Consider the following 71,366-nt stretch of genomic DNA (forward strand, 5'->3'; position numbering starts at 1 on the left):
ATGTATCTTATTTATATGTTTAATGTCTTTTAGGTTTGTGTTATATAATTTTTATGATTTACCTTTAGACAATGTAAGAGGTAGATATCTCCTTCATATTAAATAGTATTTTCTTCTTATCTTAGCTCGAGAATGAAATTCTCAAAGTAATACTTTCATTTAGTAATAAATTTTATTATTATTTTTTTATCTTCTTCTAAGTAAAAAATTAATTCTTCTTTCTTTTAAAATCTCTATCATTGATCACATCTTTAAAATCCATCTTAGGAAATTTCTTTTAAATCTTTTGATCTGACTAAAGTATTCATCTTTATTTAATTTTTATTTTTTAATATATTTTTTTAATCAAAGTTATTATTAATATTTTTTTAATATTTTTTTTTTATTTTGAAGGTGATTAAGAATCGATAATCTCGTTTGCAAGAATCATAACTACTATAGTCTCATTTGAAGTTTACAAATTAAACCTCAAAAAAGAACCAAAAGTGCATGAAATCTCAGCACAAAGAACACACCACCAAAGCATTCAACCAAACAGATCAAAAAATTAAAACTCTCTAAAATGAAAATAAAAGCAATCAAGAAACATGCCACCTCACCTCCAAGAATCATGCTCCGATGAGGTTTATGAACATGAATCCCAAATATACCAAAGAACCACCTAAAGAAAAGAATTAATCCACAAGGAATCCTCAACCAAGAAAGTCTTCGAGCAAATAGATCAAAATGTCCAAACCTATGAAACCTAAACAAAAACAAAAGCAAAAGCAAAAGTAATCAAGAGACCTGCATCACACCTCCAAGAACCGCAAATCCAATTCGAGAACTACTAATTAAACCCAAGGATATGACCAAATAACTACCGAAAGAAAGAAGCTTTAATATGTATCATGATTCAAGGGAACAACTAAGAAAAACTTGGAAATGTCCTCTTAATCAAGCATAAAAGTTAGGGTGAAATATGAGACTCAACTTTATTGCGATCACAATCATTATCACCTTTCTCTTGTCTCCTTTCCGATCATATCTTGATTGCACAAGGACAAGGTATATATATATATATTCTATCCTCTATGTTTTATTTTTCTTTTTTTAATTTTTTTATAAATTTTATACTTATATTTAATTGATATTTATATTTATTAAGAAAACTCATGGTCTTGATAATAAAAGTAAAAATATTAAAAAATAAGGTGGTCTAAAAAATATATTAAAAAAAATAATTTACTTAGTAATAACAAATACTTAGTGTTTTTTTCTAGATAATTTTTAGAAATTATGCAATATAATATCAAGTAATAAAAACCGGATTCAATAATCATGCATACTGATACCAAATCACGTCGTGGCTTCAAACAGCACGTATTATTCCAAACTCGAGTTGGCTATGATATTAAAAAACGTGGTCGGCAGGATTCGAACCTGCGCGGGCAGAGCCCAAATGATTTCTAGTCATGCCCGATAACCACTCCGGCACGACCACATCGCTGTCGATGAATCACCCATAATTTTATTTCCGTCATGGGAATCTTCTTCCCTCACGACCACTCTGAGCGATTAATTGATTTCCAGGAACACCGTAAAAGTATTGCTCCCATACAAAGGAATCTGAATGAATGAATAAAGTATGGGTTGGTGATGAACATATCTTCTTATTATGAAGTCAAGACGAAGCATTTGTCTTTTTAGCCTTCAAAGGAACCTTTTGGAGCTTCCACGAAACTTGATAGAAGCTTCAAAGGAGCATCTCATGAATGCACTACGAGGTTGTTTATTGATAGAGAATGTGTAATCGTGTCACCTTTTTTTCTTACTCCTCATGGATGTAAATTGAGAATGAGTTTAGATGAATAATTCGTTGATTTTTTTTCTTCGTAAAAAATCAGAAATGCTCATAAAAAAATAATTTTTTATCAGAATATAGTTTGAGTTAAATCAGTCCAACATTATAGTATTTTTTTTAATGGAGTTATGGTGCCTTTTATTGCTACAACAAAAATGATTATAAATAATATATAGTTTTTTAAATATTTAAATATTTAAATATTTAAAAGTAAGATATTAAAGATAACTAACTATAAGAGGTAATATTTAATTAGTCCATTTGTTATCTAACCCTTCTTAAATTTGATTAATTAACTATATATGTGGGCTTGACTCGCTATTATTCAATAAATAAAAATTGTTTAATTACTAATTAAAAAAAATCAGAATTTAAGTGCATAACATATCATATTCTTCTAATTTATTATTTTACTTATCATCAATATTAGGTTTTTTTTTCTTTTTCAAGATTTCTACCACTATACGCTTTGATATCGAAATAAATTTTTAAGAATTATATTAAAATAAAAGAGACGAAAATTTGAATCCAATAAGTTTGCAATGCAAGAAAAATTCAAGCAATCACCCTTGAAATCTTTCTGGGTCATCCGATCCAACTTTATCTTATGCTTATCCCATGAAAGTTCACCGGTCTCTTTTCCTGTTTGATTCAGCTCGTAGCACTTCTCGGCATTCAACTCTGTCATCAAATAGCTTCTTTGTATCACCTTCAATTTGATATGTCTCATGGCCTTTGCCAGCAACAACCTGCAGCATCACATCAGAGTCTTCAGTCCAAAGTACTAAAAGCTGCAATTGAGTTACACATATCCTCTGTCTAACAAGAGAGAGAAAGGTTTGAGAATACTGTGACCAAGGGTCATAACAAGAGAGTTACAATGATATCTCCTTCCTTTCCCATGGCAATGGCAGCTTGCAGAGCTACTCTTCTGTCCTCATTTACTAAGAGTGTACAACCATTTGGAAGCTTTGGATAGATTTTGTTTCCGCCATGTGGTGAGGACTCTTGCATTGTGTATCCAACACCAGCTAGCATGTCATCCAAGATTGTCGCTAACAATGTCATCGAAGCATGTTTTAGAAGTAATAATATCTGAATAACAAAATAGGCATACGGCCAACAGATTGCATTGCTTTCAGAAATATATGACAAACCAAATTGGTATATAAGATACAGAATACATACATGGATCTTCATTCCTTGGATTGTCTGATGTCAGAATAACCACATCACTTTTATCAGCTGCAATTTTTGTCATCAGCGGCCTCGTCCCCCGATCTCTTTCTCCGCCACATCCAAAGACTAGAAGCGAAACATTAGCTACTAGCATGCATCAAATCACCCTACAACTACTAGTATTGCTAGGTTAAAACTATGGTTAGCCACTTTTCTGATCTTTAACTTCCTTCTTGTGAAAATGCACTAATGACTCGTGTTTCGGATTCCCAACATAAAAAAGACACACAAAAGTGCTGAACTTGAGATGTTGCAACTATAGAAGAACTTTGGTGCCAATCTTCGTATGCTCAAATGCTACGTGAGAGTTTTGAGCAGTTTTTTCTGAAAGTGCACAGACAGCATTTGATGGAATTATCATAAAATTGGAAGTCAGCTGATTGAGATAAAAGTCATGTAAAGCTCTACATTACCATCTTATCTCACTGATACATATAATAATATACTTGTACATTGGTATTGTTTAGGACCTAGCAAAAATGCTATGCAATTGAGACCTCTCTTTAGCACATATGGGGAAGAAAATATTAGAATCTAAACCAAGCAATTAAGTTTTCGGCGATCAATTACCGAGCACTGAATTAGGTAAGTTGAAATTTTCATTCAGTATGATAATCTGCAGAATGTACTGAAAGTAAAGCATGAATTGGTATACCAGTGATAACTCTTCGTGGTTCGAGTTCTCGGACAGCATCCACAAGTCTACACAGAGCATCGGGTGTGTGTGCATAGTCTACAATCACGGCGAAAGGCTGCCCCTCGTCAATTAACTCAAACCTGCCGGCAACCCCTTTCACCGCCTCGATTCCACTCACGATGTCCTCCAGCTTCAGGCCGACGGCAATCCCAACAGCAACGGCTGCGAGGATGTTGTAGATGTTATACCTGCCAAGCATCCCTGAGTTGATCTCCAGTGCCCCCTTTGGCGTGCTCACCCAAACCTTTGTCTTGAACAATGAAAGCTCGGACTTTAGAGGGTAGACGTCGGCGTTCTTGTTCTGCATTCCAAATGTAACGAGTGGAACGTCTGCATTCCCTTGATCGATGAAGTATGGAGCATTTGGGTCATCGATGTTCACAACCTTCCTGTGCCTGTTGGGGTCGACCATCTTCGCAAAGAGCTTGCCTTTGCTCTTCTTGTACGCCTCCATGGTCCCATGGAAGTCGAGATGGTCCCTCGTGAGGTTCGCGAAGACTGCTACGTTGAAGTCTAGCTCATCGCACCTCCCTTCCTCCAGCCCCTGAGAAGCAGCCTCCATCACGAGTGCCTTGTTCTGTAAGCTTCCAACTTCTCATCTCCGTTAACTATGAAGCAGACGGTGCCGAACAGCCCGGTTCTGTACCCCATTTCCTCGAATATAGACCTGACTAAATTGGTTGTCGTCGTCTTACCGTTCGTTCCCGTGACACCGACTACGAAGAGACTCCTCGACGGATGCCCAAAGAATGTTGCAGCAAGAACAGGGAGCACGGAATTGGTGGAATTCACTACGACAGCAGCCTTGCAGCCGTAGCCCAAGATTTGATCTTTATCAGTCTCTCTGTCAATCACCACTGCTACAGCTCCTCGGTTACAAGCCTCGGTAAGATACAAGTGGCCATCCGTCTTCGACCCGACACGGGAGATGAAGAGATCCCCCTGGCAGACCTCCCTAGAGTCGTCCTGAACTCCAGTGATCAAGGCGTCCAGGTCCCCGTAAATCGACGTGGGGGTGACTCCGGTCTTCTCGAGGAGCTCGGCGAGAGTCATCTGGAACTTGGTTTCTGACACCCCTGCATCATAATTCCCGAAGGAATCAAGAGGAGGGCCAAAGGATGACTGCATTGTGCGATCACAATAGGTCGATTTCCCCAAAGGTGTCTCCTTTTCCTGCAATCCGGTCGGACTTTCTTCACGGGATCCTTCCTCCGAGCTAATGTCGCGACGCCCGAAAGAGACTTTGCACCTGAGCGGAGCCACCTTCGAGACGCTGCGGGAGGAGTCGTCTGCGGCCAAAGCGCGGTCTTTTTTGGGCGACATATAACTAAGCTTGGAGCCAATGTTCAGGGCGGAGTGGGGTGCGACGGCTCGGCGGAGGGAGAGAAGAGAAGGGGAGAAAAGAAAGCATGGGAGAGGGAGGAGAGGGGAAGAGGAGGAGAAAGAGAATGGCGAAGAGCAGAGAGAGGGTGAGGTCATTGGGAGGTTCTCCTTGGGGGCGAGTTCAGGCGACACCGTGCTGCGGCGGAAGGGCGAGGTGGAAATGGGGCGGGAGATATGGTCGAGGGCTGCAGGAGATGTGCGGTCATACCAAGAGTCTGTACGCGCCTCTCGCACAAACCCCACTTGTGGAGCCCGCTACCGAAATGAGCATCACCAACACGTGGGCTCCACAGGTTATGTATGCTAACGGGTCAAGTAAGATCAGGAAGACGCACGAGAAGGCCGCATATGCATTATACATTGTAGCGGTAATCCCACTGATTCAAATAAATGAGGAGTTTGAATGTACTATTCACGCCACGAGAATGTCGGCAACGTACCATGGTATCATATAGTAATGACACGTGTCAGAAAAGATATGACAAGTCTGAATGTACTATTCACGACACGGCAGTCATGACAACGCGACATGGGATTATAGGTTTGACACGTGTCAGAAATATAGGAGTAATTACTTAATTGGTAAATAAAATAGCATTCTTACCTTTTATTTGTCTTATCTTTACCTTTTCTCAATGTGGGCCTTTTGGCCCCAAATCCGGCCACTGACGCGTCTCATCTGCGTGTTGGGTTGGTTGCCGTGATGGAGCAGAGAGCATCACATTAGAATGGGTCCTCTGGAACCAGAATCCTTCGAGATTACCGCTGCAGTCGGCGGGCGATGGAGCGGGCGCTGAGGGCGTACATGGAGGTGCTGAGGCTGGTGCGGCGGCTCCCGCGGGAGACCAGGCCGTACTACGCCAAGTACGCGCGGGAGAACTTCGTCAACTACCGCGAGCTGGATGACTCCGCCTCGCTCGACGAGCTCCTGCAGCGAGCCTACACCCACACCACCTGGGTCCTCAACAAGGTCCTCTTTCCTCTCATCTCACTTCGGTTCCTCTTTTCTTCCTCGCCTAACCTTTTCGCTTCTTGTTTCAGTACTCCGTGGATCAGTCGGTCGCTGACAAGCTGAAGGAGATTTGCTGCGGCTGAGGCAGGCAAAGAGACAGACAGTTGCTCCCCAAGTGTTTGCTGTTATTCCCAAGAGGGTAATAGTACTGAACGACTTAATAACTTTTGATGCTTTTAATTGGTGCAAACATGTGCATGGCAATCGTAGTATTTTAGTAGTTGTTCAAGAAGAGAAACTTGTCACCATCAAGGCTTTGGTAGCGTAAAACTTTTCATTCATATCTTGTATTTTTCATATAGAGATAATAATGTGTGATGTTTTCAAGCTAGTGGCATGTTTTGAGACCGAGGAAACTTGTTCTCTCCTGAGCTACAATGCTTGGGGCTCTAATTTGCAAGTTGGACTATGAATCTTCGTATTTCATTGTATTGGCTAAAAAAATAATTTTCAAATTAACAAAGCATTATGAGGTCATAAAGTTGATACTCTATGACATCCATGATGAACAAGGAATTACTAACATAAAAGCATTAATTAGATTGTTGATTTTTCTGGAGTAAATTACTTCATTGAGGTAATACTTCAATTTTTTTTCATGCATCAAATACATTCCTATGTTATTATGCTCAATCAATATGCAAAGTAAATATGTCATGTCTAATTTATTTTGATTAAAAGGTGGATTGTTATTGGTGTTACGATAAAATATGGTATCATAATATTATCCTATCATGTTTGAAATAGAAATAATCATGATATATTAATGTTTTATAAAAATTATCAAGAGTAATTAAAAAATAGATTGTGATAATAACCATCATAGGAAACTACAAATGTTTTTCTAATTTTTAATCATTTTAATAATTTACTCTTTCCAAAAATTAATTCTGTGGGCTGATTTGTCCATGGATTTGACATATATTAATTAAGTACAATATATTCTCGAAATAGTCAATGAGAAATCAAAAAATAAAATAAAATGAGTTTTCTTATTGGCTTAATACAATCTATAAGTTTATCAATGCTCATCAATATGCAACACTAGTTCATGTAAAAAAAAAAGATATACTCAATGCATTAGACTCTCGATAATGTGAGGTTTGAAAAGGATCAATGTATATAAGTTTTCTATCACAAATGAATATATATATATATATATATATATATATATATATATATATATATAATTCATTCTTAGTTGAGTCGATCTAAATTACACATATGAGGTAGTTGATCTAAATTATAAGAATAACTCACGATTTATGATTCTAAAAATAGTACTGATATCATATATATTTCATATTTTATATACTTACTTGAGTCAAATGAATTATATAATATTAATAATGATTAGATTTGGTTGATCAGAGTTATTTTCAATGAATATAAACCACAATGACATATCAACATTTCATGATGAAGAATATGTGATTTCTAAACTTTGCAAGGATGTTTATTTAAACCAAAAAATATAATTAAAAGAATTCTACAGTAGAGATAAACATATCATTCGATATAGACTCATGCCCTCATTTTACTTTAAATGTTCATAAAAATAACTTTGTTTACAATCAAATATAAATGTATATTTAAATAATTATAAATTTTAGACATTATAGTTTTATATTAACACTCTTATATAATTTTATACTAATATATGTTCAACTTTGAGAGAGAATCTATCATCACCCGACACACGTGCTTATCACATGTCATCCAAATCATCATTCATCATATATAAAGATTCAATGCAGAGAAACATAAACTTTGCATTCATTATAGAAGGAAGGTAATTATAAATTTTCTTCTCCCACCTTCTCTTCCTTATGAGAATGAAAATTTTATTTCTCTTCTTCGACGCATAAAAACATATTCTAAACAAGAAAATAAGGGAAAGACTTTCTTTTCTCGAACTACTCGAGGTTACATTTAGGAATTTCGGATTAATAACTCGAGCGTTAGAATGATCAGGTCGGAAAAACTCCCCTGACTTTGATCTTTGTGTAGATGACATCTCGAAAGCATAATACATCTATCTTGAACCTACCTCAAACTCACTTTTGAAGTAACCTTAGATCCACTTCGGATAATCCTGCATATACAAATTCGGACCATATCAGGCTGATGAAGATTTTAACGATATTTTTCGCTAGCAAACTTGATTATAAATAATGTATTACTTGTTATAACAATCTTTGGGGAATTGGAAACTTGTTCACTGTAAATTTACTTATGTCATGACACAAGTCAAAGAAAAAGCAATATTATCTTTGTCATCCAATCAAAGTGATACATTAATTACGACACAGGAATAGATGTATCCATCTTTAATAATTTATATTTAGATATTTTATGTCATGAGGTTTGTGTCTTTAATCGTTCATCCTAACCTAAATAGTGTATCTTTAAAATTTATTTCCTATTTAAAGTGTGCAATGCAACTAAATATCTCTTTTAGGTGATTTTAACAATATTTTAAAGTGTGCAAGATTTTAACGATATTTTTCGCTAGTAAACTTGATTATAAATAATGTATTATTTGTTATAACAATCTTTTGGGGAATTGGGAACTTGTTCACTGTAAATTTACTTATGTCATGACACAAGTCAAAGAAAAAGCAATATTATCTTCATCAAATCAGCTTATCAAAGTGATAGAGTAATTACGACATAGGAATATATGTATCCATCATTAATAATTTATATTTAGATATTTTATGTCATGAGATTTGTGTCTTCAATCAGTTCATCCTAACCTAAATAGTGTATCTTTAAAATTTATTTCCGATTTAAAGTGTGTAATGTAACTAAATATCTCTTTTAGATGATTATTTGGAAGGTAATTTATTTTATAAATAATATTAAAAAATTATATATATAATTTATACTTTTAGATATCTCACAAAAGATACGGTCCACTATGCATGCACAACATGCAAATGGACATAATGACTATAAATACAAAGGTGACTTATGCTCACATAATTGGTGTGATAAACAAAGGAAGTCCAATTATAGTTCTCTTAATTACACAAAAATAATAAAAATGAGAACAAGGAAGGTTTCATTAGTTTGCAGCAAGTAAAACACTCGGTTAATAGAGACTTTAAGGGATTGAAGTTGTAATCATTTTTCTTGAGATTGTTCTCTTGAGTTTGGAAACTTAAAAATGGCTATATTCTGGATTAGAAAATGCGGAATAATATATAGGAGATAGGATAAAAAACATCAACACAAATTCACTAATCTATGAAAATTATTATATAAAAATATTATAGGTATAAATTTAATAGTTTCAATAAAAATATTATATATATATATATATATATATATATATATATATATATAATATCTTTGTATCATAATTTTCATAGTTTAGTGTCTTTGTGTTGGAGTTTTGGTTATCGTCCCCTTTTTTTTATCTTCTCTTTTGCTTTTTAGATCCAGAATAATCTTACCATAAATCCCCATACATAAGATAATAATTTAAAGAAAAAGAAAATCACAGAAACAAGCTCTCTAGATTTAAAGTCTATCCATGCGTTCCTTTAAAACCTAAAAACTTATGCATATTTGATAGCTGATCTCCTTGGAGTACCATAAATTAAATGTCTCTTGAAACTCTAATTTATAATAATACCTTACATTTACTATAATCTTCATTAAGTGATGCCTTATATACTTATTTAACTGGAATAAATTAATATAGATCAAGTGGTTACCCAAAGTTTTTTTTTTCAATGCATATTAATGACAATGACATGTAAAGATATAAATTTTGATATTACATAATAATATAAATGTGTTTTTCAAACTTTGAAAGGACATTATCTAAAATTTAGAACTTCAAAATAAATAAATAAATAAATAAAATAATGATTTAAACATGTCACTTCATATATTCTCATCCTCTCATACCTAATGCAAGGGAAGACTCTTCCTCCCCAACATTGCAAACCATGGGTTTAATAGTTACTTAAGATTTGCACTCAAAAAGACTACACTCTATATATATATATATATATATATATATATATATATATATTGCATATTAAATTTAAATTTCGACACTAGCAATCATTTGTTAGTTTTTCTTTAATCAAAATATTTAGTGAATATTATTATAAGCTAATTTATCAGTCTCACTTGGGAGATCCTCTTATGGAAAACCAATACCAATGCCATCATTCTTAGATTTTTAGCATCACTTGAGTATATTCAATTTAAAATTTTTATTTATTTAATTTAATATAAATTTAAATTTAATATATATAGTGTGTCACTGCATATTAAATTTAAATTTGGACACAAGCAATCATTTGTTAGTTTTTCTATACTCAAAATATTTAGTGAATATTATTATAAGCTAAGTTATCATTCTCGGGAAATTCCTCTTATGGAAAACCGATACTAATGCCATTGTTCTTCACTCTCATATCTTAGATTTTTAGTATCACTTGAGTATATTCGATCTGAAATTTTTTGTTTATTATATATCATAAATCGGGTATAAAAGATGTTAGAGGAAAATATCGTTGATGTCTTGATCAACTTGATGTGATTCAGATCCCTATAAGCAGAATTGTCCAAGGTTTTTTCGATGTGAAAACATTATGCTCCCAAAGTGTTACTTATATGAAGATCAAGATCAATAGAGGTTTTTCGACTCGATCCCTTTAATGCTCAGGTTAGTAAATCGAAGTTCCCAAATATGGGTTCCAATCATTCCAAAGGAGAATCTTCCCCACTATTCATAATATATTTTTCCACCTTAAAAGATAAGAATGAAGTTTTGGATTAACTTTCTGGATGAGAAAGAAGTTTGTGATTGTCTTTCTTATCATAAGAAAATTTGTATAGACAAACAGATATAGGATAACTTGGATCCCACGTAACGATCATGTATTAGCTAGACCTCTTCTCCCCCCCCCATGACACAAGGCACTAAGAGACATATAATGTACTCGAGTATTTATTATAATAGAAATTAGCTATAATGAATAAATATTGAGATCATGTGTTTAGTGCAATAAAACTTAGTATTATTAATGACATTGAGAATATATTTGAACCAAAGATTCAATTGATGGTTAAATGATATATTTGCATGTTTAATGCTTGCACAACACTAAACCCTAATTCTTATTAATAATATTTACTTTCAACTTTCGGATTGAGAATTTATTTACAACCAAATATCTAATTGATAAATTATAAATTACTTATATTTTATTTGTACAACCATATGTTACGTTTACATAGTTTATTCAAACACCCTCGTATAACTTTAGATTAACCAATATGTTCAACTTGATTATTATTTATTATAACATTTTTCTTTAAATTGAGAACTTTGAAGGAAAAATTACTTGCAAAAGACTTAAAAAGACCCAAGTGATGCACATCCAAAAGTAGAAGTGTAATTATTTTTGTTGCCGAATTCACTTATTATTTTTTATAATTCTTATGAAATATATAGCACCCTAATAGGTCCCATATCGAAGGCAATATCATATATATGACATTATAGAGAAATAGTCGGATCCATCTATGGTAACTTTAGTTTTGTGAATCCTTTAATTATTTTTTTTAAATAGTATATCTAAAAATCTAAATAGTATATCTTTTAAAATTATTTTTTTGTGCAATGGATCTAAAGATCTCTTTTGGTGAATCCTAAATTTTTATTTGGAAGGAAATTATGTCATGAATATCATAGAAAATTTTCTATCGTAATTTGTATTTTTAGATATCCAATAAAAATACACTCTCTTACCCATGTATGCATCTAATTACTCTATAAATATAAGTCCAACTTCTATCCTACCCCGATAGTACAATAATTTCTCTTTCTCTTTCTCCATGTATGAGTATGACAGGATAGATAGGGCTTCAAAGATATATATATATATATATATATATATATATATATATATATATATATATATATATATATATATTATGGAAGCTTTGGGATCGAACTCTAAACCTCATACTCACATATTTAGTACGAGAAAATTAAGACATGAGGTTCAAGTTTACTTTCCATAAAAAAAAGGAAATAAAGAAATAAAGAACCTAAATGATCTATTGATTTGTAGCAGATAAAACTATCCATCAGGGCTTGTGAGTCCTCTAGTTTCTTTTCATTAATAGCTATCTTTTTCTTTTTAATGTCCACTATGTTATAATAACTATTTTTTCTCTTATCAATGAATGTCTCACAAGAGGAAAAAAAAAGAGATAAAAATTAGTGTGGATATCAGTTTTGCTATTTTGTAAATAATATTTTTTATCTTTCACACTTGCATATATCTCATGAAAGATAATTTGAGTGTAGACAATAATTTTGCCACACACACACATAAAATTTGTACAGTGATGATGAAACTCAAATTGATACTAATATCTTTACACGCTCAAATTGATACTAATATCTTATAAAATTTGTATAGTGATGATGAAACTCAAATTGATACTAATATCTTATGTAAAGATATTTTTAATATTTAGTAATGATTGAATATTCGAGATATTTTATCTATTTTTAATTACAATTTTTCTTATAATTCAACTAGCTAATAATCGTATCATGATTGGCACCAAGCAAATATTAAAAGAAATATTCGGGGTATTTTATCCATTTTTAATTGTGATATTTTTTTAATTCAACTAGCTAATAGTAATATCATGAGCGGCACCAAATGAATATTAAAAGGAGAATACGAAAGAATATTTATATAATATTAAAATCTCAGGAAAAAAATATTATATTTTAAAATTTTGAAAATATAGATTTATTAGAGCACCCAAATTTATTTTATTTATCTATTATGATATATAAGTTATTGACATAAATGAGAATACACTATAAGTGACATTGCAAAGTCGTTTAGCAAGGAGAGTTAGTATCTCTCCTTTGTACCTCTATATTATCCAATGAGAATGTCATCTTAATTGATATCTCTAACAAGATAGGTAATCCGGACAAACACTCGAAGACTAATATGCTTGTGCCTCGAATTCCCGTGGAGCTCTTATATCTCTTCCCATCTTAATTGTTATATTTTTCATGGTCATTGATATCATCACTCCGTGAAGAGATCATTCCCAAGCTTTTCTTAATTGTTTCCCGGAACTCTTATATCTTTTGAAATTTCTTTTGATAGTTATCTAGTTAGATACTATGGTTTAATTTATGATTATCAAATTGGTTGTGTGGTTCTTTAAAGATGATATGCAGGTTTCTTGATTGCTTTTGCTTTCATTTTCATTTATGTTTTTTAGGTTCAAAGGTTTTAGTGGTTTCATTTTTGTTTGTGTAGGGATTTTTTTTTTGTTAGGTTTTTTTTGATAACTTTAAGGTTTTATTTGTGTATCTTATAGTAGTGTGATTTTTTCATTTGCTTTTATTTTTTTAATTCATATCTTTAGATATATGAGAATAGATGAGAGATTTCAAAGCTAAAAATTAATATTAAGCATGATAACTTACGATCTCTTAGACCCCAAATCTATAAACCTTTTTCGCTTTATCTTATTTCTCCTCCCAATTATATATTTAAAACATTACATTAGCCCTATGTAAATAGAGTGGTAAACTCAAGACTTTAACTTTAGCTATAATAGAAACTCCCATCTTAACCAAGACTCATAAATCAAAATCATATCTAATAATAAAGTTTGATTTAATATTCTAACATCCTTCCCTAAATTAAAGCTTGGAAAAAAAATTATGGAAAGCCTTCAATGTTAAAATTTTAGAATTTGAAGTCATAATCCACAATGTATTTTCGATTTGTCTTATATACCTTAATTAATTATAAAACTATTATTTGTTTCGAAACAATCTTATCAGCTTTCTTGAAAAATCTCTAAACACTAAATCAGTCCTATCAATATAATTATTTACATAGATATCTAACTCCTTTATTATAGAATATTCATTAATCTTTATAGCTTCTAGATCATAAATAATAATGATCCTCATATTAGCATTAGTAACATTTTCTTCTAAATTTTAATGATCGGTTTTATAAATCTTTTTTTTTATAAGAAGGTAAAAATACTTTTATGCTTCTCATAAAAATAAAATAATTTAATCTAACAAAATTATCTACTCCAATAAACATCAATCTAAATCATATAATTTTGACATTCTCAATATTACTCATAATATTATTGAGAGAATATGTCATAGTTGATGATGTATCTTCTTTATATGGTTACTGTCTTTTAGGTTTGTGTTATGTAATTTGTATGAGATACCTTTAGACAATGTAGGAGGATAAATATCTCCTTCAGAAATATCTTTTAAGATTAATTAGTCTTTTCTTCTTATCTTAGCTCGAGAAAGAAATCCTTAAAATAATACTTTCATTTAATAATAAATTTTATTCTTCTTCTAAGTTAAAAATTAATTCTTCTTTATTTTTTTCTTGGGAGAGTGACATAAAATCTTTATCATTTATCACATCTTTAAAATCATCTTAGGAAATTTCTTTTAAACCTTTTGATCTCACAAAAGTCTTCATCTTAATTTTTTATTTTTAGTGATTTTTTAATCAAAGTTATTATTAATATTTTTTAATATTTTATTTTGAAGGTGATTAAGAATCGATAATCTCGTTTCCATGAATCATAACTACTATAGTCCCATTTGAGGTTCACAAACTAAACCTCAAAGAACCAAAAGTGCATGAAATCTCAACACAAAGAACACACCACCAAAGCATTCAACCAAATAGATCCAAAAATCCGAACTCTATAAAACGAAAATAAAAGCAATCAAGAAAACATGTGATGCCACCTCACCTCCAAGAATCATGCTCGGGTGAGATTTATGAACTGAATCCCAAAAGTACCAAACAACCACCTAAAGAAAATAATCAATGCACAAGGAAAAATCAAGAAAGTCTTCAAGCAAATAAATCAAAATATCCAAACCCATGAAACCTAAACACAAACAAAAGCAAAAGTAATCAAGAGACCTGCATCACACCTCCAAGAACCAAAATCCAATTCGAGAACTAAGAATTAAACCCAAGGATCTGATCAAATAACTATCTAAAGAAGCTCTAATATGTATCATGATCCAAGGGGAATAACTAAGAAAAACTTAGGATAACCTCTTAATCAAACAAACAACATTGACGCTTTAGAAAACATATAAGTTATGATGGAATATGAGTTTTGAATTCATTGCAATCACGATCGTTGTCGCCTTTCTCTTATCTCCTTTCCGATCGACGAGGACAGGAGGTATCTGAGTTGCGCAAGGGCAAGGTATATATACATTCTATCCTCTTCGCCCTTTTCTTTTTTCAAAATTTTATTTTTATATTTATATTTATTAAGAAAACTCATGGTCTTGATAATAAAAAATAAAAATATTATAATGTGGTCTAAAAAATATAATTTACTTAGTAATAACAAATACTTAGTGTTTTTTTTAGATAATTTTTAGAAATTATGCAATATAATATCAAGTAAGAAAAACGGAATTCAATAATCATGCTTACTAATACCAAATCACGTCATAACTTCAAACAGCGCGATACGATACATGTTGAAAACGTGGTCGGCAGGATTCGAACCTGCGCGGGCAAAGCCCACATGATTTCTAGTCATGGCCGATAACCACTCCGGCACGACGACACGTGTGGTGTTTTTCTGTTACTTAATAATGTATCAATACGTTGGCTCCACAAGTCATTGATCCCAACGGATGATGCAAGATCAGGAAGACTCACGAGAAGCACGCATATGCATTATATATTGTAGCGGTAATCCCACTGATCCAAATAAATGAGGAGTTTGAATATACTATTCACGCCACGAGAGTGACGGCAACGGACCATGGTATCATATGGCTATGACACGTGTCAGAAAATAGATGAGCAGTCTGAATGTACTATTCACGACACGGCAGTGATGACAACGCGACATGGGTTTGTAGGTCTGACACGTGTCAGAAATATAGGAGTAATTACTTAATTGGTAAATAAAATTGCATTCTTACCTTTTATTTGTCTTATCTTTACCTTTCCTCGATGTGTGCCTTTTGGCCCCAAATCCGGCCACTGACACGTCTCATCTACGTGTTGGGTTGGTTGCCGTGATGGAGTAGCGAGCATCACATTACCGCTGCAATCGGCGGGCGATGGAGCGGGCGCTGAGGGCGTACATGGAGGTGCTGAGGCTGGTGCGGCGGCTCCCGCGGGAGACCAGGCCGTACTACGCCAAGTACGCGCGGGAGAACTTCGTCAACTACCGCGAGCTGGACGACTCCGCCTCGCTCGACGAGCTCCTGCAGCGAGCCTACACCCACACCACCTGGGTCCTCAACAAGGTCCTCTTTCCTCTCATCTCACTTCGGTTCCTCTTTTCTTCCTCGCCTAACCTTTTCGCTTCTTGTTTCAGTACTCCGTGGATCAGTCGGTCGCTGACAAGCTGAAGGAGATTTGCTGCGGCTGAGGCAGGCAAAGAGACAGACAGTTGCTCCCCAAATGTTTGCTGTTATTCCCAAGAGGGTAATAGTACTGAACGACTTAATTACTTTTGATGCTTTTAATTGGTGCAAACATGTGCATGGCAATCGTAGTATTTTAGTAGCTGTTCAAGAAGAGAAACTTGTCACCATCAAGGCTTTTGTAGCATAAAACTTTTCATTCATCTCTTGTATTTTTCATATAGAGAGAATAATGTGTGATGTTTTCAAGCTAGTGGCATGTTTTGAGACCGAGGAACTTGTTCTCTCCTGAGCTACAATGCTTGGGGCTCTAATTTCCAAGTTGGACTATGAATCTTCGCATTTCATTATATTGGCTAAAAATAATAATTTTCAAATTAACAAAGCATTATGAGGTCATAAAGTTGATACTCTATGACACCCACGATGAACAAGGAATTACTAACATAAAAGTATTAATTAGATAGTTGATTTTTCTGGAGTAAATTACTTTATTGAGGTAATACTTCCATTTTTTTTCATGCATGAAACACATTCCTATGTTATTATGCTCAATCAATATACAAAGTAAATATGTCATATCTAATTTATTTAGATTAAAAGGTGGATTGTTATTGGTGTTACGATAAAATATGTTTAGATATATATATATATATATATATATATATATATATATATATATATATATATATATATATATATATATATATATATATATATATATATATAACGGATATTTAGACTTCCAAATTTGTGAATTTTTTTTATTATCTTGTCTTTATTTAGTATTTTCTATTGAAAATCTAGGGATGTTTAAATTCAAGTTATTACTAGTAGAACCATATAATCTATACAGTATCATAATATTATCCTATCATGTTCAAAATAGAAATAATCTTGATATATTAGTGTTTTATAAATATTATCAAGAGTAATTAAAAAATAGATTGTGATAACAACCATTATAGGAAACTACAAATGTTTTTCTAATTGTTAATCATTTTAATAATTTACTCTTTCCAAAAATTAATTTTGTGGGCTTATTTGTCCATGGATTTGACATATATTGATTAAGTACAATATATTCTTGAAATAGTCAATGAGAAATAAAAAAAAATAAAATAAAGTAAGTTTCCTTATTGGCTTAATACAATCTATAAGTATATCAATGCTCATCAATATGCAACACTAGTTCATGCAGAAAAAAAAAGATATACTCAATGCATTAGACTCTCCATAATGTGAGGTTTGAAAAGGATCAATGCATATAATTTTATCTTTAAATATTTAAAAAATATTTTTTATGACTTAAACCTTGATTTTTCTATCACAAATGAATATATATATATATATATATATATACTATATTCATTCTTAGTTGAGTCCATCAAAATGACACATATGAGGCAGTCGATATAAATTATAATAATAACACACACGATTTACGATCTTAAAAAAGTACTGATAACATATATATTTCATATTTTACATACTTAGTTGAGTCAAATAAATTATATAATATTAATGATGATTAGATTTGGTTGATCAGCATTATTATCAGTGAATATAAACCACAATGACATGTAGGGGATACACATAAGAATATGTGATTTCTAAACTTTGCAAGGATGTTTATTTAAACCAAAAAAATTAATTAAAAGAATTCTACAGTAGAGATAAACATATCATTCGATATCGACTCGTGCCCTCGTTTTACTTTAAACATTCATAAAAAAAAACTTTGTTTACAATCAAATATAAATGTATATTTAAATAATTATAAATTTTAGACATTATAGTTTTATATTAACACTCTCATTTAATTTTATATTAATATATGTTCAATTTTGAGAGAGAATCTATGTGTCACATGTCATTCAAATCATCATTTATCATTATAAATTTTCTTCACTCCTTTTATTACAAACATAAACCCCATTCTTTTACTTTGTGACAATAAAAATTTTCTTTCCTCCTTCAAGGTATAAAAACACATTCTAAACAAGAAAATAAAGAAAGGATTTTTTCTTTTCTCGAATTACTTGAGACTACATTTAGGAATCTCGGATTAGTAACTCGAGTGTTAGAGTGATCAGGTCAGAAAAACTTCCCTAACCTTGATCTTTGTGTAGATGATACCTCGAGAGAACAATACATCTATCTTGAACCTACCTCAAACTCACTTCGAAGTCACCTCAGATCTACTTAGGATAATTCTACATATACAAATTCGGACCATATTAGGCTGATCAAGACTTTAACGATATTTTTTGCTAGCAAACTTGATTATAAATAATGTATTACTTGTTATAACAATCTTTTAGGAATTGGGAACTTGTTCACTATATATTTACCTATGTCATGACACAAGTAAAAAAAAGAAGAAGCAATATTATCTTTATCGTCGAATCAGTTTATTAAAGTGATACATTAATTACGACATAGGAATAGATGTATTATCTATAATAATTTATATTTAGATATTTTAGGTCATGAGGTTTGCGTCTTCGTTCATCCTAACCTAAATAGTGTATCTTTAAAATTAATTTTTGATTTAAAGTGTGCAATGGAACTAAATATCTCTCTTAGGTGATTATTTGGAAGGTAATTTATTTTTTAAATAATATTAAAAAATTTCTACTAAAATTTATTATTTTAGATATCTCACTAAAATTTATTTTTGCATGCACAACATGCAAATGCACATAATGACTATAAATACAATGGTGACTTATGCCCTACATCTTATAGTGCAAAAATTCCTCTCTCTCTCTCTCTCTCTCTCTCTTAAGTGTGATTGGGGATATATATATATATTATTTTTTGATATGAGGTTCGGGATCAAACTCCAACTCTCATGCTCACATAATTGGTATGATAAACAAAGGAAGATATGAGGCTCAAGTCCAATTGTAGTTCTCTCAATTACAAAAAAAAAAAGAAAAAAAAAAAGAAGGAGAACAAGGAAGGTTTCATTAGTTTGCAGCAAGTAAAACATCTTTTTTCTTGTAACACTTAGTTTGCAGCAAGTAAAACACTCAGAAAATACATAACAGAATATAGGAGATATGATAAAAAAAAACACCAACACAAATTCACTAATCTATGAAAATTATGATATAAAAAATATTATGTATTAATTTAATAGTTTTAATAAAAAGATTATATATATATATATATATAATATTTTTGTTTCATAATTTTTATACTTTAGTGTCTTTGTGTTGGAGTTTTTGTTATCCTCCCTTCTTTTATCTTCTCTGTTACTTTTTAGATCTATGATGATCTTACCATAAATCCCCATACATAAGAGAATAATTTAAAGAAAAAAAATCATAGAAGCTCTCTAGATATAAATTCTATACATGCGTTCCTTTAAAACATAAAAACTTATGCATATTTGATAGCTGATCTCCTTGGGTACCATAAATTAAATGTCACTTGAAACTCTAATTTATAATAATACCTTACATTCACTGTAATCTTCTTTAAGTGATGCCTTATATACTTATTTAATTGGAATAAATTAATATAGATGAAGTGGATAGCCAAAGTTTTTTTTTTTCAATACATATTAATGACAATGACATCTAAAGATATAAATTTTGATATTTCATAATAATATAAATGTGTTTTTCAATCTTTGAAAGGACATTATCTAAAATTTAGAACTTCAAAATAAATAAATAAATAAATAAAAGAATGTTACAGTAGATTTAAAAATGTCACTTCATATATTCTCATCATCTCATAATGCAAGAGAAGACTCTCCCTCCCCAATAATGCAGACCATTGGTTTAAGAGTTACTTAAAATGACTTTGCACTCACAAAGACTACAACTCATATTTGCTATTAACTTTTCTAATTAGCACTATATATATATATATATATAATTTAATATAAATTTAAATTTAATATATATAGTGTATCATTGCATATTAAATTTAAATTTGGACACAAGGAATCATTTGTTAGTTTTTCTATACTCAAAATATTTAGTGAATATTATTATAAGCTAATTTATCACTCTCACTTAGGAGACTCCTCATGTGGAAAACCAATACCAAAGCCATCGTTCTTCGCTCTCATATCTTAGATTTTTAGTATCAACTTGAGTATATTCAATCTGAAATTATTTATTTATTATATATCATAAATTGTGTATAAAAGATGTTAGAGGAAAATATTATTGATGTTTTGATTAACCTGATGTGATCCAGATCCATCTAACTAGAATTTTTCATGGTGTTTTCGATGTAAAAATATTATACTCCCAAAGTGTTACTTACACGAAGACAAAGATCATTGGAGGTTTTTCGACTCGATCCTTTTAATGCTCAGGTTAGTAAACCGAAGTCCTCAAATATGGATTTCAGTCGTTCCAAAAGAGAATCCTCCCCACTATTTATAATATTTTTTTTCATCTTAAAAGATAAGAATGAAGCTTGAGATTAACTTCCTTGTACGATGAGAAAGAAGTTTATGATTATCTTTCTTCTTATCTTAAGATTAACTTCCTTGAGATTAACTTCCTCCCCACTATATATCTCCTTCATAAAAATATTTTAAGATTAACTAGTCTTTTCTTCTTATCTTAGCACAAGAAATCTTTAAAATAATATTTTTATTTAGTAATAAACTTTATTATTCTTTTATCTTCTTCTATGTTAAAAATTAATTCTTATTTTTTTTCTTCGGAGAGTGACATAAAATCTATATTATTTATCACATCTTTAAAATTATCCAAGGAAATTTTCTTTTAAACCTTTTGATCCGACAAAAATCTTCACCTTAATTTTTATTTTTTGTATTTTTTTATCAAACCTAGGTAATAACGAGATCTAAAATAATTTATAAAAATTATCATTAATATTTAGAACTACGAATTAAACCCAAGAATCTAACCAAATAACTACCAAAAAAAACTTTAAGGGGAATAACTAAAAAGAACCTGGGAATGACCTCTTAATCAAGCAAACAATATTGACGTCTTGGAAAATATAAAAGTTAGGATGGGGAGGGATATGATGGTTCCATTAAAATATGAGACTTGATTTGATTGTGATCACGATCGTTGTCACCTTTATCTCATCTTCTCTCTCAACACCAACGCCATCATCATTTCTCGTCTCCTCCGAGTTTAGTGACGTAAGAGCAAAGTTATATAATCTATCCTCTTCTCTTATTTTTATTTTTTATTTTTTTAAAAATTTATATTTACATTTAATTCATATTTATATTTATTAAGAAAATTTGTGGTCTTCATAAAAAAAATCTTATAATGTGGTCCAAAAAAAATAAAAATATAATTTACTTAGGAATAACACATACTTAGTTTTTTCTAGATAATTTTTAAAATTTATGCAATATAATATTAATTAAGAAAACCGGATTACTATTACCAAATCACGTCATGGCTTCAAACAGCATATTATTCCAAAATCGAATTCGATATGATGTTAAAAACGTGGTCGGCAGGATTCGAACCTGCGCGGGCAGAGCCCACATGATTTCTAGTCATGCCCGATAACCACTCCGGCACGACCACATTTCGTGATGTTTTCCTGTTACCTAATTATATATATAATTTATTTATAAACGCTCTCTTTTTCTATTCCAGTCATCATAGCTCGACCCTTCAGACTCTGTATTATCTCAAATTTCTAATGTCCAAATTTGCATAACGTATCCCTCGTGATTTTTGGTATTTATTTATGTAAATATAAGGTTAATATGTAACCATTCTCATTAAGTTTATTATTCATTATCATCAATTTCTTCATTTATTATGGTTTAAATATTTTGATTTATCATTGTAATTGTTATTATAAAATATTTTATTTAATATCATTAAAAAAATTTATTATGATCCAAACATTATAAATTTAAATTAATTCTTGAACGTTATGAATCTTGTGATAATAAATGTTTTCGACGGGAGAACGTCTATATAAACGAGGGTTTTTATCCTTGTGCTCAATATTAAGTCTAAAGGATTTTCTATACTATATGAAGTGAGAGTTCTGAGTCGAGAAGTATCAAAATATAAAAAGAAACTATTGCTAAAATTCTTCACAACAATGGCTCGACGTATGCAATTTTTGTTTCTCTTATAATAGTTTAAAAACACATTTTGGTATTAAAATTTCTGATAGTTGGTATCTAAGCCATTAATCTCTATCTCGATATGAAAGAGTTTTCATTTTTTATATCATGAATATGGCTTGATTTTGGTTTCTTTTTTAAACTTCTTGATATATTTCATGTTGAAGATCATGAGGATATAACATTTTTAATATTTTTAGTCGATAAAATGCTCATATTATGTATGAATATTTGGTTATATTAATTCATGCCTATGAGCCAATTTTATATGTTCAAAATGTCTAATGACTCATATAATCTTAATTAATTAGAAATTAGTCATAGTATCATTAATTAATTAAAATTATATATAAAGTTAAAATAAGGATCACATAAGTAATTAGATATAATATTTTATCTAAATATATTTAATATAATAATTATTATCCTATAGGATCTTTTATTATATTTATATAATTAATTAAGATAAAATATCATATTATTTTCATAATTTACCATAAGGGTTATGAATTGGAATATAATTTGATAGTTTTATTATAAAGACCATTTAAATCTATTTGAATTAAAAATTTAGCCCACAATCAATTTTAATATTATGAGATTCATCTTTTTGCATATTTAACATTAGTAAAACATGTAATTTAAACTATTAAGCCTCAAATTTTGACATAAACATATTTGATTTTATGTAATTTCTTAAACTGTTAATTTTTTTTTATATTGAATGTAACATTCCTGAACTTATGGGTGATAACTATAAGATATGGAAGTAGAGGATTCTTCTCCATTTAAGATCGATGTATATTGATTATGCTATTAGGAAATACGAACTAGTTATAGTTACTAATACTAGCACTCCAATTGAGGTTGCGTTATACGAGTGATGGGAGCGATCCAATCGGCTCAACGTGATGTTTATCGAGACTAAGATAACTGTTGGGATATGTGGTTTTATTAATCAGCATAAGAAGGTCCGAGACTTGCTACAAGTTACCGATGAGTAATTCGTCATTTTGAAAAAGGCATTAGCAAGTGTCCTAATAATGAAATTCTCATCCCACAAACTCACCAACATAAAGGGTATGCGTGAGCATATAATGCAAATGCAAGATATTATGGTTCAACTTAAGAAACTCGAGGTTAATATGTCAAAATCCTTCTTAGTGCACTATATTCTGAACACTCTTCTACATCAATATAAATCTTTTAAGATTTCATACAACACACATAAGGATAAATAATCAATCAATGAATTAATGACTATGTGTGTTCAAGAATAAGAGAGGCTAGTGATGGAGCTGGGTGAGAGTGCATTAGTGGTAACCACTCGTGGGAAGAATAAAATTGATAAAAAATCAAACCAATTAGAAAGCTCATCTACAAGGAAAATGTAAAATATCACCCTAAGTTGATATTAAGAAAGAAACAAAGTGTTTCTTCTATAAAAAGAAGGGACACATGATGAAGGAATAAATGAAATTCTAACAATGACTTGAAAAAAAAAGGTAAACCAACCTCGTTTGTGTATTATAAATCTAATATGGTTAATATTAATATTAACACGTGGTGAATTAACTTTGGATCAACAATCCATATTGTAAACTTTTTGCAGGGTATGCCAAACCTAAAAAAGCTAATAGAAAGTGAGCAAAGCATCTTATCAGGTAAGATGGGCTCACATGTGGAGGCAATTGGAATATGCAGTTTAACTTTAAGTAATGGTTTTATTTTAAAATTGGAAAGGATCTTTTATGTACCAAGTTTATCATGAAACTTAATTTTTATTTCCAGACTCGTATCAGTTGAATATTCCTTTAATTTTCAAGACACATCAGGTTATTTATTATATAAATCTGATTGTGTTAGGAAAGGAATTTTGTCTGATGATCTTTATCGTATTTTCTTACAAAATGATAACACTCAAAGTTCAATGCATGTTCACGCTTGCACTAAAAGGTGTAATATTAATGATGACTCCTTTATGTTATGGCATCGGAGATTAGGGCATATCTCCATATAGAGAATTAAGAGATTAGTTAATGATGGAGTATACTATTGATTTTACTAATTTTAAAACTTGTGTGGACTGTATTAATGGAAAGCAGACCAACAAGTCCAAGAAATATGCTAATAAGAGTTCAGATATATTAGTGATCATTCATACTGATATATGTTGTACAAACATTTGCACACATAGTGTATATCTATTTGCTTCATAATAAATCTTTAAGGCTGAAGTTGAGAACTAATGTGGTAAGTAAATTAAAATTATGAGATCAAATAGAGGTAGAGAATATTATGGTAGATATACTGAAAATAGATAAATACCTAGTTCTTTTGCTAAGTTTATTCAAGAACATATGATTGTTGCCCAATACACTATGTTTGATTTTCTATACTAGAATGATGTTGCAGATAAAAAAATCGAACATTATTTGACATGGTGCGGAGTACGCTTAGCAACTCCAATCTTCCGATATTCTTATGGACTAAAGTATTAAAAACTATTATGTATATATTAAATCGAGTTCCAACCAAGCTGTCCTAAAAACGGTTTCATATAAATAGCATATACTACATAAGTAAACTACATTTGGTCAACTTATTTAGCGACTGGATTAAGTAATCCGATTTCAATTCTCACTTCTTTTACTTGGTTATCGAGTAATCCAAGCTCATTGTTCCTTTGGGCAGCAAAGAAACCCCACCCCCCTTAGTCAACGCTTGGGAGCGCCACATGCATGCTTTGACCAATCCGCAACAGAATTCCTTTCCCTTAAAGTAAACTCGACACCTTTCTCCATGGCTTACTCACATACCGATCTATCTATATAGATAGCCCTAAAACTACAACGCCATTGCGCTGACACCCTTTGGTTCTCGTCCTCGGCAAAGCAATGGCCTCCTGGTCTTCCATAACGCTCGCTTTGGTGCTCATCTTCTCCAAGTCGAAAGCGCAAGGTGCAAGCTCGATCTCGTCGTCACGAAACCTGCACGCAATCTACTCGATGACGTTTGGACTTGCTTCGCAGGGACCGGCGTGGAGTGCGAGCGCTTGGACGCGAGCGCTCGCGCCTACGCGGTGTCGTCGTCGGGAATGCGCTGCGTGCTGGAGAGGAACGCCGGGGGCGCCTACGCGTGCGCCATGTCGGAGATCGGCGCCGAGGGGTTCGTCGACTGGGTCGAGACGGAAGGGTGCATCGCGGCGTGCGGCCTCGATCGGAGAACCGTCGGGATATCGTCGGACTCGTTGCTGGACGCTAACTTCCAGCGGAAGCTGTGCTCCTCGGAGTGCTTCCGTGGCTGCCTCAACATAGTCAACCTCTTCTTCAATCTCGCAGCTGGTGAAGGTACACTGCAAGCACAGTAATATCATAGCCACTTGTTGTGATCTTGACGTGTGGATTCACCGTCCCAAGGTGCCTCCTTTTCCTGCAATTTGGTCGGACCTTCTCCATGGGATTCTTCCTGCGAGCTAAGGAGCAGGGAAGAGGGAGGAGAGAGAGAGAGAGTAGCGAAAACGAGCGAGAGGTTGGGGTAAGTGCGAGGCGCTTCTTCGGAAGAGTGAAGCCAACACCGCGGTGCAGCAGAGCGGGGAAGGAGATAAAAAGAGAGAGAGAGAGAGAGAGAGAGCTGTAACGTTCCAACTGAACTTTGAATGTTCAAAAAAAAAGTTCCAAGTGTTTATCTAAAGAATACCGATAGAAGCGACATACTTTTGAATTTGCAACAGCAGCCAAAGAATTAGGACACATTAACTCGGAATTTTCTGCCTTTGCTATTCCTAAAAATGACATTATATCGCCAAAGAAATTTCACTTTCATGCTTGACACATCTCACATACTTTGACGCAGCGCTTGTCGGCATTCAACTCTATCGTCGAAGAACTTGCTTGTATCACCCTCAATTTGACATGTCTCGTGGCCTTTGCCAGCAACAACCTGCAGCATCACATCATAGTCTTCAGTCCAAAGTACTAGAAGCTGAAATTGAGTTACACATATCCTTTGTCTAACAAGAGAGAGAAAGGTTTGAGAATACTGTGACCAAGGGTCAGAAGAAGAGAGTTACAATGATATCTCCTTCCTTTCCCATGGCAATGGCAGCTTGCAGGGCTACTCTTCTGTCCTCATTTACTAAGAGTGTACAGCCATTTGGAAGCTTTGGATAGATTTTGCTTCCGCCGGGTGGTGAGGACTCTTGCATTGTGTATCCAACACCAGCTAGCATGTCATCCAAGATTGTCGCTAGCAATGTCATCGAAGCATGTTTTAGAAGTTATTATATCTGAATAACAACATAGGCATACGGCCAATAGGTGTTGCATTGCTTTCAGAAATATATGACAAACCAAATTGGCATATAACATACAGAATACATACATGGATCTTCGTTCCTTGGATTGTCTGATGTCAGAATAACCACATCACTTTTATCAGCTGCAATTTTTGTCATCAGCGGCCTCTTCCCCCGATCTCTTTCTCCGCCACATCCAAAGACTAGAAGCGAAACATTAACTATCAGCATGCATCAAATCACCCTACAACAACTAGTATTGCTAGTATAAAACTATGGTTAGCCACTTTTCTGATCTTTTACTTCCTTCTTGTGAAAATACACTTATGAATTGTGTTTTGGATTCCCAACATAAAAAAGACACACAAAAGTGCTGAACTTGAGATGTTGCAACTATAGAAGAACTTTTGGTGCCAATCTTCGTATGCTCAAATGCTACATGAGAGTTTTGAGCAGGTTTTTCTGAAAGTGCACAGACAGCATTTGATGGAATTATCATAAAATTGGAAGTCAGCTGATTGAGATAAAAGTCATGTAAAGCTCTACATTACCATCTTATCTCACTGATACATATAATAATATACTTGTACATTGGTATTGTTTAGGACCTAGCAAAAATGCTCTGCAATTGAGACCTCTCTTTAGCACATATAGGGAAGAAAATATTAGAATCTAAACCGAGCAATCTCTTATGCTGGAAATTAAGTTTTCGACGAACAATTACCGAGCACTGAATTAGGTAACTTGAAATTTTCATTCAGTATGATAATCTGCAGAATGTGCTGAAAGTAAAGCATGAATTGGTATACCAGTGATAACTCTTCGTGGGTTGAGTTCTCGGACAGCATCCAGAAGTCTACACACAGCATCGGGTGTGTGTGCATAGTCTACAATCACGGCGAAAGGCTGCCCCTCGTCAATTAACTCAAACCTGCCGGCAACCCCTTTCACCGCCTCGATTCCCCTCACGATGTCCTCCAGCTTCAGGCCGACGGCAATCCCAACAGCAACGGCTGCGAGGATGTTGTAGATGTTATACCTCCCAAGCATCCCTGAGTTGATCTCTAGTGCCCCCTTTGGCGTGCTCACCCAAACCTTAGTCTTGAACAATGAAAGCTCGGACTTTAGAGGGTAGACGTCGGCGTTCTCGTTCTGCATTCCAAATGTAACGAGTGGAACATCTGCATTCCCGTGATCGATGAAGTATGGGGCATTTGGGTCATCGATGTTCACAACCTTCCTGTGCCTGTTGGGGTCGACCATCTTCGCAAAGAGCTTGCCTTTGCTCTTCTTGTACGCCTCCATGGTCCCATGGAAGTCGAGATGGTCCCTGGTGAGGTTCGTGAAGACTGCTACGTTGAAGTCTAGCTCATTGCACCTCCCCTGCACCAGCCCCTCGGAAGAAGTCTCCATGACGAGTGCCTTGGTACCAGAGCGAACCATCTTCGCCATCAGTCTCTGGGCTGGCACGGCGTCGGGGGTCGTTCGGGAAGCTTCCAGCATCTCATCTCCATTAATGAAGAAGCATACGGTGCCAAACAGCCCTGTTCCGTACCCCATTGTCTCGAAGATAGATCTAACCAAATTGGTCGTCGTCGTCTTACCGTTCGTTCCCGTGACACCGACCACAAAGAGGCTCCTCGACGGATGCCCATAGAATGTAGCAGCAATAACAGGCAGCGCTGAATCGGTAGCATTCACTACGACGACAGCCTTGCAGCCGCAGCGCAAGATTTGAGCTTTAACACTCTCTTCGCCTACCACCAGTGCTACAGCTCCTCGGTTACAAGCCTCGGTAAGATACAAGTGGCCATCCGTCTTCGATCCGACACGGGAGATGAAGAGATCCCCCTGGCAGACCTCCCTAGAGTCGTCCTGAACTCCAGTGATCAAGGCGTCCAGATCCCCGTAAATCGCCGTGGGGGTGACTCCGCTCTTCTCGAGGAGCTCGGCGAGAGTCATCTGGAACTTGGTTTCTGACACCCCTGCATCATAATTCCCGAAGGAATCAAGAGGAGGGCCAAAGGATGACAGCATTATGCGATCACCATAGGTCGATTTCCCCAAAGGTGTCTCCTTTTCCTGCAATCCGGTCGGACTTTCTTCACGGGATCCTTCCTCCGAGCTAATGTCGCGACGCCCGAAAGAGACTTTGCAACTGAGCGGAGCCACCTTCGAGACGTTGCGGGAGAAGTCGTGTGCGGCCAAAGCGCGGTCTTTTTTGGGCGACATATAGCTAAGCTTGGAGCCAATGTTCAGGGCGGAGTGGGGTGCGACGGCTCGGCGGAGGGAGAGAAGAGAAGGGGAGAAAAGAGAGCATGGGAGAGGGAGGAGAGGGGAAGAGGAGGAGAAAGAGAATGGCGAAGAGCACAGAGAGGGTGAGGTCATTGGGAGGTTCTCCTTGGGGGCGAGTTGGAAATGGGGCGGGAGATATGGTCGAGCGCTGCAGGGCGAGTCTGTCCGCGCCTCTCGCACAAACCCCACTTGTGGAGCCCGCTTCCGAAATGAGCGTCACCAACACGTGGGCTCGGGCTCCACTGGTTATGTATGCCAGCGGGTCATCCAAGATCAGGAAGACGCACGAGCAGCACGCATTTGCATTATATATTGTAGCGATAATCCCACTGATCCAAATAAATGAGTTGATTGAATATACTATTCACGACACGACAATGCGCCATGGCATCATATGGCTATGACACTTGTCAGAAAATAAAAGAGCAGTCTGAATGTACTATTCACGATATGGCAGCGATGACAACGCGACATGTGATTATAAGTCTGACACGTATCAGAAATATAGGAGTAATTACTTAATTGGTAAATAAAATTACTTTCTTACCTTTTATTTTTCTTATCTTTACATTTTATTGACTAAAAAAATAATTTTCAAATTAACAAAGCATTATGAGGTCATAAAGTCGATACTCTTTGACATCCATGATGAACAAGGAATTACTAACATAAAAGCATTAATTAGATTGTTGATTTTTCTGGAGTAAATTACTTTATTGAGGTAATACTTCAATTTTTTTCATGCATCAAACACATTCCTATGCTCAATCAACATGCAAAGTAAATATGTCATATCTAATTTAGTTAGATTAAAAGGTGGATTGTTATTTAAGCATATTAATTACATGCTTCCATAGTCATGCCATTTCGTATGTTTGACAAGTATTGTTATTACGATAAAATTTCTCCTTTAATATGAGAAAAAGTGTGTATATATATATGTATATATGTATATGTGTATATATACGTATGCACGTATACGTATGCATACGTGTATATATATATCCACATAATGGATATTTCAACTTCCAAATTTGTGAATTTTTTTATTATCTTATTTTTTATTTAGTATTTTCTATTGAAAATCTAGGGATGTTTAAATTCAAGTTATTACTAATTGATCCCATATAATCTATATAGTATCATAATATTATCCTATTATGTTTGAAATAGAAAACTACAAATGTTTTTCTAATTGGTAATCATTTCAATAATTTACACCTTCCTATTATAGTATCATAATATTATCCTATTATATTTAAAAATAGGTCATGATAACAACTAGGAAACTACAAATGTTTTTCTAACCGTTAATCATTTCAATAATTTACACCTTCCAAAAATTAATTCTGTGGGCTGATTTGTCCATGGATTTGATATATATTGATTAAGTACAATATATTCTCGAAATAGTCAATGAGAAATCAAAAAATAAAATAAGTTTTCTTATTGGCTTAATACAATCTATAAGTTTATCAATACTCATCAATATGCAACACTAGTTCATGTAAAATATATATATATACTCAATGCATTAGATTCTCGATAATGTGAGGTTTAAAACGGATCAATGCATATAAGTTTTTTGTCACATATGAATATATATATATATATATATATATATATATATATATATATATATATATATATATATATATAATTCATTCTTAGTTGAGTCGATCAAAATTACACATATGAGGTAGTTGATCTAAATTATAAGAATAACACACAATTTATGATCCTAAAAATAGTCCTGATATCATATATATTTCATATTTTATATACTTAGTTGAGTCAAATGAATTATATAATATTAATAATGATTAGATTTGATTGATCAGAGTTATTTTCAATGAATATAAACCATAGTGACATGTAGGGGATACCCATATCAACATTTCATAATGAAGAATATATGATTTCTAAACTTTGCAAGGATGTTTATTTAAATCAAAAAAATTAATTAAAGGAATTCTACAGTCGAGATAAACATATCGACTCATGCCCTCATTTTACTTTAAATATTCATATAAATAACTTTATTTATAATCAAATATAAATGTATATTTAAATAATTATAAATTTTAGATATTATAGTTTTATATTAACACTCTTATATAATTTTATACTAATATGTGTTCAACTTTGAGAGAGAATCCATCATCAACTAACACGTGGTTGTCACGTGTCATCCAAATCATCATTCATCATATATAAAGATTCAATGTAGAGAAACATAAACTTTGTATTCATTCTGGAAGGAAGGTAATTATAAATTTTCTTCTCTCCTTTTATTACAAACATAAACCCCTTCTCTTCCTTTATGAGCATGAAAATTGTATTTCCTTTCTTCGATGTATAAAAACATATTCTAAACAAGAAAATAAAGGAAAGACTCTTTTTTTTCTCGAACTACTCGAGGTTACATTTAGGAATCTCGGATTAGTAACTCAAGCGTCAGAGTGATCAGGTCGAAAAAACTCCCCTGACCTTGATCTTTATGTAGATGGAATCTTGAACTTACCTCAAACCCACTTCGAAGTCACGTCAGATCCACTTCGGATAATCCTGCATATACAAATCCAGATCATATTAGGTTAATCAAGATTTTAATGATATTTTTCGCTAGCAAACTTGATTATAAATAATGTATTATTTGTTATAACAATCTTTATCTTTGTGAATCAGATTATCAAAGTGATATATTAATTACAACACAGGAATAGATGTATCCATCGTTAATAATTTATATTTAGATATTTTATGTCATGGGGTTTGTGTCTTCAATCAATCGTTCATTCTAACCTAAATAGTGTATCTTTAAAATTTATTTCCGATTTAAAGTGTGCAATATAACTAAATATCTCTTTTAGGTGATTATTTGAAAGGTAATTTATTTTATAAATAATATTAAAAATTATATATATAATTTATAATTTTAGATATCTCACAAAAGATACAGTCCACTATGCATGCACAATATGAAAATGGACATAATGACTATTAAATACAAAGATCACTTGTGCCATATATTTTATAGTACAAAAATTCCTCTCTCTCTCTCTTCATGTATGAGTGTAATTACGGATATATATATAAGGTCCAGGATCAAACTCCAACTCTCATGCTCACATAATTGGTATGATAAACAAAGGAAGACATGAGGCTCAAGTCCAATTGTAGTTCTCTCAATTACACAAAAAAAAATAAAAATGAGAACAAGGAAGGTTTCATTAGTTTGCAGCAAGTAAAACACTCAGTTATTAGAGACGTTAAGGGATTAAAGTTGTAATCCTTTTTCTTGAGATTGTTCTCTTGAGTTTGGAAACTTAAAGATTGTTATATTCTTGATTAGAAAATGCGGAATAATATATAGGAGATAGGATAAAAAACACCAACACAAATTCACTAATCTATGAAAATTATGATATAAAAAATATTATAGGTATAAATTTAATAGTTTTAATAAAAATATTAAATATATATATAATATCTTTGTATCATAATTTTCATAGGTTAGTGTCTGTGTTAGAGTTTTTGTTATCCTCCATTCATTTATCTTCTCTTTTGCTCTTTAGATTTAGAATTTGATGATCTTACCACAAATCCCCATCCATAAGAGAATAATTTAAAGAAAATAAATCACAGAAACAAACTCTCTAGATTTAAAGTCTATACATGCATTCCTTTAAAACCTAAAAACTAATACATATTTGATAGCTGATCTCCTTGGGGTACCATAAATTAAATATCTCTTGAAACTCTAATTTATAATAATACCTTACATTCACTATAATCTTCATTAAGTGATACCTTATATACTTATTTAACTGGAATAAATTAATATAGATGAAGTGGTTAGCCAAAGTTTTTTTTTTTCAATGCATATTAATGACATTGACATGTAAAGATGTAAATTTTGATATTTCATAATAATATAAATATATTTTTTAAACTTTGAAAGGACATTATCTAAAATTTAGAACTTCAAAATAAATAAATAAATAAAATAATGTTACACTAGATTTAAACATGTCACTTCATATATTCTCATCGAGAAGACTCTCCCTCCCCAACAATGCAAACCATGGGTTTAAGAGTTCCTTAAGATGACTCTACGCTGACAAAGACTACAATATATATATATATATATATAGTGTCATTGCATATTAAATTTAAATTTTGACATAAGCAATCATTTGTTAGTTTTTCTTTACTCAAAATATTTAGTGAATATTATTATAAGCTAATTTATCAGTCTCACTTGGGAGATCCTCTTATGGAAAACCAATACGAATGCCATCGTTCTTCACTCTAGTGTCTTAGATTTTTAGCATCACTCGAGTATATTAAATTTAAAATTTTTTTTTATTACATATCATAAATCAGGTATAAAAGATGTTAGAGGAAAATATCGTTGATGTCTTGATCAATCTGATGTGATTTAGATTCGTATAAGCAGAATTGTCCAAGGTGTTTTCGATGTGAAAATATTATGCTCCCAAAGTGTTACTTATACGAAGACCAAGATCAATAGAGGTTTTTCGACTCGATCCCTTTAATGCTCAGGTTAGTAAATCGAAGTCCCTAAATATGGGTTCGAGTCATTCCAAAAGAGAATCTTCCCCACTATTCATAATATATTTTTCCACCTTAAAAGATAAGAATGAAGCTTTGGATTAACTTTCTGGATGAGAAAGAAGTTTGTGATTGTCTTTCTTATCATAATAAATAAGAAGAAAATTTGTATAGACAAACATATATATGGTGACTTGGATCCCACGTAACGATCATGTATTAGACATATAATATACTCGAGTATTTACTATAATAGAAATTAGCTATAATGAATAAATATTGAGATCATGTGTTTGTTGCAATAAAACTTAGCAGTATTAATGACATTGAGAATATATTTGAACCAGAGATTCATTTGATGGTTAAATGATATATTGGCATGTTTAAAGCTTGCACAACACTAAACCCTAATTCTTATTAATAATATTTACTTTCAACTTTCGGATTGAGAATTTATTTATAACCAAATATCTAATTGATAAATTATAAATTACTTATACTTTATTTGTACAACCATGTGTTATGTTTACATAGTTTAATCAAATACTCTCATATAACTTTAGATTAACCAATATGTTCAACTTGATTATTATTTGTTATAACATTTTTCTTTAAATTGAGAACTTGAAGAAAAAATTATCTACAAAAGACTTAAAAAGACCCAAGTGATGCACATCCAAGAGTAGAAGTATAATTATCTTTGTTGTCGAATTCACTTATTATTTTTTATAATTCTTATGAAATATATAGCACCCCAATAGGTCCCATATCGAAGGCAATATCATATATATGACATTATAGAGAAATAGTCGGATCCAAGTTTTGTGAATCGTAATCTAAATAGTATATCTTTTAAAATTATTCTTTTGTACAATGGATCTAAAGATCTCGTTTGGTGAATCCTAAATTTTTATTTGGAAGGAAATTATGTCATGAATATCATAGAAAATTTTTTATCATAATTTTTATTTTTAGATATCCAATAAAAATACACTCTCTTACCCATGTATGCATCCCGATAGTATAATAATTTCTCTTTCTCTCTCTCCATATATGAGTATGATAGGATAGATAGGGTTTCAAAGATATGTATATTTTTCCATTTATGAGTATGACAGGATAGATAGGGTTTCAAAGATATGTATATTTTTTTTTATGGAAGCTTTGGGATCGAACTCTGAATCTCATACTCACATATTTAATACGAGAAAATTAAGACATGAGGTTCAAGTTCAATCCCAGACTTTTTATAAAAAAAAAGGAAAGAAAGAAAGAAAGAACATGAATGATCTATTGATTTGCAGATAAAACTATCCATCAAGGCTTGTGAGTCCTCTAGTTTCTTTTCATTAATAGCTATATTTTTCTTTTTAATGTCCACTATGTTATAATTACTATTTTTTCTCTTATCAATGAATGTCTCACAAGAAGAACAAAAAAAGAGATAAAAAATAAGTGTGGATATCAGTTTTGATATTTATCCCTTTAATTGTAACTTTTAACATACTGGACCATAAATATGATTTATCCATATAAATATGATTTATTTGCAACATTTACATCAAGATTCTTTTACAGTGATTTATATTTGATCAATTATAAAATATATATATGTCATAGTTGTATAACCATGTTTAGCATTTAGTCTGATATATTATATGTTGTAAATAATATTTTTTATCTTTCGCACTTGCATATATCTCATGAAAGATAATTTGAGTATAGACAATAATTTTGTCACACACACACATAAAATTTGTATAGTGATGATGAAACTCAAATTGATACTAATATCTTTACACACTCAAATTGATACTAATATCTTATAAAATTTGTATAGTGATGATGAAACTCAAATTGATACTAATATCTCATGTAAAGATATTTTTAATATTTAGTAATGATTGAAGATATTTTTAATATTTAGTAATGATTGAATATTCAGGGTACTTTATCCATTTTTAATTGCAGTGTTTCTTTTAATTCAACTAGCTAATAGTTTACACACTCAAATTGATACTAATATCTTATGTAAAAATATTTTTAATATTTAGTAATGATTGAATATTCGAGATATTTTATCTATTTTTAATTACGGTGTTTTTATTAATTCAATTAGCTAATAGTCGTATCGCACCAGGTAAACATTAAAAGAAATATTCGGGGTATTTTATCCATTTTTAATTGTGATATTTTTTTTATTCAACTAGCTAGTAGTAGTATCACGAGTGGCACCAAATGAATATTAAAAGGAGAATACGAAAGAATATTTATGTAATATTAAAATCTCAGGAAAAAAATATTCATTTTAAAATTTTGAAAATATAGATTTATTAGAGCACCCAAATTTATTTTATTTATCTATTATGATATATAAGTTATTGACATAAATGAGAATACATTGATAAGTGACATTGCAAAGTCGTTTAGCAAGGAGAGTTAGTATCTCTCCTTTGTGCCTAATGATCGTGAGGTCCATCTATATTATCCAATGAGAATGTCATCTTCCTTAATTGATATCTCTATCAAGATAGGTAATCCGGACAAGCACTTAAAGACTAATATGTTTGTGCCTCAATTCCTGTAGAGCTCTTATATCCCTCCCCATCTTAATTGTTATATTTTTCACAGTCATTAATCTCATCCACTCCATCAAGAGATCATTCCCAAGCTTTTATTGATTGTTCCCTTGAACTCTTATATCTTTTGAAATTTCTTTTGATAGTTATCTAGTTAGATACTATGGTTTAATTTATGATTATCGAATTAGTTGTGTAGTTCTTTAAAGATGACATGCAGGTTTCTTGATTGCTTTTGCTTTCATTTTCATTTATGCTTTTTAGGTTCCAAGGTTTTGATAGTTTCGTTTTTTTTTTTGGGTAGGGATTTTTTTTTTGTTAGGGTTTTTTGATAACTTTAGGGTTTTATTTGTGTATCTTATAGGAGTGTGATTTTTCATTTTCTTTTATTTTTTAAATTCAGATCTTTAGATATATGAGAATAGATGGGAGATTTCAAAGCTAAAAACTCTTATTAAGCATTATAACTTACAATCTCTTAGACCCCAAATCTATAAACCTCTTTTCATTTTTATCTTATTTATCCTCCCAATTATATAATTAAAACATTACATTAGCCCTATAAATAGAGTGGTAAACTCAAGACTTTAACTTTAACTATAATAGAAACTCTTATCTTAACCAAGACTCTTAAAGCAAAATCATATCTAATAATAAAGTTTGATTTAATATTCTAACAACCTTCCCTAAATTAAAGCTTGGAAAAAAAAATTTATGGAAAGCCTTCAATGTTAAAATTTTAGAATTTGAAGTCATAATCCACAATGACTTTTCGATTTGTATTATATACCTTAATTAATTATAAAACTATTATTTGTTTCGAAACAATCTTATCAGCTTTTTTAAAAAATCTCTAAACACTAAATCAGTCCTATCAATATAATTATTTACATAGATATCTAACTCCTTAATTATAGAATATTCATTAATCTTTATAGCTTCTAGATCATAAATAATAATTATCCTCATATTAGCATTAGTAACATTTTCTTCTAAATATTTAATGATTGACTTTATAAATCTTTTTTTTTATAAGGAGGTAAAAATACTTTTATGCTTCTCATAAAAATAAAATAATTTAATCTAACAAAATTATCTACTCCAATAAACATCAATCTAAATCTTACTTTTGTATAATTTTGACATTGTCAATATTATTCAGAATATTATTGAGAGAATATGTCATAGTTGATGATGTATCTTCTTTATATGGTTACTGTCTATTAGGTTTGTATTATGTAATTTGTATAAGATACCTTTAAACAATGTAGGAGGATAAATATCTCCTTCTGAAATATCTTCTAAGATTAATTAGTCTTTTCTTCTTATCTTAGCTCGAGAAAGAAATTCTTAAAATAATACTTTCATTTAGTAATAAATTTTATTTTATTTTATCTTCTTCTAAGTCAAAAATTAATTCTTCTTTTTTTTTTTCTTGGGAGAGTGACATAAAATCTCTATCATTTATCACATCTTTAAAATCATCTTAGGAAATTTCTTTTAAACCTTTTGATCTCACAAAAGTCTTCATCTTAATTTTATTATTTTTAGTATTTTTTAATCAAAATTATCATTAATATTTTTTAATATTTTATTTTGAAGGTGATTAAGAATCGATAATCTCAGTTTCCAAGAATCATAACTACTACGGTCCCATTTGAGATTCACAAACTAAACCTCAAAGAACTAAAAGTGCATGAAATCTCGGCACAAAAAACACAACCAAAGCTTTCAACCAAACAGATCCAAAAATCCGAACTCTATAAAACGAAAATAAAAGTAATTAAGAAACCTGTGATGCCACCTCACCTCCAAGAATCATGCTCGGGCGAGATTTATGAACTGAATCCCAAAAGTACCAAACAACCACCTAAAGAAAAGAATCAATGCACAAGGAAAAATCAAGAAAGTCTTCAAGCAAATAAATCAAAATATCCAAACCCATGAAACCTAAACACAAACAAAAGCAAAAGTAATCAAGAGACCCGCATCACACCTCCAAGAACTAAAATCCAATTCAAGAACTAAGAATTAAACCCAAGGATCTGACCAAATAACTATCCAAAGAAGCTCTAATATGTATCATGATCCAAGGGGAATAACTAAGAAAAACTTAGGACGACCTCTTAATCAAGCAAACAACATTGACGCTTTAGAAAACATATAAGTTATGATGAAATATGAGATTTGAATTCATTGCAATCACGATCGTTGTCGTCTTTCTCATATCTCCTTTCCAATCGACGAGGGCAGGAGGTATCTGAGTTGCGCAAGGGCAAGGTATATATACATTCTATCCTCTTCGCCCTTTATTTTTTTCAAAATTTTATTTTTATATTTATATTTATTAAGAAAACTCATGGTCTTGATAATAAAAAATAAAAATATTATAATGTGGTCTAAAAAATATAATTTACTTAGTAATAACAAATACTTAGTATTTTTCTAGATAATTTTTAGAAATTATACAATATAATATCAAGTAAGAAAAATTGGATTCAATAATCTTGCTTACTAATACCAAATCACGTCATGGCTTCAAACAGTACATATTATTCCAAACTCGAGTGCGATACGATACAAGTTGAAAACGTGGTCGTATCAACACGTGGTTCCCTGTTACTTGATAATATATCAACACGTGGGCTCCACGGGTCATATACACACACATATGTATATATATATATATATATATATATATATATATATATATATATATATATATATATATATATATATATATATATATATATATATATATATATATATATATATATATATATATATATATATATATATATATATATATATATATATATATATATATATATATATATATATATATATATACATATACATATATGTATGTACATATATATATATATGTACATATATATATGTATATGTATATATATATATATATATATATATATATATATATATATATATGTATATATATATATATATATGTATATATATATATATGTATATATATATGTATGTATATATATATATGTATGTATATATATATATGTATGTATATATATATATGTATGTATATATATATATATATATATATATATATATATATATATATATATATCTATATATATATACATATACATATATGTATGTACATATATATATATATATGTACATATATATATATATATGTACATATATATATATATATATATATATATATATATATATGTATATATATATATGTATGTATATATATATATGTATATATATATATATCTATGTACATATATATATGTATATATATATGTATATATATATGTATATATATATATATATATATATATGTATATATATATATATATATGTATATATATATATATATATATGTATATATATATATATATGTATATATATATATATATGTATATATATATATATGTATATATATATATATGTATATATATATATATATATGTATGTATATATATATATATACATATATATATATATACATATATATGTATATATATATATGCATGTATATATATATATATATATATATATATATGTATGTATGTATATGTATATATATATATATGTATATGTATATGTATATATGTATATGTATATGTATATATATGTACATGATATATTAATGTTTTATAAAAATTATCAAGAGTAATTAAAAAATAGATTTTGATAACAACCATCATAGGAAACTACAAATGTTTTTCTAATTGTTAATCATTTTAATAATTTACTCTTTCCAAAAAATATTTCTGTAGGCTGATTTTCCATGGTTTTGACATATATTGATTAAGTATAATATATTCTTGAAATAGTCAATGAGAAATAAAAAAATAAAAAAAAGTAAGTTTCCTTATTGGCTTTATACAATCTATAAGTATATCAATGCTCATCAATATGCAACACTAGTTCATGTAAAAAAATAAAGATATATTCAATGCATTAGACTCTCGATAATGTGAGGTTTGAAAAGGATCAATACATATAATTTATCTTTAAATATTAAAAAATATTTTTTATGACTTAAACCTTGATTTTTTGTCACAAATGAATATATATATATATATATATATATATATATATATAAAATTCATTCTTAGTTGAGTTCATCTAAATTACACATATGAGGTAGTCGATATAAATTATAAGAATAACACACACGATTTATGATCCTAAAAAAGTACTGATATCATATATATTTCTTATTTTACATACATAGTCGAGTCAAATAAATTATATAATATTAATGATGATTAGATTTGGTTGATCAGTGTTATTATCAGTGAATATAAACCACAGTGACCTGTAAGGGATACACATATAAGAATATGTGATTTCTAAACTTTGCAAGGATGTTTATTTAAACCAAAAAAATTAATTAAAATAATTCTACAGTAGAGATAAACATATCATTCGATATCGACTCGTGCCCTCTTTTACTTTAAACATTCATAAAAAAAACTTTGTTTACAATCAAATATAAATGTATATTTAAATAATTATAAATTTTAGACATTATAGTTTTATATTAACATTCTCATTTAATTTTATATTAATATGTGTTTAACTTTGAGAGAGAATCTATTGTCAAACATGTGGGGTGTCACATGTCATCTAAATCATCATTTATCATATATAAAGATTCAATGCATAGAAACATAAACTTCGCATTCTGAAGGAAGATAATTATAAATTTTCTTCTCTCCTTTTATTATAAACATAAACCTCATTCTCTTACTTTATGACAATGAAAATGTTCTTTCCTCATTCAAGGTATAAAACACATTCTGAACAAGAAAATAAAGGAAGGATTCTTTCTTTTCTCGAACTACTCGAGACTACATTTAGGAATCTTGGATTAGTAACTCGAGTGTTAGAGTGACCAGGTCGGAAAAACTCCTCTGACCTTGATCTTTGTGTAGGTGACACCTCGAGAGAACAATATATCTATATTGAACCTACCTCGAACCCACTTCGAAGTCACCTCAGATCTACTTCGGATAATCTTGAATATACAAATCTGGACCATATTAGGCTGATCAAGACTTTAACGATATTTTTCACTAGCAAACTTAATTATAAATAATGTATTATTTGTTATAACCATCTTTTAGGAATTGGGAACTTGTTCATTGTATATTTACCTATGTCATGACACAAGTAAAAAAAAGAAGAAGCAATATTATCTTTATCATCAAAACAATTTATTAAAGTGATACATTAATTACGACACATGTATTATCTAAATAATTTATATTTAGATATTTTAAGTCATGAGGTTTGCTTCTTTGTTCATCCTAACCTAAATAGTATATCTTTAAAATTAATTTTTGATTTAAAGTGTGCAATGGAACTAAATATCTCTCTTAGGTGATTATTTGGAAGGTAATTTATTTTATAAATAATATTAAAATTTTCTGACTAAAATTTATTATTTTAGATTTCTCACAAAAGATACAGTCCACTATGCACAACATGCAAATGCACATAATGACTATAAATACAATGGTGACTTATGCCCTACATTTTATAGTGCAAAAATTTCTCTCTCTCTCTCTTTTAAGTGTGATTGAGGATATATATTATTTTTTAATATGAGGTTCGGGATCAAACTTCAACTCTCATGCTCACATAATTGGTATGATAAACAAAGAAAGATATGAGGCTCAACTCCAATTGTAGTTCTTTCAATTACAAAAAAAAAAAAAAAGGAGAACGGGGAAGGTTTCATTAGTTTGCAGCAAGTAAAATACTCAATTAATAGACTTTATAGGATTGAAGTTGTAATCCTTTTTCTTGAGATTGTTCTCTTGAGTATGGAAACTTAAAAGATTGTTATATTCTCGATTAGAAAATATGGAAGAGAATATAGGAGATAGGATAAAAAACACCAACACAAATTCACTAATATATGAAAATTATGATATAAAAAATATTATAAGTATAAATTTAATAGTTTTAATAAAAATATTTAATATATATATATAATATCTTTGTATCATAATTTTCATAGTTTAGTGTCTTTGTGTTAGAGTTTTTGTTATCCTCCCTTCTTTTATCTTCTCTGTAACTTTTTAGACCTATGATGATCTTACCATAAATCCCCATACATAAGAGAATAATTAAAAAAAAAAAAATCATAGAAGCTCTCTAGATTTAAATTCTATACATGCTTTCCTTTAAAACATAAAAACTTATGCATATTTGATAGTTGATCTCCTTGGGATACCATAAATTAAATGTCACTTGAAACTCTAATTTATAATAATACCTTACATTCACTATAATCTTCTTTAAGTGATGCCTTATATACTTATTTAATTGGAATAAATTAATATAGCTGAAGTGGATAGCCAAAGTTTTTTTTTTTCAATACATATTAATGACAATGACATGTAAAGATATAAATTTTGATATTTCATAATAATATAAATGTGTTTTTCAATCTTTGAAAGGACATTATCTAAAATTTAGTACTTCAAAATAAATAAATAAAAGAATGTCACAGTAGATTTAAAAATGTCACTTCATATATTCTCATCATCTCATACCTAATGCTTTCCCTCCCCAACAATGCAGACCATTGGTTTAAGAGTTACTTAAAATGTGACTTTGCACTCACAAAGACTACAACTCATATTTGCTATTAACTTTTCTAATAGGCACTATATATATATATATATATATATATATATATATATATATATATATATATATATATATATATATATATATATATATATATATATATATATATATATATATATATATATAATTTAATATAATTATAAATTTAAGATATATAGTGTGTCATTGCATATTAAATTTAAATTTGGACACAAGCAATCATTTGTTAGTTTTTCTATACTCAAAATATTTAGTGAATATTATTATAAGCTAATTTATCCATCTCACTTAGGAGACTCCTCATGTGGAAAACCAATACCAAAGTCATTGTTCTTCACTCTCATATCTTAGATTTTTAGCATCAACTTGAGTATATTCAATCTGAAATTTTTTGTTTATTATATATCATAAATTGTGTATAAAAGATGTTAGAGGAAAATATTGTTGATGTTTTGATTAATCTGATGTGATCCAGATCCATCGAAGCAGAATTTTCCATGGTGTTTTCAATGTAAAAATATTATACTCCCAAAGTATTACTTACACGAAGACAAAGATCATTAGAGGATTTTCGACTCGATCATTTTAATGCTCAGGTTAGTAAACCGAAGTCCTCAAATATGGATTTCAGTTGTTTCAAAAGAGAATCCTCCCCACTATTTATAATATTTTTTTCCATATTAAAAGATAAGAATGAAGCTTGAGATTAACTTCCTTATACGATGAAAAAGAAGTTTATGATTATTTTTCTTATCATAATAAATAAGAAGAAAATTTATATAGACAAACATATATAGGGTGAATTGGATCCCATGTAATGATCACGTATTAGCTAAACAATAGACCCCCTAACAGAAGGCACTAAGGGACATATAATGTATACAAGTGTTTACTATAGTAAAAATTATCTATAATGAATAAAATAATTTATTAGTAGTATTTGGTGCAATAAAACAACTTAGTAGTATTAATGACATTGAGAATATATTTGAACCAGAGATGCAATTGATGGTTAAATGATATATTGGCATGTTTAATGCTTTCACAACACTAAAACTAATTCTCATTAATAATATTTACTTTCAACTTTCACATTGAGAATTTATTTACAACCAAATATCTAATTGATAAATTATAAATTACTTATGTTTAATGTGTACAACCATGTGTTACATTTACATAGTTTATTCAAACACTCTCGTATAACTTTAAATTAACCAATATGTTCAACTTGATTATTATTTTTTATAATATTTTTTTTAATTGAGAACTTGAAGGAAAAAATTACCTATGTCAAGGCAAAAGACTTAAAAAGACCCAAGTAATGCACATCCAAGAGTAGAAGTATAATTATCTTTGTTGTCAAATTCACTTATTATTTTTTATAATTCTTATGAAATATATAGCACCCCAATATGTCCCATATTGAAGGCAATATCATATATATGACATTATAGAGAAATAGTCGGATCCATCTACGATAACTTTGGTTTGGTGAATCGTAATCTAAATAGTATATCTTTTTAAATTATTTTTTTGTGCAATGGATCTAAAGATCTCTTTTGGTGAATCCTAAATTTTTATTTGGAAAGAACTTATGTCATAATTGTTACGGTAAGTAACTTTTTGAGCCGTGACCTTCGGGTCGACGCGGTTGGTTTAGGGCTCCAAATGGTTGGGATCAGATGTGGCTCCCCTTGGAATCTTGAGAAGACTGATGCAGGGGATCTGGCTGGAAAGTTCTGCGACGCCGTGTGGGCTCAGCAGCGGTCGAGTACCTGCACACAGGTCAGGTCGGTAGCTCGACCCGACCCCTCCGACGATCAAGTCAGTGATGCGGAGGGGAGTTATTTTTCGTGTGCCCTCTCCTCTGGCCGTTGGCAGCCAGGGAGTATTTATAAAGGGGGTTTGATGTTACCTGATGTGCCGTCCTGCAGGAGCAGGGCCGTACCTCTGATGGCGTCTGTCGTCGTCGGCGTTGCGTGGAAGGCCGAGCTTCTGCAAGGTATGGGGAACGTTAGTCAGCGCCTTCCCCTGCCTCGGCCGATCGTGAGGGGTCAGCCGAGGAGGTCGATTGGGTACGGTGGGTGTGGGTGCATGTCGTGTCGGCATTAATGCTTACTCGGTATGGGCGCGTGTCATGTCGGTGTTAATGCTCACTCCCTGGGGCAATGTGCCGCACAGGGGTGTCTGACGTGGGGGTGCATTACGTCAAATCTGGGGTGTTATGTCCAATCAGTGTTTACCCTTATCAATAATTATCATAGAAAATTTTCTACCGTAATTTATATTTTTAGATATCCAATAAAAATATACTCTCTTACTTATGTATGCATGCAAATGTATCTAATTACTCTATAAATATAAGGCCAACTTCTATCCTACCTCGATAGTACAATAATTTCTCTTTTTCTCTCTCCTATGAGTATGGCAAGATAGATAGGGCTTTAGAGATATATATATATATATTTATGGAAGCTTTGGGATCGAACTCTGAACCTCATACTCACATGTTTAGTATGAGAAAATTAAGACACGAGGTTCAAGTTAATCCTAGACTTTCCATGAAAAAAAAGGAAAGAAAGAAAAAGAGAATGTGAATGATCTATTGATTTGCAGCAGATAAACTATCCATCAAGGCTTGTGAGTCCTTTCATTTCTTTTCAATAATAGCTATCTTTTTTTTTAATGTCCACTATGTTATAATTATTATTTTTTCTCTTATCATTGTCTCACAAGAGGAAAAAAAAAGAGAGATAAAAATTAGTGTAGATATCAGTTTTGATATTTATCCCTTTAATTGCAACTTTTAACATACTGGACCATAAATATGATTTATTCAATAATTTTGTTTATATTTATATCTATCATTATCTGTATCATTATAGAGTGCACGTGCTCACACACATAGTGATAATGAAATTTAAATTGATACTAGGAAAGATATTTTTAATATTTAGTAATGATTGAATATTAGGGGTACTTTATCTATTTTTAATTATGGTTTTTCTTTTAATTCAACTAGCTAGTAGTAGTATCATGATTGGCACTAAATGAACATTAAAAACAAAAAATGAAAGAATATTTATATAATATTAAAATCTGAAAAGATAGATTTATTAGAGCATCCAAATTTATTTTATTTATCTATTATGATATATATAAGTTATTGGCGTAAATAAAAATACACTGACCAGTGACATTGCAAAGTCATTTAGCAAGAAAAGTTGCATCTCCATTTGCTAGTGTCCTTTGTGCCTAATGATTCATCTCTACTATTCAACGAGAATGTCATCTTCCTTAATTGATAACTTTATCAAGATAGGTAATTTGAACAAGCACTTGAAGACTAATATGTTTCTGCCTTGAATTTATGTGGAGCTCTTATATCCCTCCCCATCTTAACTGTTATAGTTTTCGTAGTCATTGATCTCATTCACTCCATCAAGTGGTCATTCCCAAGCTTTTCTTAGATTGTTCCCTTGAACTCTTATATCTATTGGAATTTCTTTTGATGGTTTTCTAGTCAGATACTAGGGTTTAATTTATGGTTATCGAATTGGTTACGTGGTTCTTTGAACATGGCATGCAGGTTTCTTGGTTGCTTTTGCTTTCATTTTCATTTATGTTTTTTAGGTTCAGATCTTTTGATTTGTTTGCTTAAAGGCTTTGGTGATTTCACAGTTCACAGTTCGTTGGGTAGGGATTCTTTTCTTTGGTTAGTTTTTTTAATAATTTTTAGGGTTTTGTTTGTGAATCTTATCGGAGTGTGATTCTTGGGGGTGGCATTATAAATTTCATTTGCTTTCAATTTTTTTAAGATTCAAATCTTTAAATATATGAGAATAGATGAGAGATTTCAAAACTAAAAACTCATATTAAGCATAATAGATGAGGTAAACTCAAAACTTTAACTTTAGCTATAATAAAAACTCCAATCTTAACTAAGACTCTTAAACCAAAATTATATCTAATAACAAAGTTTGATTTAATATTCCAACATCATTTCCTAATTAAAGATTGGAAAAAAAATTATGGAAAGCATTGAATGTTATTATTATACATTATGTTCTTTAAAATTTTAGAATTTGAAGTCGCACAATCAACAATGACTTTTTGATTTGTCTTATATAACTTAATTAATTATAAAACTCTTATTTGTTTGGAATCAATCTTATTAGCTTTCTTGACAATCTCTAAACACTAAATCAATCTTATCAATATAATTATTTGCATACATATCTAACTCCTTTATTATAGAATATTCATTAATTTTTATAGCTTCTAGATCATAAATAATAATGATCCTCATATTAGCATTAGTAACATTTTCTTCTAAATCTTTAATGATCGACTTTATAAATATTTTTCTTTTTTATAAGGAGGTAAAAAATACTTTTATGCTTCTCATAAAAATAAAATAATGTAATCCGATAAAATTATCTACTCTAATAAAAATCAATACTCTCTGCATCGTAGTCTAAATCTTGCTTTTGTATAATTTTGACATCTTTAATATTAATAAGAATATTATTGGGAAAATATGGCATCTTTAATATTACTAACAATGTAGGAGGATATATATCTCCTTCATAAAAATCTTTTAAGATTAACTAGTCTTTTCTTTCTTATCTTAGCACAAGAAATCTTTAAAATAATATTTTATGTATTATTTTATGTATTATCTAATTTTTATGATATATTATGTATTATTTTATGTATATTATGTATTATATATAATAAAATTTATATATTATTTATTATTTTATGGCATCTTTGATTTTTATGTATTATATAATTTTTATGATATACCTTTAGACAATGTAGGAGGATATATATCTCCTTCATAAAAATCTTTTAAGATTAACTAGTCTTTTCTTTCTTATCTTAGCACAAGAAATCTTTAAAATAATATTTTCATTTAGTAATAAATTTTATTATTCTTTTATCTTCTTCTATGTTAAAAATTAATTCTTATTTTTTTTCTTCGGAGAGTGACATAAAATCTATATTATTTATCACATCTTTAAAACTATCCAAGGGAATTTTCTTTTAAACCTTTTGATCCGACAAAAATCTTCACCTTAATTTTTATTTTTAGTATTTTTTTATCAAACCTAGGTAATAACGAGATCTAAAATAACTTATAAAAATTATCATTAATATTTAGAACTATGAATTAAACCCAAGGATCTAACCAAATAACTACATAAAGAAACGTTATCACATTTATCTCATCTTCTCTCCCAACGCCATCGTCATTTCTCCTCTCCTCTTCTCTTATTTTAGTGACGTAAGAGCAAAGTTATATAATCTATCCTCTTCTCTTATTTTTATTTTTGATTTTTTTAAAATTCATATTTACATTTAATTCATATTCATATTTATATTTATTAAGAAAATTTATGGTCTTCATAAAAAAAATAAAAATATTATAATGTGGTCCAAAAAAAATAAAAATATAATTTACTTAGGAATAACACATACTTAGTTTTTTCTAGATAATTTTTAAAATTTATGCAATATAATATTAATTAAGAAAACCGGATTACTATTACCAAATCACGTCATGGCTTCAAACAGCTTATATTATTCCAAAATCGAAGTCGATATGATGTTAAAAACGTGGTCGGCAGGATTCGAACCTGCGCGGGCAAAGCCCACATGATTTCTAGTCATGCCCGATAACCACTCCGGCACGACCACATTTCGTGATGTTTTCCTGTTACCTAATAATATATAAACTATCTTTCTAAACGTTCTGTTTTACTATTCGAGTCATGATAGCTCGACCCTTCAACTCTGTATTATCTCAAATTTCTAATGTCCAAATTTGCATACCGTATCCCTCGTGATTTTTGGTATTTATTTATGTAAATATAAGGTTAATATGTAACCATTCTCATTAAGTTTATCATTCATTATCATTAAATTTTTTATTTATTGTGGTTTAAATATTTCGATTTTTTATTGTAACTGTTATTATTAAATATTTTATTTAATATCATTAATTTTTTTTATTATGGTCCAAACGTTATAAATTTAAATTAATTCTTGAACATTATGAAGCTCATGATAATAAATATTCTTGATGGGAGAATGTCTATATAAACGAGGGTTTTTATCCTTGGGCTCAATATTAAGTCTAAAGGATTTTCTATATCATCTAAAGCGAGAGTTCTAAGTTGAGAAGTGTCAAAATATAAAGAGAAACCATTACTAAAATTCTTCACAACAATGGCTGGACGTACGTAATTTTTGTTTTTGAATTAGTTTTCTTGTGTTTTTCGTTTAGAAAAACATTTTGGTATTAAAATTTTTAATAGTTGGTATCTAAGCCATTAACCTCTGCCAAAGAGTTTTTATTTTTTTATATCATGAATATGGCTTGATTTTAGTTTTTTTTTTACTTCTTGATATATTTCATGTTGAAAATCATGAGGATATAATATTTTCAATATTTTTAGTCGATAAAATGCTCATATTATATATTTTATATGTTCAAAATGTCTGGTGACTCATATAATTTTAATTAATTATGAATTAGTCACAGCATCATTAATTAATTAAAATTATATATAAAGTTAAAATAAGGATCACATAAGTAATTAGACTAAATATTATGATTGATTATATTTAATATAATTATTATTATCCCATAGAATTATTTTATTATATTTATATAATTAATCAGGATAAAACATCATATTATTTTTATAATTTACCCATAAGGATTATGAATTGGAATATAATTTCATAATTTTCTCGTAAAGACCAGAATCTATTTGAATTAAAATTTTATCCCACAATCAATTTTTATATTATGAGATTCATGTTTTTGCATATTTCATATTGGTAAAACATGCAATTTAAACTATTAAGCCTCAAATTTTGACATAAATATGTTTGATTTTATGTAGTTTCTCAAACTGTTAATATTTTTATATTCAATGTGACATTCCTTAACTTATGGGTGATAACTATAAGATATGGAAGTAGAGGATTCTTCTCCATTTAAGGTCGATGTATATTGATTATGCTATTAGGAAAGACGAACCACCTATAGTCACTAATACCAGCACTCCAATTGAGATCACGTTATATGAGTGATGGGAGTGATCCAATAGGCTCAGCGTGATATTTATCAAGACTAAGATAATTGCTGGTATACGTAGTTTTGTTGATCAGTATAAGGTCCGAGACTTGCTACAAGTTACCGATGAGTAATTCATCACTTTGAAAAAGGCATTAGCAAGTATCATAATAATGAAATTCTCATCCCTCAAACTCACCAACATAAAGGGTATGCATGAGTATATAATGCAAATGCAAGATATTATGGTTCAACTTAAGAAACTCTAGGTTAATATGTCAGAATCCTTCCTGGTGCACTATATTCTGAACACTCTTCCACATCAATATGAACCTTTTAAGATTTCATACAATACATATAAGGATAAATAATCAATCAATGAATTAATGACCATGTGTGTTCAAAAACAAGAGAGGCTTGTGATGGAGCTGGGTGAGAGTGCATTAGTGATAACCACTCGCGGGAAGAATAAAATTGACAAAAATCAAGCCAATTAGAAAGCTCATCAATAGGAAAAAGATAAAATATCATCATAAGCTGATATCAAGAAAGAAGCAAAGTGTTTCTTCTATATAAAGAAGGGACACGAAGAAGGAATAAATGAAATTCTAACAATGACTTAAAAAAAAAGATAAACCAACCTCGTTTGTATGTTATAAATCTAATATGGTTAATGTTAATATTAACACATGGTAGATTAACTTTGGATCAATAATCCATATTACAAACTCTTTGCAGGGTATGTAAAACCTAAGAAAGCTAGTAGGAAGTGAGCAAAGCATCTTATTAGGTAATAAGATGGGCTCACATGTGGAGGCAATTGAAATATGCATTTTAACTTTAAGTAATGGCCTTGTTTTAAAATTGGAAATGACCTTTCATGTACCAAGTTTCTCATGAAACTTATTTTTTGTTTCCAGACTCATATCAGTTGGATATTCCTTTAATTTTCAAAACACATCATATATAAATTTGATTGTGTTAGGAAAGGTATTTTGTTTGATAATCTTTATCGTATTTTCTTATAAAATGATGACACCCAAAGTTCAATACATGTTCATGCTCGTACTAAAAGGTGTAATATTAATGATGACTCCTCTATGTTATGGCATCGGAGATTAGGACATATCTCCATAGAGAGAATTAAGAGATTAGTTAATGATGGGATACTTAATACTCTTAATTTTACTAATTTTAAGACTTGTGTAGGCTGTACAAAGAAATGTGCTAATAAGAGTTCAGACATATTAGAAATCATTCATACTGATATATGTTGTCCATATATGGGCACACAGTCAGAAATTTATATCTTTTATAGATGATTACTCACGATATATATATATATATATATATATATATATATATATATATATATATATATATATATATATATATATATATATATATATCTGTTTGCTTCATAACAAAAATGAAGTATTGGATGCCTTCAAAATCTTTAAGGCTGAAGTTGAGAACCAATGTGGTAAGTAAATTAAAATTATGAGATCAGATAGAGGTGGAGAATATTATGGTAGATATACTGAAAATGGACAAACACCTAGTTCTTTTACTAAGTTTATTCAAGAACATATGATTGTTGCCCAATACACTATGCCTGATTTTTCAGACGAGATGGTGTTGCAGAAAAAGAAACCGAACATTATTTGACATGGTGCGGAGTATGCTTAGCAACTCCAATCTTCCTAAGTTTTTATGGACTAAAGTACTAAAAACGGTTATGTATATATTAAATCGAGTTCCAACCAAGGCTGTCCTAAAGACACCATCTAAATTATGTAAAGGTTGAAAACCAAATTTGAGACATGTACATTTAGGGATGTCCATCTGAGGTTAGAATATATAATCCATAGGAGAAGAAACTAGACCCGAGGACTATTAATGGGTATTTTATTACATATATCGAAAAGTCCAAAGGTTACGGGTTCTATTATCCATCTCACACAATTAGGATTATGAAATCAAGAAATGCTAAATTTCTTGAGGATGACATGATCAGTTCAGGAACATAGTTTCTGCACATGATCATATAGAATCTCAACCTTCTACATCAAATGATAGATTGGTTATAGTTTATAGAATTCCTAAGTACAAATTAATATTGAACAACCAATCATTGAGATTCCATAAGTTATTGACAATATTCTAATAGATAAAGCAGTTCAGGAATGACAATAAACTCTTGAATAACTAGATGAACCATAAGTTCCTCAAAGAAACATTGGTACAACATTAAGAAGATCTACTAGAAATAAAAGATCAATAATTCTTAGTGATTATGTTATATATCTATAAGAATTTGACTATAATATTGGAGCAAAAAATGATCCTGAAACTTTTTCATAGACCATAAGTTATAAAGAATCAAATTTGTGGTACGATACCTTGAAAGTAGAGATGAATTCCATAAAAAGTAATAAAGTCTAGGATCTTGTAGAGTTGCCTAATGAAGCAAATGCTATTAGCTATAAATGAGTTTTTAAAACTAAGAAAGATTCGTTACGCAACATTCAGATATACAATGCAAGACTTGTTGCAAAGAGATTTACTCAAAAGGAGAGAATCGATTATACGAAGATGTTTTCTCTTGTATGTAATAAAGATTCTCTTCATATTATTTTGGTATTGGTTACTCATTTTGACCTTGAGTTGCAACAAATGGATGTGAAAATAATATTTTTTAATAGAGATCTAGAGGAAGAGGTTTATATGAAACAACCTAAAGGTTTCTCTTCTAGTGTTGGTGAACACTTGGTTTGTAAGCTTAAAAAGTCTATATACAGTTTAAAACAAGCCTCCTACCAATGATATTTTAAATTTTATAAAGTAATTTCTTCATTCGAATTTGTTGAAAATTCCATAGATTAATGTATATACCAAAAGGTTAGTGGGAGTAAAATATATTTTTTCATTTTATACGTATATGATATTTTGCTTGTAACCAACTATAACGGTTTTCTGCATGAGGTGAAATAATTCCTTTCTAAAAATTTTGACATGAAGGATTTGGGTGAAGAATCTTATGTCATCGGTGTTAAGATCCATAGAGATAGACCTCGAGGTATTTTATGTCTATCACAAGAAACCTATATCAATAAACTTTTAGAAAGATTTTGGATGAATGATTGTTCACAATGTTACTCCCATTGTGAAATGTGATATGTTTAATTTGAACCAATGTCTAAAGAACAACCTTGAGAGGAAATCAATAAAAAACATCATATATGCTTCTGCCGTGGAAAGCCTTATGTATGCTCAGGTCTATGCTAGACCTGATATTACATTTATTACAGGGATGTTAGGTCGATATCAAAGTAATCCAGGTATGAACCACCAGAGAGCTACAAAGAAAGTGATGATGTATCTATAATGAGCCAAAGCTTACATGTTTATGTATAGACATATAGACAATCTAGATATGATTGGTTACTCAAATTCAGACTTCGCCGGTTGTGTTGATTCTCATAAATCAACATTAAGATATATTTTTATGATAGTTGGTGGAGCTATTTCTTGGAGAAGCACCAAGCGAACCTTGCTTACTACTTCTACCATGGAAGCTAAGTTTATCTCCTGTTTTGAGGCTACTTCACTTGGTGCATGGCTTAAGAATTTTATTTATGAGCTTAGAATCATGGATTCTATTTTTAGGCCATTAAGAATTTTTTATAATAATTCTTCTATTGTCTTTATAACTAAAAATAATAAAAGTAAAAGTCAAAATAAACACATCGATATTAAGTATTTAGCCATAAGAGATCTTGTAAAAGAAAAGAAAGTGGTCATTGAGCATATTAGCACCGATGATTATTGATCCTTTCAACAAGGCATGCCACATTAATTTGAAGAAAATATATTGGTACTGGACCAAGAATAAATATAAGGTTTATTTATTAAGTAATATTACTACATTAAGATTAAGAAACTAAATACATACATGGATGATAATACTCGTTATTATAGGACTTATTGCTATGATTCATGTATTTTTTTTATGAAGAAAGTTGTTCGATAAAGATTAATTTAAATTATTAAGCTAAGCGTATATATCAAGTGAGAGAATGTAACCGTTCTCATTAAGTTCATCATTCATTACCATCAATTTCTTCATTTATTATGGTTTAAATATTTTAATTTTTAAATTATTATTATTATTAAATATTATATTTAATATCATTAAAAAATTTTATTATAGTACAAACGTTACAAATTTGAATTAATTCTTGAATATTATAAAGTTTGTGATAATAAATATTTTTGATGGGAGAACATCTATATAAACGAGGGTTTTGGTCTTTGGGCTCAATATCTCTTTTAAATCTAAAGGATTTTCTATACCATCTAAAGCTAGAGTTTTGAGTTGAGAAGTACCAAAATACAAAGAGAAACCATTGTTAAAATTCTTGATAACAATGGTTGGAGATACACAATTTTTGTTTCTACTTATGTTTATATTATAATGGTTTAGAAACATATTTTAGGAAAAAATTATATATATATATATATATATATATATATATATATATATACTCTTCAAAGTCAAATTATGCATTTCTTGTAGCTCCACCTACATTTCTTGTAGCAATATATATACCCTTCAAAGTCAAATATATGCATTTCTTGTAGCTCCACATATATACTCTTCAAAGCAAAGGGGTTCGTCAATATATTTCTTGTAGCAACGGCAATCTCAGCTTGATCTCAATCTTAAAAGCAACCATATTTAAAGCCAATCGAATCGGGAAGCTATTTCACGCCATTTGACTCGTAGCATATTCTATCGATAAAAGAGTTTGCGTTGCCCACTCGATTTTTCCCAAATAATGAATGAAATGCAGAGGTTTCATATAAATAGCATATACTACAGAAGTCAACTACACTTCTTTAGCGACTTGGATTAAGTAATCCGATTTCAATTCTCACTTCTTTTACTTGGTTATCGAGTAATCCAAGCTCATTGTTCCTTTGGGCAGCAAAGAAACCCCACCCCCCTTAGTCAACGCTTGGGAGCGCCATATGCATGCTTTGACCAATCCGCAACAGAATTCCTTTCCCTTAAAGTAAACTCGACACCTTTCTCCATGGCTTACTCATATACCGATCTATCTATATAGATAGCCCTAAAACTACAACGCCATTGCGCTGACACCCTTTGGTTCTCGTCCTCGGCAAAGCAATGGCCTCCTGGTCTTCCATAACGCTCGCTTTGGTGCTCATCTTCTCCATGTCGAAAGCGCAAGGTGCAAGCTCGATCTCGTCGTCACGAAACCTGCACGCAATCTACTCGATGACGTTTGGACTTGCTTCGCAGGGGCCGGCGTGGAGTGCGAGCGCTTGGACGCGAGCGCCTGCGCCTACGCGGTGTCGTCGTCGGGAATGCGCTGCGTGCTGGAGAGGAACGCCGGGGGCGCCTACGCGTGCGCCACGTCGGAGATCGGCGCCGAGGGGTTCGTCGACTGGGTCGAGACGGAAGGGTGCATCGCGGCGTGCGGCCTCGATCGGAGAACCGTCGGAATATCGTCGGACTCGTTGCTGGACGCTAACTTCCGGCGGAAGCTGTGCTCCTCGGAGTGCTTCCGTGGCTGCCCGAACGTAGTCAACCTCTACTTCAATCTCGCAGCTGGCGAAGGTACACTGCAAGCACAGCAATATCATAGCCACTTGTTGTGATCTTGACGTGTGGATTCAACAGGAGTGTTCCTTCCCACCTTATGTGAAGCACAGCGAATGAATGCTCACCGTGAGATGGCGGAGATACGAAGCAGCGGTGCGGCAGCAGTGATGGCATATGAGTGGTTTGGAGAGTCTCCTGCTTATCCTCCGAGCGACATCCCTGTCGACGTCTTCCCCCCGGCAGAATCACCCATCATGCTGTAGTTTGTGTAACATGTAGTAATTATATTGCCGCCATGGGAATCTTCTTCCCTCACGACTCTGAGCAATTGATTCCCCGGAACACCATATGCCAAGCTCTCATCTTAGAAGTATTGCTCCCATACAAAGGGATCTGAATGAATAAAGTATGGGTTGGTGATGAACATCTTCTTATTATGAAGTCAAGACGAAGCATTTGTCTTTTTAGCCTTCAAAGGAACCTTTTGGAGCTTCCACGAAACTTGATAGAAGCTTCAAAGAAGCATCTCATGAATGCACTACGAGGTTGTTTATTGACAGAGAATGTGTAATGGTGTCACCTTTTTTTCTTACTCCTCATAGATCTAAATTAAGAATGAGTTTAGAAGAATAATTCGTTGATCACAATAGTTGACAGAATACTCATAAAAAAATAAATTTTCATCAGAATATAGTTTGGGTTAAATCAATCCAACATTATAGTATATTTTTTTTAATGGAGTTATGTATTGCTACACCAAAAAACATTATAACTCCATTAAAAAAATTACTCTTATTGAATACTATCATATTTTTTTAATTATCATTTATTCACAATAAATGATTATAATTAATATATATTTTTTAAATATTTAAAACTGAATTTAAGATACAATGAAAATAAATAAATTTTTATGATGCTTTATTTTGAAATATGTAAATACCTTCATGATCATAATTAAAAATTTTATAATTAATTATTTTATAATACCTCTAAACTTATAGTTGAAAGTTAATGAAAATTTTAATTAATTGAAACTATGAAGTATTCAGTGACAAAAATACTATAAGTCCATTCAAAAATATTACAGCTAAGATTATTTTTTAAATATTTTTAATAAATAAAATAATTATTTGATTTTTTAAAAATTATAGGTCTAATTTAAGGTTATGTTAAAAAAAATACTTATCATTCTTTATTTTGAAATATGTCAAATATTCTTAAAATGCTATCAGATAAAATATTTTTATCATATATATAATTAATGTTTATGAGAAATTGAATTAATTAAGAATGAATTAGGGTGTTTTTAATAGAATTACAATGTTTTTAGTTTAGTAACAAGAAATCTTGAAATCTTATTTCAACCCAATTCTTTTGTGATATTTTCTGTCCCAATTAATAATATAAAAAACAAAATAAAATTATTTGGTTTCTGATTGGACAAAATCCTGTGCTATGTGAGCTCAGTACATCGCATCTGCTTCACGCGGCACGTGCGAAGTGGGTGCCTTCCCTGCTTCGCTGTTGACTATAAGTAGCAAGCGCGGCCTCATCGTTTCCGTCTCCTCCGCTCTCCTCCTCGCCGCTTCTGTTAGCGGCGACCGCGCCGATTTCTGCGATCGAGGCTCCAGGATAAGGAGATCGATCACTTCTTCCTGTTCCCTTTTCCGGTGTAGGTACGTGGATGGAGCTTCTTTAGCGGCTTTAATCGTTTGTCTTCTGTTGTCCTGTGCTCCTCGATCGAGCAGAGATTCGAGGTTTTTATGCAAAGAATTCGATGGATTCGGTATATTTCGCCCTTTTTTCTTGTACTTGTATATTATATTTCTGAGCAACAGAGTGGAAAAGGTGAAAAAGGGGGAACTTGCTTGTCAAATGCGATGTTATTCTTTTTCTCCTCTTTAAATTTTGTGAGACATGTGTTTACTCTGCTCCTGAGAGTTTTGGGATGAGTTTTATTAACCTTGGCTGTTCATGCGTCTAGGCTTGTTCGTTGTTCATGTTACTCTGCCCAAAACTTCTGATTGCATTAGGTTAGCGATTTTAACTGGTTCGAAACTCATGATCAAGTTGGGATAAAAAATAAAGAGTGTGCAAATTTCTTCTGTCTGCTGTTCTATTCCTCGGTTGGTAACATATCTGAATATATGCCTAATTTCTCTACCATTTTCTTCTACTTTTAATTCAAGAACTTATTTTGATGTTGTTATATCCGCGTGAGATGTTATCTCAACGAGATTTACTGATTTTTTTTGCTCTTTTATCCTTGATGAATTTCTTAATTCGTTTTTTTAAAGATCTGTTAGCAAATCTTCGCTTTCTTTTCTCGTGTGTGTGTGTGTGTGAAAATCTTCTCCTGCAATGCTTGTCAAGACCATAGACTCCATTCTAAAATCATGAAGATCTAATGTTTACCTTTCACCTTTCTGGGGCATAAGTCTTCCTCCTCCTTCCTTTTGGTGCATGTGGAAGGAATATTGCTTTCCAATCACAAGTTGTTTCTTAAAGAGATAAATTGGACTGTTTGATGGATGTGTACTCTCTCTTTTGTGCATTGGACCATTTTGTTTGAAGTGGAACTGTGTTACCTACTCTACTCACCTTGGAACAGTGAATACTCTAGCCAATAATAATTTAGAGCCCAAGAAGTCATATCAGATGCTATCAATAATTTCATCCTATGTCCATTATTTCTTGTAGGAGGAATAAGAACTTTTGTCAAGTTCACTTTGATCCTTTCAACTTGCACAATACATCTAGAATTCTGCTTCACTCTGGTCATCTAAAGTGTCCCTACCAATGAATCTTGAGCTCCTTTCCATTCAAAAGTGTGTTCCTCATGATTGACAAATTAATCCAATAATATTCGCTTAAATCCTGGTTTGTTGTTATCTGTTGATCCCCCATAACTATCCTTGCATCTTGTTTGTCACCTTTTTCAAAGTGCACAGTGTTGCTAATTATTTCCTAGAGCCCGTTGACTTGGTTGGCAAGGAAGGCATATGAGGTCACCCACTAATATTGAAAGCAGCTCTATATCTTCTTCTGTCTTCATAGATTGCTTTATCTGTGTTTAGAGTACTTTTAGGATGCTGATTCTCTAACTGATATTAGATGTCGGGATCTCTGGAAGGCAAAAAAGATGCTTCTTATGCATTACTCATCTTCCTTTTCTGATGCAGTTGATATGGACACCTCTTTGCATGATAAGCTCAGATTCTACCATAAGTATAATTTTCTTTTGAACCAACCTTTGTCATGTCATTGTCATGCGTTTGTCATTTTCTTGTACCAAACCTGATAAACCTTGCATTATTTTTGCTGTTACTGGGAATGTGTACATGCATGGCATTGCCTTCCTGTGACTCATCAGTGCTCCACTCTTTCCCCATGTTTGGCTATGGCACAAAAAACACACAAGTTTGGCTCCATGCTTTACAACTTGTTTGGTCTATATGTTCCTCGCTATTCATTCCTTTGCTCATCAACCAATAGGACATCAATCATGGATCGCTTTACCGGTCCGTACCAGTGTACCGATTAGTTGTTAGTATGGTACGTATCGAGTTGTATCGAATTATACCGAGTGTACCGACACATGGTACATGGGAGCGTACCAATATATCACCCGTATTGATCTCCTATCGGACCAGTATATACCGCCCGTACTAAATAATACCGAGCGGTACGACGAACCTTGATGTCAATGTTAACTTCAATATGATGTGCAGATTTTTGTATACATTGGTTACCATCTAGAAAATTAACTGGCCAAACTTTGTCCCTGTATGTTGTTTGTGTCAAGGAACCTCGTAACGTTTGCCATTGTTGGATTGTTTATTTAAAATCAAAATTTAATCATCTTTGAACCTTAATATAGTTCCTTTGTCATGTTATGTTCTGCATCCAGCTTGCATAACCAACTTACAGAAGAATTCCCAGCCTAGATGGCGGTTGAAGACATTCCCCAGGTCCACATCACTAGTGATTTCTCCTGTGACCATGAGGTGGAGAAACCTCGAGAGAAAGAACCACCAATGAAGTGCAGCACATCAGATGACTCTGATCCAGCACCAACCATGGATGGTTTCTTTGACTGCAGTATTTGTTTGGACTCTTCGGTTGATCCAGTCATCACACTTTGTGGTCATCTCTATTGTTGGCCTTGCATCTACAAGTGGATGCAAGTAGAGAGCATCTCCCATCATCAGTGTCCCGTCTGCAAGGCCCATCTCTCAGAGGACACCCTCATCCCACTCCATGGTCACGGCAGTCACAGGATCAAGAGGGACTCAGATGTCCCATGTCGGCCAACCTTTCACCTCAATCGTCATCATGTGCTCGACCATGGAGCTTCGAATACGGACGAGGAGGACAATAGTCTTTATCAACCAATGCAGCAGCCGCAGTTTCATCACAATTACTACCACCAAGATCGATCTTCACCACCGATTGCACCCTTGTTTCATTCAATGACTAGGGATGTGCTTGGTGGTTTAGCTGCCTCCATTCTCCCTTGGGTGGATAGGAATCATGGACTAAACTTGTACTATGCAGAGCCATATCAGTTTGCATTGAGTGGGAACAGTGCAAGGCTTAGGAGACAGCAGATGCAGGTGGAGAACTCACTGCATGAGATATGGCTCTTCCTTTGCTGCTGTGCTTTGTTGTGTCTTCTCTTGTTTTGACTGGTCTGAGCTTTCTTCTTTCAGACATGCACATAAGTTGATTCATATGAAACTGTAAACAATGAAAATGACCACAAAACAGATAAATGCTTAATATGGTAATAAAGGCAGTGGATAAGTCGATATGTATAATATGCAGTGATTGATACTTGATAAAAATGGATGATTTGGAACCACTATTCTGTTAATGTGGTTGTCACCTGGTTTATTTACTGTCATCATGTGCTCATTTTTGTTTATGATACAGAAATTATCAACTGCTAGAGAGAAAAACACACATGGATTTTAAAGATACTATGCAGAAAAAATTTAGAATTTGTAGTTTGTAACTTAAATTTCAAGTGCACTCCTATTGTCTCAATAACAAGTCTTGGGGCAATCAGAAGTAACTATTGACTGCAATGATCCTTAAAGACAAATGGAACTATTGCAAGCCACTGGGCACAATCCAAAACCTGCACGTCATTCTCAAATGTGTGATTCTTGTCTTGTATGACCAACAATAAAAATGTCATCATGGCAAGGAACACATCACTAGATTCATTTAGTTACTCCAGTTCATTGTCTGTAACTCATGATGCTTGGGTTCTGTTGTCATGCACAGATGTGGTGAAATTAAAATAATCATTTACATGATTTTTGCAACCATTACATCAAATATTTGCAACGCTGTAAACCCCACCTAATCCTTAGTCAAAAGAATTCAAAAACCTCCAAAGCTTATGTTTATCCATGCTTGAAGGTAAGGTTGTCAGATATCATCAATCACAATTGTGTTGTACTACCATCACAGAAATAATAACCGGATGTGATGTCCCAACCATCTGAAATGGACTATAAATGCAATGCATTTAATATTCAAATTATCAATCAACGTATGTTTATGAGTACAATCATAGACTGGAGAATTGGATCTGTGTTTGGGCCCAAGTCATTGGATACCATTCCAAGCCTTCCACGAACTCTCTAGAATGTGGCGGGTATGACAACAGGGTATAGGACGACCTCGAGTCGTGACTTGATTCCCTACCTAACGCATTTTAAAAGACCGTCCCTTGTCCACCGTCGACGATCTTAGGCACGACTCGGGACGCCTGCAGATATCCCGTTCCCACTTGACCGTCGATCGCCATCAGATCTTTGATGAGCGGCTCCGATCTGTGCAGGCTTGAGCAGTCCCCGTCCTCGTCACTCTCTCCGAACCCTTTTCCGGGCTTAAGGATGTCAGCTTTCTTTTTCTTACCCATTACGTCTAACATGCTTTGCATCGCGCACGAAATTTATGAGTGTGGGACCCATCGTAAGGCCAATAATAAGATAGGTAGGTCAGAAAGTAAGATATGAAACGTAGCAAAGTGTGTTTGGAGGAGATGCGAGCCCTCGCGACCACTGCACGGTAGAAGACCAGTCGAAGACGAGATTGGAATGAATAGAGTGGGACGAGATAACGCATCCCCTTCTGCGCATCACCGAGAAATCTCCTCCTCTTCTTGTTTCAATCGGTTCTTTCGGTCGGTTCGTCCTCTTTTCTCGCGTAAAAGGTTCGATTCGGGGTGCTAGGTTTCCGTTCTTCTTCACATTCGGGTCGTTGGAGGAGGAGGAGGAAGGGAGGGAGCATGGGTTGGTGGGTGAGGAGTTGCCTGCAGTCGGTGCTGAAGATGGTGAACTCTATGATCGGGTTGACGGGGATGGGAATGATCCTCTACGCTCTGTGGATGCTTCGCTCGTGGTACAAGCACCTGGATGGTACCTCCTTCGGAGTCTCCGGTTCCACGCCTCCATGGTTTGACTCGCTTCTCCTGATTTCCTCTGGCCCTTTCTTGTTCGTCTTATATGTATCCTTTCAAGTGTTTCGCCAAGATGCGATTTTGGATTGCCGTTTGGATGTTTGTCGATTTGGTGAGTGACTTTTGATGGTAAAGGTGAAAGATTCACATCGTTGAGCTTCTAATTTACTTGGAATCAAGTACTTTATGTACTTACTCTTTTAGGTTCATTCACGGATTCACGGTGAGTGAGATATGCTCTATTGGATGTGACTGTAATTACTGCTTTAGCTAAAACATTAAAATAGGGAAGGATATTTTAGAAAGAATTCAAGGGGTGGAGTCTTGGTGCTTCAGATGGTGATGGGGGACCAGGGAGCAAAGAATATTTTATTTCATTTTTTAATCGAAAATGAATTTGTTTAATTTCTTCATTTGACAAGACTACTAGGCTATCAATTTTGCTTGAAGTAGGAGACCACTGATTTAAGCATATTCTGGAATCAGACTGGAACAACACCGGACTTCTATCCTGTCTTTTGGCTAGTTGGGGTTATGGGCATTGCCTTTGTTTTAAGCAGATTATAGGATTTGAATGGAAAGATGATGTTGTTTGTAAGTACCTAATGTTAATATTGCATTTTTGTTTATTCCTTCTATTCCTAATTTGTATTGATGACTCCTACCCGTTCATCTGCCTCAGGTAACTATCACCTCATTCGTTTGTATCACATTGAACTGCTACCTCATCCACTAGACGGGATGAGGAGTTCAGATAGGATTCCATTAGAGATTGATCTATATATAATTTTTCTTACTCTTATGTTTGTTACTCTATGCATCTTTTGTTGGTTGCTCTCAGGAAATGTGGCCTAGATTAGCAGATTTTCTGATAATGGTGACTACATTTCACACATTGATAAAAGGTTATCATGCCAAACAAGTATAGGAGTTTCCATCATGGTGCATCTTGTTTCCAGATGATACAACACTGAAAAAATTTTCAACAATATTTTTCGTGTGGATAATTTTATTCATCTTGTGATGCATCAAACTATATTCTGCGGAGGTGGCAAAACTATTTTATTTTTCACAACGGACATTTTATGTGGAACACTTGGCGCTTAGATAATTCTGATATTGAAGCTCTTTTACTTCAATATAAACTATCCATTTCATTTATATCCGTCTGATATAATTGCGACAACATTGAATCAGATGTCCTTGGGTGTGCAGGTTCATTTACACTTTTCTTGGACTAGGCATCTCCCTTTGTTTGATAACATGCGTGGGTCACATCGCTGCTGAAACAGCTAACAGTTATTGTCTTTCTTGTGTATCCTTTTGCAAAGTGAGATCAGACTTCTCTTTTCTTAGATTATTCTTGAATTGTTTGTGTTTCTTGATGAATGAAATATTGCTGTCATGATTATCATTTCTATCAAGTTTTAGAGAATCTTAAGCTTCCAAAAGAGTTCTTTGTTGTCATGAATTTAGGCATATTGTATATATTAGTTCCTCGAGTAAATTTGACTGCATAAAAAATTAATTTGGATTTTTTGAGTTGTCTTTTGATCTACATCTAGCTTCGCTAAACCTTGTAAAAACCTTGTTTTTTGTATTTGTTGCATCATTTTCTATATGAGATGATGAAAAATTAGACACTATGGCTTACCTTTTCTATGATAATGACACTGACATATCACACACATTTTAATACTTCTCGTCTTATTGGGAACTCAAGCAGAAGTAACAAGAGAGAAGGACGAGAATGAGATGTTCACTAGAGATAATAAGGGAGAGAAAGTGGAAATATTATTTTTGTGACCACTATTGCAAGTGTATATTTTCTTGGTCCATTCCTTTAATATTTTCATTATATCACATGTTGGAGGTTCTAGAAAGGTCCTTCATTGTGCTCTTTAGTGGCTTAATTTTTCACACTTTTGATCCCATTTAGAATCTATTACCAAGATATTTCTCTATGGTTGTGTGGATTGTCTTTCTTCTCTCTCAGTATCTCACGTCCATTTCTGTACATCCCCATAGTGAAATGGCAATTCCATTTCACAAGTGCAACCGAATTTCATTGTTCTTGTACTCTGTACCTGCATCAGTATTTCTGCAAAACTGTACTTACATTAATATCATTTAATTTTTTCTATATGTTCATCTACTTAGTGTTCGGAGAGCTTTATTATCCTGTAATGACTCGTTCCTTTCTGCTCTATATGTTTTGTAACATTTAAGCATATTGAATAATGCAAATGTCCAATATTTTGACAATTTTTAAAAATTGGAGATCATGATTCCTCAATTTCAGGTAGCTGTGGATGCCGATTCCTTCAATATCCTCATTTACCCCTCTGGCATACTGTTAGCATGACCTGTTAAGAGTTTTACAGCCTCCTAGGTATTAAAAGCACAAAGTGCAAATATTGCATAATTAAAGTGTATGAGTTCTGTAGCCAAATTTAGACAATATTTCTTGATCTAGCACTAAGTTGATTTTTTCATGATATCTGTCCTCAGAATCTTGACAAATGCTAGAATCATCCAGTAATTTGATATTTTAATTAGCTTATCACCTCTTTCTTGTTAACCTTAATCAGCAGCACAGTACATGGTATTTGTCTTTCTATTTATTACATTGGAGGCTGCAATTACTGCATTTATATTTCTGAACAGAGACTGGGAGGAGGTAGGAATCTGCTTGAACGTCTGTCTATTACCAATAAATTTATTCTTTTAGGTGTGTTTTACATATATTGTCTGATTCCATGCTCTGCATCAGGATTTTCCTGAGGATCCAACGGGAGAGTTCAATGAATTAAAGAATTTCGTGAAATCAAATTTTGAAATGTGTGAATGGATAGGTTTGTTGGTTGTGGCTACACAGGTTAGTGTTTTGTTTCTATTTGCCCTTCTTGTTAAAATGCAAATCCTGAGCTCTGAAAATTGCATATCAGAAGATTATCTTATATTTTCCGGTATGAGTTATGCCAATATTTGTCTCTTTTTTTATGTGCGAGCGGACAATGTCAAATTTGGATCAGAGACACATATCTTACATCCAGTAGAGTCCGGCTAATGAATCCCATTTTGGAATCTATAAGCTCATGCTAGGTTCACATTCAGGGTGGGTCTTTATGTTATTAGGGTATATTTGTCTGGTTATCCACAAGTGACATGGGTGAAGCTTTCTTCACGGTTGGCACGACGAGACTTGTTCTTTCGTCCTTATTGTAGATTCTGTTTTCGTTTTTTGCTAGAAACACACCTTTTGCTGGATCTTGATACATTATCCATCTTTTGTGAGCTTCTTCTGGATAGTAGGGTTTCAGTGATAGTTTGGGGTTAGGCCTTCATATTGTGCAATCTTGGAGTGCTTCATGATTGTTGTCTTTGCCATCGCTCTTCAACATATATTCTAAAATGGAAGTGCTTTGAGTCATGTTATATCAAAATGACACTTTGCCGTCAATTTGTAGGCATTATCTATCTTCGCGGCAATGGTGCTTAGGGCACTTGGACCCGACAGTGGAACCGATTGCGACAGCGATGACGACGCCATACCTGCAAGGCTGCCCCTTCTGAGAAACCAGGTTTAGCAAACTCATAGGAAGGTTAACCGCAGCTTGTTTCCGACGAATTCTCGGAACATAAGAATCTATCTCCGTGCTTTTCCGATCCGTTTCCCTGACATCTTTTTTTTTTTTCTTTTGTGCTTATTTTCGCAGGTCAATCGATGAAATCTTTTGCCGATTACCATGTGCATCCCATCCAAAAGAATATTATATTTTGGATTAGGGTTGTATCTCAGTGCTATTATACTGCTGCCTGTACCATTTATGTGGGAGTGATCCAAACTACTGTAACTGTTGTTAGAATTGCGATACCAACGCATGACTCTTCTTGACACCCGTTGCTGACACTGTGATAGTTGTAATGACCATCTGATACATTATTGGTACAGAAAATACAAAAAGGTCACTTTCTTCCTTATTGCTTTCACTGTTGCGATTTCTTTGGGTTGACCTGATCGTGGAGATGATGGAGACATAACAGGCTGTAAAAGTTGACAGTCGCAGAGATTCTTGTAATAGAATTCAGAGGATTTCTTCACTGTTCGCATGGCATTCTCAAGCTTCAACTTGGACAGTCAGCGATCTTATCCACAGCTTGACCTGCCATCCCACGTGGAGTTTTGCCTTTGGCACGTGACGTGCACACACATCTACGTCACATTGGAGCGGGTGCTTATTATTTCATTTTCGACGCGTGTGATTGTCCGCTGCAATACATCGCACACACTGTGATAGATGGGGCCCACGAACACACGAGGTCGGGGTGAGTCGGTTGAATCAACGTGGGGTTTCTCGTGGACTTTCTCCGTCGACAGCAGATGCGTCCGACGCCGTGGCAGCTTATCCGAAGGCCTTGGCGTGGCGCCGCGTCATCGGATAAGCTCCCGTAACATGCGCGCTCTCCACCCAACTGACGTCGGACTTATTTAAGGCCCCGCTTCGTCCCTCTACGAGACTCCATTCCCATCCTTTCTTCATCTGTTGTACTTTCCTCGCTTCAGAAGCATTCCGCAAACTCGACAAAGGAGAAGATGTTGGCTATATTCCACAAAACGGTCGCCCACCCTCCTCAGGAGCTCGGCTGCTCCGAGTCCACCTCCACTGTACCTCCCATGCCCGGCTACAGCCGGCGGCAACCCAAGAACCCCGACGAGATCCTCAGGGACTTCCACTCCGCCCACCCCGCCCACGCCTTCTGTGCCACCTTCAGCGGCGGCGCCGCCCTCGCCTGCCTCGGTCCCCGCGCCCCGCCTCCCTCCCTCCTCCACCGGAGGTGCGCACTTCTCTCAATTCGCATCGTAGAAGAAGAGTACGTACGTGTGTATACGTTAAGCCTAACATCGTCGGTGCGGCTGCAGGTGGTTCTGTAGCTTTGATGAAGTATACTGCATGTTCGTAGGGAGCCTCGACAATCTGAGCTCCCTCGTCAGGCAGTACGGGCTCTGCGGCAAGTCCACCAACGAGGCGCTGTTGGTGATCGAGGCCTACCGGACGCTGCGCGACCGCGGGCCGTACCCGGCCGACCAGGTCGTGAAGGACCTCGGCGGCAGCTTCGCCTTCGTCGTCTACGACAACAAGAACGGCGCCGTCTTCGCGGCCCTGGTACGTACACCTCCCCCGCCACATGTAGCTATCGATCGAGCGATCTCGATCAGGGATTTGAGTTCTCATTCTTGTTCGGCCTGCCATCGTCGTTGACACAGAGCTCGGACGGCGGCGTGCCACTGCACTGGGGCATCGCTGCGGATGGCTCCGTGGTGATCTGTGACGACAGGGAGATCATGAAGGGAAGCTGCGGCAAGTCTTATGCTCCGTTCCCAGCAGGTACGGTCGATATCTGCCACCTGATCCTCTTGGTTTGAAGTGATGGAATAGGTGACATCATGAATGAGTGTCATGGTCCAGGGTGCATGTTCCACAGTGAGGGAGGGTTGAGGAGCTTCGAGCACCCGACGAAGAAGATGCAGGCGATGCCGAGGGTGGACAGCGAGGGAATGATGTGCGGCGCCAGCTTCAAGGTGGACGCCTTCTCCAAGATCGCCACCATGCCCCGGGTGGGCAGCGCCGCCAACTGGACCTCGTGGGATGACTCCTACTGAATCCAATTGCAGATCTGAGGTGTTCCTCTACGGAGACCTGTTATCCTTGTTCCAGTTTCAAAGCATGCAACTAAAAGTTCAATCAATAAATAAGTTTCATCACTGATGAGACTCTCATGAATGTTTGGTGAGTAAGCTTGTAATTTGCTTAATGAATTTAAAGCAAGTCAGCTAAATTAAAAGAGAAGATTTATCAGCAAAAATAGAACGTTACTGTTTATCATCACAAAACATCCTATTTTTATTTTAAATAAATCCTGCCTTTAAAACGAGGGGGTAGAAATAATATCATGATAATAAATTACAAGAGGGAATCTCTTGTGGTCGAATCTGATGCAATGCAGAGATCGTTATCAAAATCCTGAATTTAAAGAAAGAATCATCTTGGAATTTAATTATATGTGCGTAAAGAGAATTTGGAGATTAGCTCATTGTTTCTGAGCTGTAAATATTCTCTCACGTCTTTCTCGGGCAATCATAGTACCAAACTGGAATGATACGTTTAGTCAATCCTCCTATGTTTAGAGGAGGAATGACCGGGCAAAGGACCTGATTAATATTTTATGCCCGTGGAGCAATGATGGTAATTAACTTTCTTTTTTCGGGAAAAAATGCCTACGCCAGATTCTTACAAAGAAGTGACAAGTTTGACCGGAAGAACAACAAATAGACAATAATGCAACTGAACATTGGATATGATACAGAGGTAAAAATCCATTTAAAGCTCAAAAAATATTACAAGGCATTATTAGTCTCTCGGCATGACAGGAGTGGTCACCATATATAGAGGATCTGAAAGGAAGCAAATCACCTCGTGGGTGTCCTTTACTCCAAGTCAATAATCTTCTGCAGCGTATTCATGTAGGTGTAACTGGAGAAGAGCACAAATAACTTCCTAAACCTGCAAGAACATCCCAATCATATATCAAAAGAAAGGAAAGTACATCAGTGATGCTGGAGTATAAACATATCATACATACTACATGGCTCGAAGATTCAATCGTTGGAGAATATAGATATGTCCAATAACAAGTTTTTGAATACGATCATATTAGTTTAATGAATTTCTTAGATAAAAGAAAACAAAAGAAACATACCCAATCATTTGCTGATGCTTATACTTAACCACCATGCAGGATACTAAACGAAGGTGCCTTTTAGTGCAGATGATGATAGTTGTATTCAACCATTGATGCTGGTTATCTATTCTAGTTGCTTTCTTACACAATTTGATGACAACGTCAAATATAATGAAACATATATATACTTGTCAACCTAGAACAATATCTAGGATGGTGAAATCTTGAGATAATTGCGCACGTAGATTTTCGTACATTAAGTATACAAGAATCCCGTTGGTCATAGACACAATGTTCAGCAGCAATATGCGGATTTGACAGAGGTGCAAGCTCTATCATGGATACATACCAAACCCATTGGCTTTGGTGCTCAGCCATTGCAAGATAACTTTTGGATGGACGATTGTTGAGTAAACAATAGATTTGTGTCTGTCGATAATATGAAGATGAAACAATCGATAACCACACATCCAAAGGGCCAGTATATTTGCGAAAAATGCTTCGGCTGACCTGAAATAATGAAATAATAATTAAAATGATTAACCGAAAGCAATTTTAGCCTTAGAAAGCCAAGTATAGAGAGTTCGCGACAACAATAAGACTTAAATATTTCGTCCATCAGCTTGAAACTCAAAAATAACAAGATGTAAAAGAAATTCTAACAAGACAAATTAGCTCAGAGCAATGCTACAATCTACATGGAACACACTGGTTATTTAGAAAGTTAGAAGCTGTCTGGAAAATTTTTAAAGCATTCAAATGCATTTTTTGTTCGTATAAAACCTAAATTTTCAAAAAAATTGACAAGACAAGAAGGATTTAGATATTGGTCCACACCAAAACACAGATAAATTACCGAACCACTATGGCAATTCAGCATTACTTTAGTATATTCAGTATACCATGTAGTGATGTTGGATTTGATGTTGGATTGGATTGGTAAACATTTCTCAGTATGCTTGGATTTTTGCTATTTGAAACCTTGCTAGATTGTCAAACATGTCATAAAACATATAGTTGCATGCGACTATTGACAATAATAGAATAGTGCATATTGGAGCCCCACCAAATGGCGTACAAATATGAAATACACCACATATTTATAAATTGGGGCCTATATTACACAACGATTGGATAAAACAAATGTTTTCTTTCACAGGCTGATAGGGAAACTGTTTAGTCAGATCATTCAAAAAGGCAAATAAGCAAAGTAAAAAAGATTGAATTACTTCAATTAGATAACTTGCTACCACAAAGTAAATAATACACATTTCTTATCTATATTAAACAATGTACTAAAAATATTTTAACTCCACAGCATGAAATATTATACATATAATTCCTGTTGTACTTATGGGTTTCTCGACTTGTATGCCAATCAATATAATCAGTAATGTGATTTCTAGAAAACCCTTGCACCAACACACTTAAAGCATAAAGGAAAATCACCTCAAGCATGTTGTAAATAGTACGCTAATTGTTTAATTTCAACTTATTCACTAACTGATGTTAGCCAGGTAATTCTCATTTAAATATTACTTTCAAGTTTCTACACAAATAAATAACAAGAAAAGGTTATTATCAGAACAAAGAAGCATCCACATGACACGGTTCAATCATGACAAACTAATAAGCAGGTAGCAAGACATTCAACATGACGAAACTCTGTACATCACTTGCTAAAAGACAACTGCATCGAATGGATTTCTCCATAACGACAGATGCACATATAAGAGGGAAAAAAAGAGGTTTTATTGATCTAAAAGTTGAAATACACTATCTGGTAACAAAATTATTTTAATGGAGTCTAGTATGTGCAAATTGGAAAAAATAGATATTATTAATATAGTTCATTGGCATTTATGAAAGAATCTTACAAGTTCCCAGGCCTCAAATTTCCTTTGCTTATTGGCAGATAGGAGCATGCTGTTCACAGAAGAAAAGGTAATCATTAAAACTTTCACACAATTCCATGCTGTGTATGTTGGTAGCTGAGGAAATATATAATGTAGCTATGTAAGCAAGTCATTATGGGGCTCAGTGGCATGAGCAGAGAAACCACTGCAGTAATCATGCAGAGAAATAGTGCATTCGAAACCTCAATTAGTAGCATAGAAATATTCATCATATTTTTTAGTTCCATAATCTTCTACAATATACTATATAAAGATTTCTAATTTAACATAACTTCATTTGAAGCTTAACTGAAGAAAAAATGAAGTTCTACTTAGTTTTCTAATCATGAAAACTCTCACACTGGAGAATAATACAGAGTGG

General features: G+C 32.6%; 8 protein-coding genes, 1 long non-coding RNA gene, 4 other non-coding genes and 1 pseudogene across 19 annotated transcripts in view; 7 read left to right on the forward strand and 7 right to left on the reverse strand.

Moving 5' to 3' along the window:
* Window positions 1-1,401: 1,401 nt before the first annotated feature.
* On the reverse strand, window positions 1,402-1,483 carry TRNAS-AGA (transfer RNA serine (anticodon AGA)). Its single transcript has one exon. It is a non-coding gene; the product is annotated as a tRNA-Ser (tRNA).
* A 911-nt stretch (window positions 1,484-2,394) lies between these two features.
* LOC104000212 (UDP-N-acetylmuramoyl-L-alanyl-D-glutamate--2,6-diaminopimelate ligase MurE homolog, chloroplastic-like) lies at window positions 2,395-5,689 on the reverse strand (annotated as a pseudogene).
* Window positions 5,690-5,810: 121 nt separating this feature from the next.
* Window positions 5,811-6,505, forward strand: LOC135625936 (LYR motif-containing protein At3g19508-like). The gene is made up of 2 exons (XM_065131088.1): window positions 5,811-6,132; window positions 6,204-6,505. The coding sequence occupies exons 1-2, from the start codon at window positions 5,944-5,946 to the stop codon at window positions 6,255-6,257; spliced, it is 243 nt and encodes an 80-aa protein (XP_064987160.1). The 5' UTR covers window positions 5,811-5,943; the 3' UTR covers window positions 6,258-6,505.
* Window positions 6,506-15,752: 9,247 nt separating this feature from the next.
* On the reverse strand, window positions 15,753-15,834 carry TRNAS-AGA (transfer RNA serine (anticodon AGA)). The gene has a single exon. It is a non-coding gene; the product is annotated as a tRNA-Ser (tRNA).
* Window positions 15,835-16,241: 407 nt separating this feature from the next.
* LOC135624207 (LYR motif-containing protein At3g19508-like) lies at window positions 16,242-16,851 on the forward strand. Its single transcript, XM_065127615.1, has 2 exons — window positions 16,242-16,528; window positions 16,600-16,851. The coding sequence occupies exons 1-2, from the start codon at window positions 16,340-16,342 to the stop codon at window positions 16,651-16,653; spliced, it is 243 nt and encodes an 80-aa protein (XP_064983687.1). The 5' UTR covers window positions 16,242-16,339; the 3' UTR covers window positions 16,654-16,851.
* A 5,264-nt stretch (window positions 16,852-22,115) lies between these two features.
* Window positions 22,116-22,197, reverse strand: TRNAS-AGA (transfer RNA serine (anticodon AGA)). The gene has a single exon. It is a non-coding gene; the product is annotated as a tRNA-Ser (tRNA).
* Window positions 22,198-25,651: 3,454 nt separating this feature from the next.
* On the forward strand, window positions 25,652-26,124 carry LOC135625662 (uncharacterized). Its single transcript, XM_065130745.1, has 2 exons — window positions 25,652-25,715; window positions 25,787-26,124. Exons 1-2 carry the CDS (start codon window positions 25,652-25,654, stop codon window positions 26,122-26,124), a joined length of 402 nt encoding a protein of 133 aa, XP_064986817.1.
* A 261-nt stretch (window positions 26,125-26,385) lies between these two features.
* LOC135625963 (UDP-N-acetylmuramoyl-L-alanyl-D-glutamate--2,6-diaminopimelate ligase MurE homolog, chloroplastic-like) lies at window positions 26,386-29,501 on the reverse strand. The gene is made up of 4 exons (XM_065131126.1): window positions 27,861-29,501; window positions 27,138-27,254; window positions 26,827-27,002; window positions 26,386-26,696 (listed from the first exon to the last, which is right to left on the reverse strand). Exons 1-4 carry the CDS (start codon window positions 29,437-29,439, stop codon window positions 26,592-26,594), a joined length of 1,977 nt encoding a protein of 658 aa, XP_064987198.1. The 5' UTR covers window positions 29,440-29,501; the 3' UTR covers window positions 26,386-26,591.
* A 19,265-nt stretch (window positions 29,502-48,766) lies between these two features.
* Window positions 48,767-48,848, reverse strand: TRNAS-AGA (transfer RNA serine (anticodon AGA)). Its single transcript has one exon. It is a non-coding gene; the product is annotated as a tRNA-Ser (tRNA).
* A 6,516-nt stretch (window positions 48,849-55,364) lies between these two features.
* Window positions 55,365-56,291, forward strand: LOC108951504 (uncharacterized). Its single transcript, XM_065127726.1, has 3 exons — window positions 55,365-55,493; window positions 55,565-55,882; window positions 55,946-56,291. The coding sequence occupies exons 1-3, from the start codon at window positions 55,430-55,432 to the stop codon at window positions 56,128-56,130; spliced, it is 567 nt and encodes a 188-aa protein (XP_064983798.1). The 5' UTR covers window positions 55,365-55,429; the 3' UTR covers window positions 56,131-56,291.
* Window positions 56,292-57,428: 1,137 nt separating this feature from the next.
* LOC135624487 (uncharacterized) lies at window positions 57,429-60,734 on the forward strand. Its single transcript, XR_010491702.1, has 2 exons — window positions 57,429-57,546; window positions 59,781-60,734. It is a non-coding gene; the product is annotated as an uncharacterized LOC135624487 (long non-coding RNA).
* A 1,179-nt stretch (window positions 60,735-61,913) lies between these two features.
* On the forward strand, window positions 61,914-66,325 carry LOC135624489 (tetraspanin-19-like). Of its 2 annotated transcripts, none has more exons than XM_065128153.1 (6): window positions 61,914-62,341; window positions 63,561-63,660; window positions 64,945-65,025; window positions 65,119-65,223; window positions 65,816-65,950; window positions 66,065-66,325. In XM_065128153.1, the coding sequence occupies exons 1-5, from the start codon at window positions 62,175-62,177 to the stop codon at window positions 65,933-65,935; spliced, it is 573 nt and encodes a 190-aa protein (XP_064984225.1). In that variant the 5' UTR covers window positions 61,914-62,174; the 3' UTR covers window positions 65,936-65,950; window positions 66,065-66,325. The 2 variants fall into 2 exon arrangements, with proteins under 2 accessions (XP_064984225.1, XP_064984224.1); XM_065128152.1 differs by having other exon boundaries at window positions 65,816-65,929.
* A 546-nt stretch (window positions 66,326-66,871) lies between these two features.
* Window positions 66,872-68,131, forward strand: LOC135624488 (stem-specific protein TSJT1-like). The gene is made up of 4 exons (XM_065128151.1): window positions 66,872-67,184; window positions 67,270-67,513; window positions 67,615-67,735; window positions 67,817-68,131. Exons 1-4 carry the CDS (start codon window positions 66,943-66,945, stop codon window positions 68,008-68,010), a joined length of 801 nt encoding a protein of 266 aa, XP_064984223.1. The 5' UTR covers window positions 66,872-66,942; the 3' UTR covers window positions 68,011-68,131.
* A 546-nt stretch (window positions 68,132-68,677) lies between these two features.
* Window positions 68,678-71,366, reverse strand: part of LOC104000505 (uncharacterized) — a 7,735-nt gene continuing 5,046 nt past the window's right edge. For 5 of the 6 annotated variants that reach the window (XM_065129427.1, XM_018819007.2, XM_065129426.1 and 2 more), the window contains exons 8-10: window positions 70,967-71,015; window positions 69,439-69,599; window positions 68,678-68,911 (exon numbers count right to left, since the gene is read on the reverse strand). In XM_065129427.1, coding sequence (XP_064985499.1) covers window positions 68,868-68,911; window positions 69,439-69,599; window positions 70,967-71,015 — 254 coding nt within the window. In that variant the 3' untranslated portion in view covers window positions 68,678-68,867. The remainder of the gene's footprint in view (window positions 68,912-69,438; window positions 69,600-70,966; window positions 71,016-71,366) is intronic. The other variant, XM_065129428.1, reaches the window with a different exon arrangement.

The sequence above is a fragment of the Musa acuminata genome, chromosome BXJ2-10, assembly GCF_036884655.1.
Source record: "Musa acuminata AAA Group cultivar baxijiao chromosome BXJ2-10, Cavendish_Baxijiao_AAA, whole genome shotgun sequence".
Lineage (NCBI taxonomy): Eukaryota > Viridiplantae > Streptophyta > Magnoliopsida > Zingiberales > Musaceae > Musa > Musa acuminata.

What these genes read in the sequence shown, in the direction of transcription:
- LOC135625662 (XM_065130745.1), top strand. Translation starts at nt 25,652, where the DNA reads ATGGCCTCCTGGTCTTCCATAACGCTCGCTTTGGTGCTCATCTTCTCC. An exon ending in CTCCAAGTCGAAAGCGCAAG is followed by an intron (nt 25,716 to 25,786) that starts GTGCAAGCTCGA and finishes CTTGCTTCGCAG; the next exon opens with GGACCGGCGTGGAGTGCGAG.
- LOC135624207 (XM_065127615.1), top strand. Translation starts at nt 16,340, where the DNA reads ATGGAGCGGGCGCTGAGGGCGTACATGGAGGTGCTGAGGCTGGTGCGG. An exon ending in CCACCTGGGTCCTCAACAAG is followed by an intron (nt 16,529 to 16,599) that starts GTCCTCTTTCCT and finishes TTCTTGTTTCAG; the next exon opens with TACTCCGTGGATCAGTCGGT.
- LOC135625936 (XM_065131088.1), top strand. Translation starts at nt 5,944, where the DNA reads ATGGAGCGGGCGCTGAGGGCGTACATGGAGGTGCTGAGGCTGGTGCGG. An exon ending in CCACCTGGGTCCTCAACAAG is followed by an intron (nt 6,133 to 6,203) that starts GTCCTCTTTCCT and finishes TTCTTGTTTCAG; the next exon opens with TACTCCGTGGATCAGTCGGT.
- LOC108951504 (XM_065127726.1), top strand. Translation starts at nt 55,430, where the DNA reads ATGGCCTCCTGGTCTTCCATAACGCTCGCTTTGGTGCTCATCTTCTCC. An exon ending in CTCCATGTCGAAAGCGCAAG is followed by an intron (nt 55,494 to 55,564) that starts GTGCAAGCTCGA and finishes CTTGCTTCGCAG; the next exon opens with GGGCCGGCGTGGAGTGCGAG. An exon ending in CAATCTCGCAGCTGGCGAAG is followed by an intron (nt 55,883 to 55,945) that starts GTACACTGCAAG and finishes TGGATTCAACAG; the next exon opens with GAGTGTTCCTTCCCACCTTA.
- LOC135625963 (XM_065131126.1), bottom strand. Translation starts at nt 29,439, where the DNA reads ATGACCTCACCCTCTCTGTGCTCTTCGCCATTCTCTTTCTCCTCCTCT. An exon ending in CCCACGAAGAGTTATCACTG is followed by an intron (nt 27,255 to 27,860) that starts GTATACCAATTC and finishes TTTCGCTTCTAG; the next exon opens with TCTTTGGATGTGGCGGAGAA. An exon ending in TCCAAGGAACGAAGATCCAT is followed by an intron (nt 27,003 to 27,137) that starts GTATGTATTCTG and finishes TGACATTGCTAG; the next exon opens with CGACAATCTTGGATGACATG.
- LOC135624488 (XM_065128151.1), top strand. Translation starts at nt 66,943, where the DNA reads ATGTTGGCTATATTCCACAAAACGGTCGCCCACCCTCCTCAGGAGCTC. An exon ending in CCCTCCCTCCTCCACCGGAG is followed by an intron (nt 67,185 to 67,269) that starts GTGCGCACTTCT and finishes GTGCGGCTGCAG; the next exon opens with GTGGTTCTGTAGCTTTGATG. An exon ending in TTATGCTCCGTTCCCAGCAG is followed by an intron (nt 67,736 to 67,816) that starts GTACGGTCGATA and finishes GTCATGGTCCAG; the next exon opens with GGTGCATGTTCCACAGTGAG.
- LOC135624489 (XM_065128152.1), top strand. Translation starts at nt 62,175, where the DNA reads ATGGGTTGGTGGGTGAGGAGTTGCCTGCAGTCGGTGCTGAAGATGGTG. An exon ending in ACAGTTATTGTCTTTCTTGT is followed by an intron (nt 63,661 to 64,944) that starts GTATCCTTTTGC and finishes TCAGCAGCACAG; the next exon opens with TACATGGTATTTGTCTTTCT. An exon ending in TGTTGGTTGTGGCTACACAG is followed by an intron (nt 65,224 to 65,815) that starts GTTAGTGTTTTG and finishes GTCAATTTGTAG; the next exon opens with GCATTATCTATCTTCGCGGC.